This window comes from Pyrus communis, chromosome 10 (assembly GCF_041283825.1).
Source record: "Pyrus communis isolate YQ-2024b chromosome 10, ASM4128382v1, whole genome shotgun sequence".
Classification (NCBI taxonomy): domain Eukaryota; kingdom Viridiplantae; phylum Streptophyta; class Magnoliopsida; order Rosales; family Rosaceae; genus Pyrus; species Pyrus communis.
This window is the reverse complement of record NC_142574.1, coordinates 1,984,522-2,042,683: the sequence shown is the minus strand read 5'-3', so window position 1 is coordinate 2,042,683 and position 58,162 is coordinate 1,984,522. Positions and strand designations below refer to the sequence as shown.

Genomic DNA, 58,162 nt, shown 5'->3' with positions numbered 1-58,162 from the left:
GTTCTTAAGTCCCCCCAAATCTTTCATCTCAAACTCAGAAGCCAAGTACCTCGGTAGCCGTTCAATTTCCTTTATATCATCACCTGTGACAATCATTTCATCAACATATATAATGAGTAAAGTAACTTTACCATCCTTGCATTTGATGAATACAGTATGATCTGAGTTCCCTTGTCGGTATCCGTTCTTTTTCATAGCCTGAGTGAATCTCTCGAACCATGCTCTGGGTGACTGCTTGAGACCATACAAGGCCTTTCGGAGTCTACACATTTTTCCACTATGAGTTTGCAGTGCCATATCCTTGTGGAAAATCCATATGTACCTCATCCTCTACATCCATGTAGAAATGCATTCTTTATGTCAAATTGTCTTAGAGGCCAATCAAAATTAGTAGCAAGAGATAACAACACTCTAATGATATCCATTTTTGCAACAAGAGCAAAACTTTCCTGATAGTTAATACCAAAGGTCTGTGTATACCCTTTGGCCACTAGTCTCACCTTGTACCTATCGATTGTTCTGTCAGCTTTATGTTTGATAGTAAACACCCATTTGCATCCCACTGATTTTTTTTCCTTTAGGAAGTATAACCACACTCCATGTATTATTCTTTTGTACCGTCTCCATCTCAATTTGAATTGCCTCTGTCCATTTCAGATTTTTCAAATCTTCTTCCACTCTAGTAGGTATTTTGATAGTGTCCATCTATTGAACAAGTGCACAATATTTTGGCGAGAGTTGATGAGTGGAGACATAATTTGCAAGTGGTAACGACAAGAAGTCCATTTGGGCCGGTGGAACCAGCAGGAGAAAGCCCTGCAGAAGAAGGCAGCCCACATGGGTTTGTAGCATCAAGCGACCTATTTGCCACTATCTTATTATCATCGGGCCTACCAGCAACCATATCAGTCACGCCATCATTAAGCAGGCCCACATGGCTCAACACACACATGCCCATCTGGGCAATCATTATGTACTCTTTTTTTTTGGATTTCAGCAAGCCCATTATTTGGGCCAGCAAGTATATCTTCAACAAGCCCATTATTTGGGCCAACAAGTACATCTTCAACACACCCATTATTTGGGCTGACAGGTACATCAAACCAGCTATAGTCTTCACCTAAGGTTGTCTTCCCCCTTGAAGAGTATGGTTGGGAAGAAAAAAATAATTCATCTTTGGAGAAGGTAACATCTATGATGACATAGACATAGACATCTCGGGTAGATGGATGATAACATCGATAACCTTTTTGTTGAGGACTAAAGCCAATGAAAACATACCAGATTGCACACGTATCAAGTTTGCTTCTGACACGCCCCAACCCCAATATCACCAAATATCAAGATAGGCACGTGTTGGCCGACACCAGAGGGCGACGAAGCCATTTTAAACATGCATACAAATAAAATACATAATTAGAAAGAAATATGCCAATGTGGAAATACGTTTAGAGTATACAACTAATCAAGAATGACACGAAAGAATTATTATAAAAAGGTATGAACAAATGAATGGGTCTTACACAGAGAAGACTCAAAGATACCTAAGCAGAAGTACCCTGATGCCGGGATTGTATGCCTCGATTCTAACTCCTGAAGGGGGCGCAAAACAAAGGGTGAGTGGACCAAAGTTTATAACACTAATACCAATAATAAGAAAAACCATTTTCTTTCTGAACATACTAACCTCCTGTTTTGAAAACTCATATATAGTACTAAATAATAGGTTTTTCTAAAAATTCTCGCATGCCATGAAAATCATTCGTAAAACATGTACATGTAAATCAGTGCTCAGTAATAGTAATATAGTCGGCTGAAGGCAAATTCGTAAAACATTCGTAAATCACATCAATGATGTACTCACCTATGGGTATCATAGAGATGAATTTATATCGCATTAAACATCATAAATGGATATAGATGTGCCAATTGGGTATATTGTTCTATTGATCAAAGAATTGTTTGTAAACAAGCTCAAACAAACAACTTGAGTAAAACCCCTAAAACAGATACCACTATATAAAAAATACATACCCCACCTAAACAAGTCTATCACAAAGATGATAGATGCAACAAATTCATATCGGCGTTACACTCTATCACTACCGAAAAAAGAGGACATACGAAGTTATTGCGACAAAGCAAGGCCATCTAAAGTCATCGTTGGTAGACGAGACCACATATTTCATCACTCAAGTGTGAATACAACATCCAGCCATCGCTACTGCTCGCTAAGCGAGACAACAAACTACCCTACGTCGAGAAGGGACCCATCAGTCATCTCATTGAACGCTAGGGCACTCAGGCCATGGTTATCTGTAGCTTCACTGTTCTTGTGGAGTTCGTTGCTGAAGGACTCAGAGGGAGTGGGCTAGCCGCCAATACTGAAGCTTAGCGCGGCGGAGTAGCCACGTTTGAATGCAAGTCAACGCAATTGACTGGTCCAGTGGCTAAAGGTGCCAGAAAACGCCAAATCCAGTTGCCTAGGGTGGCGCATCCATCAGATCTAGTCACTTGAGGCCGTCGTTCATAGATTAGGGGTAAAATGGCGTTAGAATGCCATCCCAAAACGCCTAATGCAGCAGAACTAACAAAACCTCATGGGGTGACGTGAATGCCAAATCCCATTGTCCGGGGTTGCTTGACAGTCAAATCCAATCCCAGAAGTGGCACGATTGTCAAATTTGGTTGTATGAGGCAATGCAATCACATAAACAAGTTGAGTAGGGACAATGATTTTTCTGGGTCGATGACACGTGGCACTCAAGGTGGTTAGAATAACCCAAAGCCCTCAGAATGAGATCAGAGCCACATGAGTATTCCGTATTAGACTAACGCAGGCCAAGGTAGTCCGACACATGCCCATTAGTTCTAAGTCCATTTAAAATATTACTTGCTTCCTAAGTACTAAAAACCTAATTCAAGTCTTCAACAAAAAATAAAAAACCCTAATTCAAGTCAAGATATTTTAAACATTGGGCAAACGTTTCAATACTTTGCTGTAAACAAAATATGCAACCCATGCAAATTACCTTTCCTTTGACCATTGAACTGGCTTTCTAAACTCAAGAAATTGGGCATCAATTCCCACAAAAAGAATAGATAAGCCCAAATTTGTATAAAGAAAACACAAAAACATAATAATATGCCAAATTTGGGTGGGAAAACAACTGTTTTGTTTCAGTGGCTGGAAAATATGCTTAACGAAATAAACGAAGAAAAGTGAAACAAAAAGTGAAACATCCTCTTGGGGTCCTTGACCAGTGCCCTAGTTTGTGCCGTCCATCAAATTACAAAAGGGTCAAGAATATTAAGGTAGGGGGAAATGGTGAATGCTGCTAGTTCTGGAATTTATTTATCTGACAAGATAATATTCATCTGATAAATTTGACCTATATCATATTATCCCAAACAAATAATTATACTTCAATATACAATTAACTATCATCATTCTTTAGATTACTAGAAGCAAACCAAAGTTAAGGTTGGGATTATATAATTCATTATAATGTGCTTAACCTTGGCAGTAACCATATTATTTGATAAAGAGTGTAGAGACCATTGGTACAAATATTAGTTTTGTAGTGGATACAACCAATATTATAATGTCCTATATTACTATAATTTATGGCGACGGAAATTCTAACTTGAGTGAAAGGAGACGGATATACTACGTTGGGCAACAAGGGTAATCCGCAATCTTGGTCCAAGTACCACTTTGATTGGCTAGAAAAAAAGACATGCGTACAACTCCAACTACTGAATTTTGAAATAAGCAATAAGAACAAAAGAAAAGTAATCAAAGAATGAAAGGAAATTACCATGTTGTTAGCTATTGCTATAAATATGCTTAAGTGAGTATCCAGTTCTCACAGCATAGACTCCCATAGATCCCATGTTGTTTATAGACTGCAGGAAAATGATTTCCTTCTACAAGTTCTTTTGCTTGTTCTTATTGATCCTGAAATACCACCATCTTTGTGCCGCTGATCCTACTGATGGATTCACCCCTGTACCATTGACAGAAGACAACTTCGTGTTACAAAAACCATATAACGAACCCCTCGATGATCGTTACAGTTACAAGGATGGAGTTCGAAGTTTTTGGATATACAACCATGACAAACCCTTCAAAGCAGACAGCACAACTAGGCCACGGTCAGAGCTCCGCATTTCGGTATAAATATCTTTCCCTCTATCTACCATATTTTCACAGTGCTACATCTCTAATATTCTACCTAGTTGTTGAACTTGGGGGTTTTGTTATAGGGGCATGACTATTCTTCTGGAATTTGGCAATTTGAAGGCTATACATATGTGCCAAGTGGTACTTCTGGGGTTACAATAGTGCAGATCCACGGTGCAGCTGAGGGAGCGACATCTCTACAGCTAAGGATGTATGATGGAGATATCAAATACTACAAATACAATGTCGTAGCTACTGATCTCTACGACAAGTGGTTCAGGGTAAACATAATCCACAACGTTGACAAAGGGAAGATTATAGTTTTCATTGATGGTGTCAAGAAGTTTGTGGTGAAAGATCAAGGACCAGGGGATCTGTATTTCAAATGTGGAGTATATGCTGCACCAGAGAATTCGAGTAACTTCATGGAATCAAAGTGGAAAGAGATCAAACTTTACAAAAAATGACGGGACTAGTAGAATATTTGTATTAAGTAGCTGTGTGTGTTCTTACAGTGTACCTACTGATCTATATATATTGGAGTACAAAGATATGGTTTTACTAGAACTCGTATAACTCTTTCGCCCCCTTCTATTTTGGTTAAAGTAAGACTACCAGTGCAAATCATACAGGATTTAGTAGAACTTTAAAATCCAATTGATCAACCTGCCTAAGCAAGATATACAGAATGCTGAAATTCTATGGCAACCAGAATTGCTAAATAAACTATCTCAAGATTCGGCAGAATTGTTGGACTCCTGTTAAAACAAGCAAAGTCAGTATGTATTTCTTTGTACCTAATGACATTTTTTCAATCTCGTACAGGATTTTTCAAATTTATAAATAGGTTTTATTTTATAGTTTCTGTGACGAATATACAAAAGGCTCAAGAGATAGAATCAAGAAAGGTCTCAAGAACCACACAGATGAAGTACATACATACAAACGTACATACATATAAGTTAATAATTGGCATGCCAGCTTAAGGAATCTGGTAGTCGTCGAGATGTAAAAATAAGTGTCACCGAATAACAAAGTAAGCCGAAACTTGGCCCTACCCCATGTCCCTAAGATAAGAGTGTGCTTGCAAACCAAGATCGGGTACAGCATCAAAATGACAAAACTACTATCATTTGACTTCAGTATATCTTATGCGGAACCAGGTACTTATATTTCTCAGGTCAACGAATATGGATACAATCATACAACGCAAACTGAAGCAAATGGTGAAACGATTGACTTAAATAATTGAGTCGGTTTGGCATATGGTTATATTCTCGCTTTGTCAGTTTTACTAACTGAAACGAAAATTGATTTATTGTAATACTCTACCACAAGCTGTGAGAACCCTACATTGGCTTGTAAACAATTTATCAATCAAACGCACACAGGGAAGCCATGAATGAAATGAATGAAGGGCTAAATTAAATTAATATGATAATATAAAAAAATTAAAAAGAAAAATTAAAACGTATCTGTACAACAGCACAAGACAGCAAGAATCCTATACACCGCAAGGCAGGCTGCACCACTTCTCAAGTTGAAGAAATAATCACACCACCATAGGGCTTGGACGCTCATCTTCCTCTGAAAATGCAGGTTGCAATGGTAACTCAGGAGGTAACTGCCGGTGAAATGCATTAACTGCAGCTGCAACAACATCTTCACTCTCTATCAATTTTGCCATTTCTAGTACTCGAGATTTAACTTAAGCTAAGATGGTTCAATTCCTGGTTAGAACGAATGCTTGGTGTGCTATGTTGCTGCACTACTTTTGCAGTAACCAAATCACTGGTAGCATAAAGGCGAAAGCTTAACCATTTCTTGGGAAATTGGATAAGAAGGAAAATCGATGTGAAGGATCAGAATAAAATATTGCAATCGTTTACCAAAAACATAAAAACATGAAACTTTAACCATAACATATTTGTTTTCATTTTTAAATGTACTTCCCACTGAGCAATGAAGAATAGTGTTGATGAATAATTGGAGGATTGGAAATATTTGTTAGTATCTGAATCTCTACTTGCTCGTGTTCGTTTTAAGGAATAATTGAAATACTGTAAGACTTTTTCTTCTGCGAGCGTTGTAAGACTTGTACGTGGCAATTCTTAGTGTATTAATTTGATTTGCTTCGGTCAGTTGTTTCGGGATTGCACGGTTTCTGGTACTGCTTAGTTTGTTCTCATAATGTCGAATTATGTTTTTTGTGGTCTGGTCTAAATCCAGAGCCGTTTTTCCTAGTTTTAGTAGTTTGCGTACTCTAGAAGGCTGTCTTTTGGTGCAATCAGGAATTTAATCTAAACTGGTTCCGTAAAAGCTGATACTCTTAACGCTAAAAGTACAGCCACATGTTCTGACTTGTTAGCTAATGCATTGTTAGCTCATTCATTAACAGGACAAAACAACTATGATTTAACTCAAGCCTAAAATTGTTTTCTTAATTTATTTTCCAACCAGCTGTTATTTATAAACCAACCAAAGCTTAATCAATGAGTTCAAAACCATGGTATGATTGATTTTAATTGGCAATCAGTTTACATATGTTCTACAGGAATTGTCAAGGGAGATGCCAAAGAAAGATTGGATCGGGCTATTGGTAATCAAGCTTGGAGGGCTCTTTGCCTTGAGAGTGACCATATTCCAGGTTCGAACTTGAAGCCTTGTAGGTAGGAATAAATGTGGTTAAAACATGGAAATTTCTTAACGTCTGCGAAAGATGTATAATTGGCAGCCAGTCGATGGTTCTGTGTTACATAAACTTGATCAATTAAAAAGTCTTGACCTGGAATAGAGAGGGTTTTGGTCATCTTTTCTTGTACTTGGAAAGGTATTCTTGCAGGGGCTAAACTTTTGCATAAGGGGCTACTATGGCGAATTTGAAATGGTAATATGATAAATTTTTTGTGGGATAAATGGACTAAAGGGACAACGGAATAAGGCGTTTGTGGGTCTATGCTGATGACGAGCCGCATGACCCTAATAGCCAAACCCAGCCACGTACTGAAATTCGCATACGGGTAAGGAGATTTGTACTTCAAATGTGGAGTTTATGCTAACATAAGCTACTACATGGAATCACGTTGGAAAGACGTCAAAACATGTGTTAAAAAAAAAAATCAAAATTTTGAGTTCCTTTCTCAAGTTAGATACCAAACATACCTTTATATTTTTCTTTGTTTTTTTTTTTTGGGTATTTGATTATGAATTTTAGAGGAAGTTTACATTTTTCTTTTTCTTTTCATTATGTTGGAAAACACATGGAGAATTTAGAAAGTGAAATATTTTTTTCATCTGTATTTTAGTAAACAACATTATACTTTTTCATTTCTCAAATGTTACCATTTCTAGTGAAATCTAGCTCGTTAAACCTTTACGATTGACAAAACTACAAAACTAACCCCTTGAAAAGAATGAAAATTATAGTTTGATCCCCAATTCGGCAATTCCTTATTACAGTTTGATCCTAATCCCTTCCCTTACTACTTTTCCCTTTTTGCCTGTATCGCTGACGTGGTTTCACTCCTCTCAGTGTCTACCCTAACCCTAACACTCTCTCCTTCTTCAGATGGCAACACTGAACGCCTTCATGTCTGGTGGTGCCTGCAAATTTGAATCGCTCACGTATCTCCAGACCATTCAAGGATCGAAGGAAGCTCTTACGAAATCGCAGGAACATCTCAACAAAAACAATGCTAATGTCAAGCTATGGACTGATGCAAACGTGCATACGCCATAGGATCTCAAATTGGCTATGCATTGGTGCTTGTCGCGAAGTTCGATAGCAAGTATGAGATCCTCCGGCTTATGCACGAATGCATGAGTCCACAGCTTGACATTAGCTATGTTTCTGTTGAGATGTTCTTGCGATTTGGTAAGAGCTTGCTTTGATCCTTGAACGGTGTGAAGATCCATGAGTGATTCAAATTTGCGGGCATCATCAGACATGAAGGCGTTTGATGCCGTCATCGAGCGCAAAAGAGAAGGAGAGGAAGAGAGGAGATAGAAAACGAGAAAGGAGAGAAAATGAGAGAGGAGAGAAAAGAGGATACCTCTGTGCTGCTGTGGTTTAGAGGATTGAATTTTTGGAATTAATTGCACCGGGTGGCTGCTTTTATAAGCAAATTGGAGGGAAATGAAGGGGAAAAAGCAAATGACGGTTAGATTCTTTTGGTTGCTCGGTTTGTTTCTGTTATTTTTGCAACTAATTATTAAATTTGCTACAAGTGTGCAATTTATAGGTTTTCTACGTGTGGTTTGGTGCTCCAATTTGTTATGTCTCGATTACTAAACGTTACATTGATGATTTGTAAGAATGGTGGAATAACCTGAATCCTGAAAAATGTGGAGTTGTATTAGGTTATGGGCAAGGATAATGGGCCATTCCACACAATAAGTTTTCTAAGTATGCCTCACATATAACTAGTGTTTTCTTAAAATGCCACCGATTTCTGAGTATGCCTAGCTCACACATAAGTACAGCAGCAGCAGAGTGACTATTGTCTACCATATATCCTTAGCTTAGTTGTATGGTTGTATATGTGATAACTAGTATAGGTCGCGATAACTAGTAGTAGTAATAATAATAATAATAATAATAATAATAATAATAATAATAATAATAATAATAATAATAATAATAATAATAATCATGATGATGATGATGATGATGATACTACTACTACTACTAATAATAATGATGATGATGATGATGATGATGATACTAATAATAATAATAGTAGTAATAATAATAATAATAAGAAGAAGAAGAAGAAGTAAACCGTTTTGTTTCTATACATACTAATCCTCTGTTTTGAAAATAGTGATAATAATAATAATAATGATGATGATGATGATGATGATACTAATAATAATAATAATAATAATCAGGATGATGATGATGATGATGATGATACTAATAATAATAATAATAATAATAATAATAATAGTAATAATAAGAAGAAGAAGAAAACCATTTTGTTTCTAAACATACTAATCCCCTATTTTGAAAATAGTGATGATGATGATGATGATGATGATGATATTAATAATAATACTAATAATAATAATAGTACTACTACTACTACTAATAATAATAATAATAATAATAATAATAATAATAATAATAATGATGATGATGATTATGATGATGATGATGATAATGATGATGATGATGACAATGATGATAATGATGATGATGATGATGATACTAATAATAATAATAATAATAATAATAATAATAAGAAGAAGAAGAAGAAGAAAACCGTTTTGTTTCTAAACATACTAATCCCTTGTTTTGAAAATAATGATGATGATGATGATGATGATGATAGTAATAATAATACTAATAATAATAAGAAAACCATTTTGTTTCTAAACTTACTAATCCCCTGTTTTGAAAACTCATATAATACTACATAGTAGATTTTTTTGAAAACTCTTAACTTGCCAAAAAGAATTATTCGTAGCAATAAAACCATCTCTTAAAAGTCATATCGAAACGCCCGAAGGCAAATCTAAAGAATCTCGTAAAACAACTTAGCGATACACTCAACTAGGGGTATCATAGTTGCTCGAAGGCATATCCATCACCTTAAGGTGAAGCTGTATGACACTGGGTTATGCCAGTACAGAAATATGATAGATCTCATCACCTGAAGGTGAAGCTGTACGACTTTGGGTTACGCCAGAGAAGTAAATATGACCATAAACATAACACATCGACACTAGCTGTGGCTAGTGAAGCTGTCTAACCCTGGTTTCACCAATGAAGTTGAGAGTATGTCATAAATATCCTTAACTGTGTCTTATGGCCATTATTGTAACAATAATTAGCTATAGTAGCCTTAAGCATATCGTCACAGCATATTTGGGATTTAAAAGTGTAATGGCAACAAATTTATTAATTTTTAACAAACATGTTTCAGGTGCAAGAAAATAACAGAAATACAACCTGAGGTAACCGACTCATTATTTCATTCCAATCCTCTTTGGAACACACGGAGATAAGCGGCAGCCACCCACTTCAAAGATTCAGTCCAAAATTCTCTCTCAAGAAACCCAGCCCATACCTCTCCTTTCTCTTTTTCTCTCCACACATACACACACTCTTTCTTTCCTCTCTTTTTTTCTCTCTACTCCATGCCCACTCTCTCTAACCTTGACAATGGTAGCCGCGAAGATGGTGATGCGTGGTGGTGTACGTAGATTTCAGTATCTCTCTGATCTGCATTTGGTGAAAGGATCCCAGGAAGCAGTTTAGAAAACCAAGGAGGATCTCGCCAGAAACATCAAGCGCCTTAAGCTTTGGACTCATGCCTTTGAACAAACCAAGGAAGACCTACAACTAGCCATCGATGTTGGCAAGTAGCACCACTAGAATGCTTCTTTCAGCGCTAGCCGCAGTAACCCTCAACGTAAAGATATGCAGAAACTTGCAGACGTGTCCAAGGTCGATCTGAAATTCCAAAGAATCATCGACATTGTTAAGATGAGCAATAAGGCGACCATTGTGCAGCAACAGGGCAAAAAGGGAACAACAAAAATGTGAAAGGGCAAATAGATAGAGGAACAAAACCGCGTGAACAAAAGGTAGAATGGAAAGAGTGAAGGGCAAATTAGGGAGGTCAAGGGTTCTCTTAGGGGTGGGCACGGTCCAGTTCAATTCGGTTTCTCTCTCAAACTGGAACTGAACTCGCTATTCTTGACGGTTCCGGTATAGTTCGGTTCTACCTAAAATAATCATTAAAACCGTGCGGTTCAGCGTGTAACAGTTTCGGTTCAGTTTCACCGGTTTCCGGTTTCAACCCGATTTCTTACAAATCTTTCCCTTCAAGATCAAACCCATTTTTTCAACCAAAAATCAATGAGAATGAGAGAGAGTAGGTGTGGAGTCGGCAATGAAAGAAATGGGAAGAAGAGGATGAGAAGACGAAGCTGGGTGTAGAGCAAGCAAAGAAAGGAACAGGAGAGGATGAGAAGACGAAGGCTAGGTGTGAATTCGAGAATTGATGAATGAGAGAGAGAAGGTTGAAGGTGAGAGTTTGAGAGAGGAATGTGCGGTTGACCTTGAGTGGGGAGCAATAATGAGAAATGGAGATTGAGAGCTAGGGTATTTTATGTAATTGTATGGATTGGGCTTTTGAATTAATGAGATGAGTGTGATAGAAATGATTTGGGCTTAAGAAAAATAAGATAGACTTGGACTTGGCAAAACAGTGGGCAAATAAGATTGGGCCTAATATGCAATAAAACCCATATAAATATATACTCACGGTTCGGTTTGATTTGAACCGGTTTTCCAAAACCCAAAATCGAACCGGAATCGGTTCAAAGTGGTTCGGTCTGGTTCTCAGTCAAAGGTTGACCGGTTTTGGTCAACACGGTTTTTTACGGTTTTTTTCACTCGGTTAAGTTCGATTTCACGGTTTTTCGGTTTTTATACGAACCCCTAGGTTCTTTAGTCACAGCATACTTGGGATTTAAAAGTGTAATTGTAATTTTTTTTTTCTTTTAGGGTTCTTGTTAGTTCATTCAGATTGAGGTCAAGTTTGGGATTTCAAGTGTAACTTTCAATTCAAAGGGGTTTCGTACTTCTCTCAGTGTGCAACCAGCTAGATATATGCAATGCCAAATTACCAATGGTAACATTTTCAGACCAAAAAATATATGCAATGGTAATATTTTCGGACCCAAAAAAATATTATTACAAAAATATAACGTTCATCCTCACCAATACGTCCACAATTTCTTTGTGTTTACTAATTTACAGGTCAAAAAGATATTTCACCGTGTAATTTTTCCATGTGTTTGTGTACACATCGAAAACAGAAAAAAAAGTGAATTTTCTCTTAAATTCATAATCAAATACTATAAAAAATAAAAAATTAGTCTTGTCAAGTAAACATGGTCAAGTTCCACTGCAAACGGATGCGGCACTATCTCATTCATTAGGAGGTGTAATAACACACCTTGTCATGTTAACAGAATTTGATTTTAAACATTATCTTGTATTCACAATGTTGTAGAAAACCAGAGTAAAATCTGCAGAAAGATAATGTTTTAGAAGAATGATAAACAAGTATACATGCAGTAGTATAACTACTACTACTACTACTATTGTTAATATTATTATACCAAACATGATATAAGTTTTTTGCTTTTTGACCTTTAGTCCTCTCTATTGTTTTTTTTTTTTTTTTTTTTTCGGTTGAATAGTCTTCTCTGTGGATAGCCTTAGAGATGGGGCTAAGCTAGAAACAATAAACAAATAATAATTTGATATCAAACTTTCCAACAAGTCCAACTTTTCTTTTTCCAACGAACGATATTATCTACACTAAGGGGAGGGGGTAGGTTTAACTTCACGATGAGCTAGCAATAATGTGACTCAAATTCGTCTTTGGCAAGAACCGAATCTAAAACCTCTCACTTATAAGTGAACATGAATACTATTAGGACATAGTACTAGGGTTATTATCAAATATAGCCTAATATTAGCCCTTAATTTCGATAAAGTCAGCTTTTATAAAAACCTTAAATATATTCAAAATCTCACTTAATTAGACATAAATGCCCTTAATTCATACAAACTTACAAATAATTGATTAAAAGATTCTTGTGCGATAACCAAGTGGTACTTTCACTAATATTTTTCTTTTCTTTTTTTATTTTGTTTGTCAAACGAAGACCATAGGTTTATCTTTTTATTTTTTAATAAATAATCAAAGAAAGTGGTATTAACATCCTACTTAATAATCAGATTTCTTGTTCTTATCTTGCCAGGATTGTACAACCAATATAAACAATAAAATGATAGAAAGAAAATTATATTCATTAAATTGTAAATTTAAAAGGGTTCTACAAAATAGGATGAAATTGAATGGGATTCCTACAAACAACTATATATAAACCGAGATTTGTCATTTTGTCATTCACATATATCACATGCTTTCCAACACCATTCCACAAACATGTCCAATAATAAATTCATGAGTCAAAGATACAAAATATTATCATTTAATTACGTTAATCAATCAACGAGATAATGTGACATCCCATATCGCCCAGGGGTGTGATCCTTATATGTATATTCCCATCCCTACCTAGCACGAGGCTTTTTGGGAGCTCACTGGCTTCGGGTTCCATCGGAACTCTGAAGTTAAACGAGTAGCATGCGAGAGCATTCCCATGATGGGTGATCCATCGGGAAGTTCTCTTGTGAGTTCCCAGAAACAAAACCGTGACGATGTGTTGGGGGCCTAAAGCGGACAATATCATGCTACGGTGGTGGAGCGGGCTCGAGAAGTGATCCGCCCCGGACCGGGATGTGACAAATTGGTATCAAAGCCTATCCCTGGTCATGGTGTGCCGACGAGGACGTCGGGCCCCTAAGGGGGGTGGATTGTGACATCCCACATCGCCCAGGGGTGTGATCCTTATATGTATATTCTCATCCCTACCTAGCACGATGCCTTTTGGGAGCTCACTGACTTCAGGTTCCATCAGAACTCTGAAGTTAAGCGAGTAGCGCACGAGAGCATTCCCAGGATGGGTGACCCATCGAGAAGTTCTCGTGTGAGTTCCCAGAAACAAAATCGTGAAGGTGTGCTGGGGGCCCAAAGTGGACAATATCGTGCTACGGTGGTGGAGCAGGGTCGGGAAGTGTTCCGCCCTGGGCCTGGATGTGACAGATAACACATCATTCTACAAATTTAATTAAAGAACTCTACATACCTCCCAACTTGGATTATAAGTAATAACATGGTAAATCCAATTTACACTCACAAGGTCTACTGTGGGTAATTCCCATTCACTTGAATCTAGGTTTCCAGACTAACATTATGGAAATGAGCAAGAGTAAGGATTCCGAAGCACTCAACAGAATCCAACTAAAATATGGCCGCTTACCGAAATGTACCAAGTACAACTATTCCTCATCACCCCTAGAATACATATGGTCCCCCATTGTGGATATATCAAGCAAAGCCATAGGCATAATCTAAATGTGTAAGCAGTGATCACCCATCGCGGATATACCAAGCATGATCAAGCCTATAATACGTATGGTCCTCCATCATGGATATACCAAACAGGACCACATCCTAACTCTAGGTAGTGATTATCCATCGCGAATATACCAAGCATGATCACTCCTAGAATGCGTATAGGCCCCCATTGCAGATAAACCAAGCAGCACCATAGGCATAGTCTAATAACGTAGGCAGTGATCACCCATCGCAGATATACCAAACATGATCACCCTTAACATATGTATAATTCCTCATTGCGGATATACCAAGCATGACTGTATCCTATAGCTCTAGGTAGTGATCACCTATCGCAGATATACCAAGCATGATCACTCTTAGAATGCATGTGGTCCGCCATTGCGAATAAACCAAGCAGAACCATAACCATAGTCTAATCATGCAGGCGCTGATCAGCCATCGCGGATATACCCAACAGGACCATCCATGTACCGCTACTACATGATGCAGTTAGATCCACACTTAACCTATTTACCCTTATCCCAACCCCTATGATTTACAACGTAATCACCTGCACTATCAATTTATCATGACCACTAACAAACATGTCACATAAGCATACAAGTTCTACAAGAATACTTTTAATAGGATTCTAGGCTCGCATTGTCATAATAATTATCATTCATATCATTCATATTATCAATAAGTTAATTGAAATGAAATGAAATGAAATGAAATCAATAAGTTCTACGTAATTAAATGATAATATTGTGTATCTTTGACTCATGAATTTATTATTGGATATGTTTGCGGAATGGTGTTAGAAAGCATGTGATATATGTGAATGATGAAATGACAAATCTCGGTTTATATATAGTTGTTTGTAGGAATCTCAATCATTTTCATCCTATTTTGTAGAACCCTTTTAAATTTACAATTTAATGAATATAATTTTCTTTCTATCATTTTATTGTTTATATTGGTTGTACAAGCCTAGCAAGATAAGAACAAGAAATCTGATTATTAAGTAGGATGTTAATACCACTTTCTTTGATTATTTATTAAAAAATAAAAAGATAAACCTATGGTCTTCGTTTGACAAACAAAAAAAAAAGAAAAATATTAGTGAAAGCATCACTTGGTTATCGCACAAGAATCTTTTAATCAACAACTAGTTATTTGTAATTTTGTATGAATTAAGGGTATTTGTGTCTATTTAAGTGAGATTTTGAATATATTTAAAGTTTTTATAAAAACTAACTTTATTGAAATTAAGGGCTAATATTAGGCTATATTTGATAATAACTGCAGTACTACGTCCCAATAGTATTCATGTTCACTTATAAGTGAGAGGTCTTAGGTTCGATTCTCGCCAAAAACGAATTTGAGTCACATTATTGCTAGCTCATCGTGAAGCTAAGCCTATCCCCTCCCCTTAGCGTAGATAATATCGTTCGTTGGAAAAAGAAAAGTTGGACTTGTTGGAAAGTTTGATATCAAATTATTATTGGTTTATTGTTTCTAGCCCAACCCTATCTCTAAGGCCATCTACAATGGAGAAGACTATTCAACCAAAAAAAATCAATGGAGAGGACTAAAGGTCAAAAAGCAAAAAAATGGCCAAATGTGCCAAAAATCCATCTCCAATAAATGGCTAAGTTGTAATTTTATGGAGCCCACCAAGCCATGTTTTGGCCCAAAGGGCATCGGGCGAGCCAAATAAAACCCCACTCCCAACCCGTTTTTTGGGGCCCAACTCTTTTGCTGCAAGGCTTTATATATACAGGGTGTATGTGTTTTCTACAATGGACAAATTTGATGTATGTTTGTGTTCCATACCTATAACTAACTGCTTTGAGATGTTTCCATGTCAATGCAATGCAAGCTTCCATAGCTTCAATAGCTTCAAAGTATAACCATGTAACTTAGTATTCGTTTAATGGGTACTTCTTTTGTAAGAAGCACTTATGCTTATAAGCGTTTTTGTTAAAAATGTTTTTAGTATAAACATGTCAAAATTTTCATTGAAATCCAAGTGCTTCCTGAAAAATGTAATCATACATAGTCTTAAGTACTTAATTTTAATTATCGAAATCACTTCTTATTCTCTATTAGCAATCCCATAGTCCTTATATTCACTAATTTTATTTAGTTGGGTAATTATTAAAGTTGTTTAGTAGATAATATTTAGAGAGAGAAAGAGAAAGAGAGGAGAGAGGGACGATGGAGAGATGGGAGAGGGGCTAAGCTGTCTACCTTGATTGATTTTTCTTTGGCCTTGTGCTTTTATTTGTACTAGTCACATTAGGTCTTTAGTCAAATGTGAAATTAGTTAATGAAGTCTTCTTGTCAGGCAGAGACAATGCATAAGCGAGTCTTACAAGTAGGAATGCATATAAAATATAGTCTCACCAAAACTAGTTATGTTATATCCCACATCGTCCAGGCTAGTGGATCATGTAAGCCTTATATGTATATTCTCATCTTTACTTAGCACGAGGTTTTTTAGGAACTCACTAGCTTCAGGTTCCATTGGAACTCCGAAGTTAAGTGAGAAAGGGGCCAGTGCATTCCCAGGATGAGTGACCCACTGGGAAGTTCTGCTCCCGTGAGTTCCCAGAAACAAAACCGTGAGGGTGTGGTCGGGGCCCAAAGCAAACAATATTGTGCTACGGTGGAGTCAAGCCCGAGATGTGGTAGGGGCCTATGCCAGGATGTGACAATTTGGTATCAGAGCCAATCCTTGGTTGGATGTGTGCCGACGAGGACGTCGAGCCCCTAAGGGGGGTGGATTGTTACATCCCACATTGCCTAAGGGAGTGGTTCCTGTAAACCTTATATGGATATTCCTATCTCTACATAGCACGAGGCTTTTTAGGAACTCACTGACTTCGAGTTCCATTGGAACTTCGAAGTTAAGCAAGAAAGGGGCTAGAGCATTTCCAAGATGGGTGACCCACTGGGAAGTTCTGCTTGTATGAGTTCCCATAAACAAAATTGTGAGGGTGTGGTTGTGACGAACCATCCCGAATTAATATATATTTTATCCTCGAATGCGTGAAAATGACTATTTTGCCCTCGTGGGCCTTGTGACGTTGTGGTACATAGAAAATTTTAAATTATTTTTCCCGCTAATATAATTAAATTATTCTCAACGTCACGAGAATGTCAACACAATTCAGGGCTGAGTCGGGTTTGCAGTGGAAGAATTACGAGGGAAGAGAGGAAATTGGATTGAACCCAAATTGCATGAGTTTAGTCATGCAGCCCAATTAGGATTTAGGACAATTTAAAATGCCCAATCACGTAGGACACACACACTTACACACACGTGCAACCTTTTTTCCATTTCTTTCTTCCTTTCTCGAATCCTTTTTGAGTCCGTACAACCAAACCCCCTAACCTTTGAATCTTGTCACACACTCATAAATCGAGTGTAAGGTTAGTATTATCGTGTTTCCCTCGACCTCACGAGTCGAGCCATACCCTTGGTTTGAGGAAAGGACCACAGAAACTCGAGATACTCAAGCTTCGACAAGAAGTGTAATTTCTCTGACATGATCGCGAAGGTCTTAGCTAATTTTGAGACTTAGAAAGGTATTATTACAACTCCTTTAGTGTTTTAGACTACTTTTGCTTAAGTTTGGACATCAAAATAAGCTCAGTAGTGGGTGTGCAAGAGTAGCCGGTTTTTCAAGGATTTTTCCGGTCATTTTCCGTTGAATTTAGGGCCTCAAACAGGTGTGGATGTGTTATCCTAGTTGAGAGCTTCATTTTGGTACAAATTTCATGAAATTTGGTGTTGAAACGACGAAGATATTAAGGTTTAAAGTTTTTTCAGAAACCAGCGAGTGCAGCGACGGCTGACGCCGGAATATACTAACGGCGTCAAGTAAAGTTAACAGTATATGTTGTTACTTAACGAAATATTCTGTAACGCCATTAGGGAATCCGTCAATGTGCCAGGCACGTGCCTGTGCGTGGTCGGCACATGTGGCCGTGCCTTGGCCTACGCGTGAGGGCACCTGGGATATTGAAATTTTTTTCTAAAAATATGGGGATGCTCGTGGTGTTGAGTAGGCCACGATGATATATTCAAACACCCTCATTGAGCAACGTATGAGAAGTTATTACAAAGTGTTGGTTATGTGCTTAAAATTAACGTTAAAATAATTGTTTCACATATAGGTGAAATGTTTTCAGAGGACGAGCGCAGCCAGGCGAAACTTGGGGGTTAGGACCCGGCTACAGATCAATGAGTGGGCTTTTGGTTATATATATATATATATATATATATGTATATATGTATATGTGTGTGTGTGCGCGCGCGCGTGCGCGCACCTTATGTTTCCCAGAAATTGTTTAAATGATTTTTACATTTTAAATGCCATGTTGTATGCATTACATACTAGAATATGCATTTGTAAGTTGTGTATATTACTGCTTGACGTTGCGGACGCCCAGGTAAGTCTCAGGTGAGTATATTTTAATGGTAGTGATGATGTTGTGTATGATTATGTTGGATTGCATTTAGTGATTTATATCCTACACTCCGGTGTTAGTGCTCAGCCCAAGGTCAGGGCTTAGCCTTCATATGACCATTCACCTCCCGCACCACACGCTCACCTTGGATCCAAGGCAGGTGTCAGCCTGTCATATATACCGCATTAGGTGGTTCCAACTCGTAGGTGACTTGCAATACTTCGCACATCCTTCACGTGATCGTAGCACTTAAGCGTATTTATTTACACCTAGCCTGTCGTACAAACCACATTGGTGGTTCCGACTCGTGTGTAGGATTTGATTTGATTGTTGAGTTATAGATTTAGCCGTATAAGTCACGATAGGTGACTCCGGCTGATGTGTCACTTTATATTAGTACAATTCACTTGGCTCACTTATTCATGTTTGAGATGATTGACATGGCATACACATGGTTTGTTATTCTCGAGCATAGTTTTTATATATGTACACAACATTATTTTCTGGGAAACTTATACGAGTTTTACAATGAAGTGCCATTACTTTTGGGGAGATAAATGGTTTTGAAAAGCTTTGTTTTTGCCCACTCATATTTTTTGTTTTGCGCCCTTCCAGGTTCTAGGTAAACTTCGGCGTTGGTGGCTTACGAGGAATCTTCGGCGGTTCTGACAAACATCCATCAATGTAGGGTTTCTTTATGTTCTGTATAATTATTACTTAGCCTTCTGGACTACACTTCGATACCTATGCTCTGGTTATGTGTATCTTTACTTTAATCACTTTCACTCGTACTTATAGGTTAGTCTAAGGTAAGATAACTAGTGGTTTTTATTTATTCGCATTTTCTAATCATTACCATTTCCGCAAAGCGCACATGGTTACGTCACCCTCACGTGACGGCCAACATGCCTCGATTGATGTCGGGGTGTGTCAGTGGTCGGGACCCAAAGCGGACAATATCGTGCTACGATGGAGTCAAGCCCAGGATGTGATGGGGGCCCAGGCTGGAATGTGACAAGTTATATAAAACCCAATAGGACAAACTTATAATCTAAGGAGAAAAATATGATAAATGGAACATCGGTGCTTCAGATGAATAAACGGCAGTAAACGCACATGTCAAGGTTATGACCAATCCGATATGGGTGCTTGGTTAAAGCCTCGTTAGGTTCGGAAAAACCTAATGGGAAAAGTTCTCATGATCTAAGAGGAAAATAGTACATTAAGGCCAAGTGAGTACACTACATAAGACTACTCCTGAGTTTGACAAAACTCCCCATGAATTTGATAAAGTCCCCGTGTTCGAAAAAAATCTTATAGCCCTTAAGCTTCATAATTGGGCTCATATCATGTTTTTTGATAACAAAACATTTGAGAGCTTTTAAGCGGAAGAAAATGTAGGATGCGGGAAACCCACACGAATCTTATATATAAAACCAATCGTCCAATGAATAGTGTTTTTTGGTGTGACAAGCTTCACCAAAGAAAAGGGGACAAAAATGGCTCTCATACAAAAAACTTCAAAAGCAACCCAAAATAATGCATCAAATGTCATAGATGTATTTTCGTCATTTAAATATTTTTTTAATAATAAATTTTTTTGTGTTTATTTTATTTTATTTTATTTATATAATTAGTACCTCGAAATAGATTGGTAATAATGTGATTCAATCACTTGTTCATTAAATATTATTTTCTTTATTTTTAAATTCGTTCAAAACATCTTAAAAGGTATGTAATGCCTTTTATAAAAAAGATTTTTCGCATGTAGATAATAATGTGATTAAATTAGTTGTCAAATGATTGGTTTTTTTTTTTTTTTTTTGAACAAACGATATTATCTACAATAAGCTTGTGATTCAATCAGTTGTTTATTAAATATTATTTTCGCTATTCTTAATGTAAATTCAATAGAGACCGATTTTATTATGTGGATTCAGCTCCTTTAATTTGTTTATGAGGAGTTTCTTCTAGCATGATCTAAGATTATTCATTTACTTCAAATATTTGATTTTTCTTTTGTCAATTTATACATATAAATACATTTAAAATATGTAAATCGTGCAAAAATATGGATAATTGGGAGAATTTGCACCTTTTAAACTTGATATAGGTTATTGTAATAGGACATCTGGCACAAAACTGCATGTGTACTTGTTTATCATTCTTCTTAAACATTATCTTTCAGCAGATTTTACTCTGGTTTTCTACAACATTGTGAATACAAGATAATGTTAAATTGTGTTAACCTGAAAAGGTGTGTTATTACACCTCCTAACAAATGAGATAGTGCCGCGTCCGTTTGCAGTGGACCTTGACAAGACTAATTTTTTTATTTTTTTTAGTATTTGATTATGAATTTAAGAGAAAATTCACTTTTTTTCTCTTTTCAATATTGACACAAACACATGGAAAAATTACAAAGCGAAATATCGTTTTGACCCGTAAATTAGTAAACACAATGAACTTGTGCACGTATTGGAGAGGATGAACGTTATATTTTTGTAATAATATTTTTTTGGTTCCGAAAAAATTACCATTCCATATATTTTTTGGTCTAAAAATGTTACCATTGGCAATTTGGCATTGCATATATCTAGCTGGTTGCACCCTGAGAGAAGTACGAAACCCCTTTGAAATGAAAGTTGCAAATTACACTTGAAATCTCAAACTCAACCCCAATCTAAATGAACTAACAAGAACCCTTAAAAAAAAAAAATTGCAATTAAACTTTTAAATCCCAAATACGATGTGACTAAAGAACCTAGGGGGTGGGCATAAAAACCAGAAAACTGTGAAACCGAACCGAACCCAACCGAGTGAAAAAAATCGTAAAAAACCATGTTGACCAAAAACGGTCAACCTTTGACTGAGAACCAGACTGAACCGCTTTGAACCGATTCTGGTTCGGTTTTGGGTTTTGGAAAACTGGTTCAAACCAAACCGAACCGTGAGGATATATTTATATGGGTTTTATTGCATATTAGGCCCAATCTTATTTACCCACTGTTTTGCCAAGTCCAAGTCTATCTTATTTTTCTTAAGCCCAAATCATTTCTATCACACTTATCTCATTCATTCAAAAGCCCAATCCATACAATTACATAAAATACCCTAGCTCTCAATCTCCATTTCTCATTATTGCTCCACACTCAAGGTCAACCGCACATTCCTCTCTCAGACTCTCACCTTCAACCTTTTCTCTCTCATTCATCAATTCTCGAATTTACACCCAGCCCTCGTCTTCTTGTCCTCTTCTTCCCATTTCTTTCATTGCCGACTCCACACCCACACTCTCTCCTTCTCATTGATTTTTGGTTGAAAAAATGGGTTTGATCTTGAAAGGAAGGATTTGTAAGAAATCGAATTGAAACCAGTGAAACCGAACCAAAACCGTTACACGCTGAACTACACAGTTTTAATGATTATTTTAGGTAGAACCGAACCACACCGGAACCCTCAAGAATAGCCAGTTCGGTTCCAGTTTGAGAGAGAAACTGAATCAAACCGGACTGTGCCCACCCCTAAAAGAACCTTCGACTTCCCCAATTTGCCCTTTCACTCTTCCCATTCTGCCCCTCTTGTTCATGTGGTTTTGTTCCTCTGTCTATTTGCCCTTTCCCCTTTTCGTTGTTCCCTTTTTGCCCTGTTGCTGCACAATGGTCACCTTATGGCTTGTCTCAACAATGTCGGTGATTCTTTGGAATTTCAAATCGACCTTGGAAGCGTCTGCAAGTTTGCATATCTTTGCGTTGATGGTTACTGCGGCTGGCGCTAAAAGAAGCATTCCAGTGGTGCTACTTGCCAAGATCGATGGCTAGTTGTAGGTTTTCCTTGGTCTGTACAAAGGTATGAGTCCAGAGCTTGAGGCACTCGATGTTTCTGGCAAGATCCTCCTTGGTTTTCTGAACTGCTTCCTGGGATCCTTTCACCAAATGCAGATCAGAGAGAGACTGAAATCTGTGTGCGCCACCACGCATCACCATCTTCGTAGCTGCCATTGTCAAGGTTAGAGAAAGAGGGGGCAGAGAGCAAAGAGAAAAAAGAGGGGAGAGAGAGAGTGTGTGTGTGTGTGTGTGTGTGGAGAAAAAGAGAGAGGAGAGGTCTGGGTTGGGTTTCTTGAGAGAGAATTTTGGACTTAATCTTTGTAGTGGGTGGCCGCGGCTTATATAGTCGTGTGTTCCAAAGGGGATTGGAGAGAAATAATGAGTCGGTTACCTTAGGTTGTTATTTCTGTTATTTTCTTGCAACCGAAACATTTTTGTTAAAGATTAATAAATTTGTTGCAATTACACTTTTAAATCCCAAATATGCTGTGACGATATACTTAAGGTTACTATAGCTGATTATTGTTACAATAATGGTTTGGATCCACTATTACTTGTTTTACTAAAGGAGGTGGTAGAACAAATTCTACCCATTTTTTTGAATATGAAGTTGGTATCAATTTATGTCAACATTCATTCATAAATTGTTCTGTGGCAGAACAGGAAACTATGAGTTCTTTGCAATCTAAAGTCAGCAAACATGTGGGGTATTAAGTCACAAGAAAATGGTTCTTGCTGTTTCGCACAGTGACCCCACCAGAGTAAGCAGCCCCGTATGCCTAATTATGCACTCTTCCTACGCTACTCATCACTGAAACGATTTTATGCTAATGATTAATCATACTCTTTGAGTGACACCAAGCAAAAGAGTCTGCTAGTATGTATCTTGATGGTTTGGTCTCTGACATTTGTTGATTTACGAATAATGAGGATATGTTTCCACAACATTTTGTGAAACTTCCTGCTGTAAAAGAGTTGAAAAAAAAAAAAGTTGCAGAATTTACTGCTGATCATGCGCGCTATGGCATTCTTCAGTTTTATAGCTTGCTTCAAAGGCAAGTATGGCTCTAATGATTCTGATACCGCAAAACCCCTCTAAATGCATTAAACGAGAGTGAATCCATCTGTTTGAGGCTTTGGATGCTTTTGAAGATTTAGCTGCCTTTGTATGTTGAACAATAAACTGCCAAATAGTCCCAGAAAGAAGGGGTTCTAGGACATGGCCCTTCTTTCGAAGTACTTTCCTGATTTGAGAAGGAACATAAGGAGAAATTTTTTATTATCATCAGAACACGAGTGGTACCCCACATTACATCTCTAATTTTGCATCTTATCTTTGTTTCAAGTCTCTACTTTTTAACATGTTTCAATCAATTCTCCACTCTTTTTTATTTTTTATTTTTTATTTACAAGAAGTGATGGATTTATATGGCATTAAACATAACAAATCAATACAGATGTGCCAATTGGATACATTATTCTAGTGACCAAAAAATTGTTTGTGAACAAGCCCAAACAAACAACTTCAGTAAAACACCTAAAATAGTTACCACGTGTATAAAAAATACGTACACCACCCACACAAGTATGTCACAAAGATGATAGATGCAACAAATTCATATCGGCGACTACACCCGATCACTGACGAAAAGCAAGGACACACAAAGTCATCGCGGCAGAATAAGACCAACTAAAGTCATCGTTGGTAGATGAGACCACATATTTCATAACTCAAGGTCGAATACCACATCTAGCCATTGCTATTGCTCACTAAGCGAGACAACAAACTACCCTATGCCAAGTAAGGACTCATCAGTCAACTCATCAAATTATAGGGTTACAAAATTGCCCCTAATGACGAAAACGTTGACTTCCGTTGATTTTCACTCTATGACATGTAATAATTGTTCTTTTAATTTATTCACGTTGCACTTGTAGCTACGAACGCGTGAGTGCAAGCAGAATTGGATTCGGAGCTAAAACGAAGTTCAAAATACCACATTTAGTTCATTTGTCCGTCAAAAAATTTATCGTTTCCAATTTGCCATAGTAGCCCCTCATGCAAAAGTTTTTTAGTCCCTTCAAGAATACCTTTTCAAGTACAAGAATAGCCTAAAGCAATTTTATCATTGAGTAACTCACCCATACCACCTTTAATAGTTTCCACTTAAAACATTTGCCCAAAGACCGGTTTCTCCCTGCATCAATCTCCAAAAGTTCATAACAAGAAGAGCCAAATACAAAACTCTAATGTTTTTCAAGCCAACCGCACCGAGAGACTTCGGAAGACAAACTTTTGTCCATTTAACCAAGTAATTTTAATTTAAGATTGAGTGGAGCACTAGACAAATTTCTTTTTTCACCTGTCAAGTTGATCACAAATGATAACCAGTAATTTCATTGTCTGCATGGCGTAAACTACATACCATCCAATCTTGCAAGGAGTTTCTTTGTCTTCAGTTTTGAACATGCAGAGTAGTTAGACATCTGAATTATCAATCTTTATTATTATCGCAACAAACACATGGATTACACTAAAAGCTAGTGAATTATACACTTGCAAACGGCTTATCCAAACACAAAGATAAGACATGAGTTTATTATTATTGCTATAAACACATGGATTACAGCGATATTCAAAAACCAAAAACAAGGAAAAAAGTAGTGATGAGATTCAATGCCACTTTCACGGGGAATACGATTGCATTAGCGCATGCAACAAGCCTTTTAAACCCATAGGTGATCCAAATGGGACGAGTGAAGTCTCGTGAGGGTTTCCAGAGACGTTACCCACAAACATCATGCATAGTGATCATCAACATTTAACTTGGGAGACGGAGTAGATATCCACCCCTCCAGCGTCAGGTGTTTTTTGGCTGAGGCGTAATTCAAATCTATTTTCAATGAACGGCCTGATTAAGAGGTCGCTTTGCAAGTGACGTAATCGGCAGCGCGTGATTAGGTTGTTGTTGTTAGGTGGTCCGACAGGCTCGACTTTGAACAATGTGCAAGCCCAATTGTCTTTGGTTTCGTTTCGGTCAGTAGCCGCGGCCAGGACCAATAGCCTGTTTTGGTCCACCCTTCTCAAGTAGTTGCCGTTATAGGAGCATTTGATATGCACGTAATTCTTGTCGGCGTAGTCCTCATTGTTTGGCTTCTCGGTGGTGAACTTTATGAACCGACTGTTTTCACTGTCCTCAGAAAACTGGACAATCTCATTGAGGTCGCTTTCTGCATCAAGTTGATAGCGCAAATATTTGTTGTTGATATCTGCTTTGAGCAGAAAGGGGCTTGGTAGTACAGGTGGAGCCATGATGTATAGTGTGGTTGGGATTGGGATGATCTCTCTTTTTCTTCTCTCTTGATGATTTAATTTGCTTGTTGTGAATGTGTTGCTCAGTTCAAACCTGCTATCCTATTTATAAGAAAATTAGCACAAGCTAGCTCAAGCTATGGTCTTTAATTAATATTAATTTCCTCACTCAGTTTCCCGTCTCTTTCATTGATATGAATATCGCTGATCTCATTGGTGTGACGCAAGATTTGTTAAAATAGCTGATCGGATTGATTTCTTTGTATGACTCTTCCGCCAATTCTGAAACATGTAGATGTGATTCCCATTATAAAATAATATATAAAATCCAAAACTCATATGAAATAAATAAAGACTTTTTATAGCACATAAAATAAGACTTTCTAACTTGTACAAGATTATAGTTACAAGATCGAATATATTGATGGGTGCGCATTTTCCATGAACATGTTTTCTTAATTTGAGCGACTGCCAGCTTTCATAAAGTACAATGGCTACGGGTAAAATGTCTCTGTGGTTATGATACATAGTAAAAGCATATCGCAAAGTCAGAACGGTCATTTTTCATGAAGTAAATATATATTTGTCGGTGTAGAGTCACTATGAAATTTTGTTTTGTAGCATGTGAGTTTCTATTATGATGGGACATATGACAAAAACTTCTATCTTGTTTAAAACAATGCATAAATTTTCGATTTTTTTATCACATTTCAGAACTATCAAAGGTTCACTCAATGGTTGTAAGCGCCACAGAGAAAAATGGTTAAGTAAATGTTACTAGAATTAAATAAAACTGCTTTCATACCATTTTACGAATAAGAAATTTTATAGAATATAGAATAAGTATTTTTTTAATAAAAAATTGGGATGTTATATTACACTAAAATATTAGTGGTAGACTTTGGATATGATCATACAAAAAGACTTCTACCATGTGGACAGATTTTTGTAGTCGCCAGGTAATTAAAAGTTTTGTAACAGGTAAATGATCGCTTGGTTTCATAAGACCTACATTTAGATGATTTGGTTGTTAAAGACTAATGTAACTTTATGTTGATATTTCTTGAGGGTGAAACACTTTTGAGAAACGTTTTGGGCCTCATTACAATTTTTTCACTTATTTTTTAGGTTTCGGTTTAAATATTTTACTATAAATACATTTGTGACTTAATAACTGGTAAAACCACTTCCATATGTATTATAATGATTTTCTTAGTGTCACGAAAAAATATTTTACGAAACTGCAAGATTTGCATTTTTTTTTTCCACAAAAAACGTGAATTAACTCATAGGTCTCTTTCGGTTTTGTAAATTTGTATAAAAATCTTCATTAAGTCCATTTGTTTTCACATTCGCCTTACTGTGAGGTACATAAAATTAATGTATAACTTTCCATCGATATTCCTGAGTATATACCCTTGTTAAGGCAAAGATTTGGGCCTCACTACAGTATTTTTCATTTATGCTTTAGGTGTCGGCTTTCACAAAGCACATGGCTCTAGGTGTGGATTCTTTGTTAACAATTAAAAGTTTTGTAACAAGTAATTGACTTGGTTTTATAAGACCTACATCTAGATGACTTTGTTTTTTAAACAAATATAAGACTTTATGTTGATATTTTTGACGGTGAAACACCGATTGACAAACGTCTTGGGCCGCATTACAATTTTTTTCATTTATTTTTTAGGTTTCAGCTTAAATATACTACTATAAGTACATATGTGGCTCAGTAATTGGTAAAACCATTTCCAACCATCTTGCAAATAGTTTCTTAATGTCATGGAAAATATTTTACAAAAATGAAACATCTATATTTTTCACAAAAAAATGAGGGTTAACACTCAAGGTTTTTTTATTGATTTTGCAAATTCATATGAAAATCATCATTAAGTCCATTTGTTTTCACATTCAGCTTATCGTGAGGCACTTCAAATTAATGTATAGCTTTCCGTCAATATTCTTGAGTATAGACCCTTGCTAAGGCAAATATTTGGGGATCCCTACAATAAATTTTTTTGATTTAATTTTAGGTTTGGGTTTAAATATACCATTCAAACTAAATTTGTGGCTCTTTCCAAATGCTTTATAAATATTCTCTTAATGTTAACGAAAAATATTTTGGGAAGATAAAATATTTGCATTTCTCACAAAAACATGGGTGCTCACTGTTTTAATCAGTTTTGAAATTTTATACAAAAATCATCATTAAATCAATTAGTTTTCACCTTTGCCTTACCACCATATTTCTAAAATTAATATAAGACTTTCAGCTTTTGTTCATTAGTGAGAATCTTATCAAGAAAGAGTAGCCATAAGAAACTCTTAACTTTGGAGGAATATGAAGTTTCTAGATGAGATTCCATCACCAATTAGGAAAACCACTAGAATTAATGGCCAACATGTAATATCCTACATCGCCCAGGGGAGTGATCCTTATATGTATATTCCCGTCCCTACCTAGCGCGAGGCCTTTTGGGAGCTCACTGGCTTCGGGTTCCATGGGAACTCCGAAATTAAGGGAGTAGTGCGCGAGAGCACTTCTATGATGGGTGACCCACTGGGAAGTTCTCGTATGAGTCCATTTAACCAAGTAATTTTATTTTTAGATTGAGTGGAGCACTAGACGAAATGCTTATTTAACCTACCAAGTTGGTCACAAATGATAACCAGTAATTTCATTGTCTGCATGGCGTAAACTGCATACCAACCAATCCTACAACACTAGTAGAAAAAACCGCTTGCACGACGAACAATATTTCATCGCACAAGACGTACTTGAGCGATGGAAAAAACTTTTCGTCGCGCAAAATAGACATAATAGAAAAAAAAATTTACGCGACAAAAATATTCGTCGCATAAGAATACTTAGCGCGACGAATACTTGTTGTCATCACGTAAAGTCAGGAAGAAAACGCGGGGTAATTTTTTTTGGTGCGAAAAACTTGCACGACGAAAAGGGGACATTTGCACAACCAAGGATTCGTCGCACAAGTTCCTGTCAGTTTTGGTCATTCACTACAGGTGAATCATATGAATCAATACCACATTTAATATAGATGTTAGCACGACAAATCCTTCGTCGCGCAAAGGCCCTAACCTTCATATAAATATGCATGTCTGCTGTCCTTATTCTTCACAATTTTGTTCGTGCTGTGATGGAGGATAAAAACAAGGATGAGAAGGTGCACAATGCCAACCCACATGATTTGAGGGAACATTTTGAGTTCGCGCAAACAATTGTTGTAGCCATGGGGAATAATTGTCCCACTGCTGAGTGGCGTTCTTGGAAAGATGTGCCCATAAATGTGAAGAAAGTTGTGATGGATGAACTTTTAGTAAGTATATTGTTGATGGATCAATAATTAAGTTTGTGAAATTGTTAGTTATATGTTGGAATTAATTATTTGCATATATGTGTAACAGTGTAAGTATACTCTTGATGATGATACAAATGAACAGTTGATGAAGTTGATGGATGATGCGTTCGAGGAAGGTTACAATCGATGGCATTATAAAGTCTTACGGAATGGACCAGAACCATCGAAATAGTAGTTTTAAATTTATGCTTTGTGTGGCAATATTTAAATTTAAGGTTTTTTTTTTTTTTTACAAGTTATGTATTTGGACTTAATTAGGTCTTAATTCCTGTTTGGTTTTTTTTTTATTTTTTATTGAGGCCTAATGTAAGCACCCTATCCTCGGTTTGTATATGTTTTCAATCTTCAACGAATATCGTACTTATGCTCAAAATAATTGTATGGGTTAAGGCATTAATTATTTATAGAATAAATATTTAAGGTATTAATTATATATAGAATAATATTTTAGGTATTAATTATTTATAAAATAAATATTTAAAGTATTAATTATTTTTAGAATAAATATTTAAGGTATTAAATATATTTTGAACATTTGTCGCTAAATATATTGTGCGACGCTACGTTCGTCGCTTAACATAACTTTGCGTGACGAACAACAACTGTTTGTCGCACAAAGCACGGTCAAATTGTGTTCAAACCTTCTCATTTATTGCGCATATAAGACGCGTTTTGTGCGACTAACATGGCTATTTGCGCAACAAATGGTTTTGTCGTGCAAAGGTATCCTAGTGCTATATAAACACAGTTTCAAAACCCTAGTTTTCAAATTTTTTGCGCAAAGGTATCCTAGTGCTATATAAGCTCAGTTTCAAAACCCTAGTTTTCAAATTTTTTTTTTTTCTGTTTCAAAAAGAATGGCCGATTCTGCAGAAGGTTCTGGTAAAAAGAAACTTGTAGTGCGATTAGAGAGGTATTGATGGAAGCAAGTGCCGTACTTTGAAGGTAAAAATATGGTTGAGGCGTACACCGAACTTAGGTGTGACATTGAGAATTTGGAGCGGAGGGATTGTTCTGTCGAGTTTGAATCTTGGAAAAAGGTCTATGAGGAGTTGAAGAAGTCCATGTTGATGGAGTTATCGGTAAGTTTGTAGTAAATAATGAACAATTATTTTTGTTAAAACGTAATATTTTTTTTAAATTACTAATTTATTGTTATTGGCATTAAGGTAGGTTCATTGGGATGTTGATGAAAGCAATAAGAAGCAGCAAATTTATGTGGATGGGCTTTTCAAGCAAATTTTCCTGCAGTGGAACTTTGATGTGTTGTGGGCGAGGGAGGATTGAAGTTGAGGAGGGTTGGTTTTTTTTTTTTTTTTTTTTAAATAAGATTTTGTGGACTTTATATTTTATTTAATTAATAAATATATGTTATGTGGATGAGTATTAATATTTACATTAATTATAATTTCTATTTGGGATAGTAAATTAGTTTTGTTAATTAATTTAACGTTTAATTAGGTTTGAGTTTTTGATTTATAATAAAATCAAAATTTACAATACATACAAAATAAAACATAAAAACATAAAAATAAAAAATAAAAAAATGCATTGTGTGACGATACATGTTTTCGTTGCACAATTTGTTGAAAAGAATAAATTATAAAGTAAAGGAAATGAAATAAAAAATGGTAAACTTGCGCGACGAATGATTTTTTTTTGTCGCGGAAATGTTGCGCGATGAAAACTATGTTAGTCGCGCAAATAACATTTGTGTGATGAAGACATTGTTCGTCGCGCAAAATCATTCGTCCAAAAATGAACTTTTTAACCTAGATTCAGCCATGTGCAGAGGCAAACTGCAAAAAAAAATGCAAATTGTGCCTCTATACTCATCCCTTCGATTTTGCTGAATCCAGCATCCATCATTTCCATTTTCTCTCAATTTCATCATCTACTCCCTCCATCTTCTTCTCTAGGTTGATCAAGCTATCTTGGTGTGTCTAGTAAGCATTTTTTTTGTTTAGGGTAAATGTATTAATATAAATTCATACTAACGCCATTAATTTTGTTGTCTATGGGGATATTGTGTGTGATTAGCGCTTGGTGGAGAACGATTAAGAAGGTATTTTCTTCGTTTTATTTTTTTTAAATATCAAATTAATAAAATTATGTTGAACTTAGTTTGTTATGTTTATATTGTGTTGGGAAATTATAATTGTATTATGTTGTTAAATTTGTATATGACGTACAAATAGGTGTTGTGATGTACAAAGTTAATTGAAATTAACTTTGTACTTTTTATTTATTTTTAGTAAAACTTAGTTTCCCGTTCGAGGATTAGTTGGATTTCGCGCATGGATGCGAAAGCATGACTACGGTCCAATTAATTCTTGAATTGTCCCATTATTTGGATAGTTTGGGAATGCATAGTTATGGCGCGTAGTTTATGGTTCAAGGATTAGGTTTCGGTTGTGGAAATTTCAGTGTCATCTCTGTACGTTCTTCGAATGGCACTTTGGTATTTTATATCTACATTGTACACCTGAAGAACTGTACCGAGATGTTGCCCAAATTCATCCACATCGAAATCTAATTTGATATAGCCGTATATTACGTGACATGACTATACATTCTCGAATGGGATAGGGCCTTTACCGAAGGCATAAGGTGACACTATCATTTGTATGAAGTTGCAGTGATTGTTGTATTGTTATTGTGGTTCCAGGAATTATGGACAGGACGTGGATACAAAACCCGAATAGATGCACGGACGAATACTTGGATGGAACAGAGGATTTTATTGACTTTGCATGTACACACAACTCAAGTGCAACTAGAATCCGGTGTCCTTATAACAGGTGTAACAACACGTTAAATGAGACAATTAAAAATGTTCGATTTCATTTAGTAAGGAATGGAATAATTGAGACAAATAATACTTGGAACCATTATGGGGAACAATTAGACAATGTTTCACCTTCAAACGCCACAAGAATGGACGATGTTGAACTTATTGTGGATCCTAATGAACAAGTCGTGGATATTTTAAATGATGTTTTTCCATTTGCATCGACAAACACCAATCAGGAAGGGGAAGATGACGTGCCTACACCAATGGACATTGCATAGTTCAAACAATATGAAAAACTATTACAAAATGCCAACCAAGTGGTATACCTGGGGTGCAAGAGCTTTTTCGTTCTCATGACCATTGTGGAACTAATGCACGGAAAAAAAAAAGTACCGTATGCTGAACCAATGTTTCGATTACTTTTTGGGGGTTTTCAAAAGAATGCTTCCGAAGGACAATTGTTTGCTGAAAGACCATAGACATGCACAAAAGGTGTTGAATGGTCTTGGATTGGGTTATGAAAAAATTCACGCTTGCAAAAACAATTGTATTTTATTTTACAAAGAGAATAAAGCATTAGATAAATGCCCTGTATGCAATGAGTCAAGCTTCAAAATGACATTTTAGAATAAAACGACTAAGATCCCACAAAAAGTCATGCATTATCTGCCCCTGAAACCTAGGTTGCAGCGATTGTATTTGTTGATGCATACTACCACAAACATTAGATGGCACAAGGAAAAACGGGTAGACGACGATGTGATGAGGCATCCTGCAGATGAGGAGGCATGGAAAGAGTTCGATCGAATGTTCCCCGAGTTTGCTGCTGATCCCCGGAATGTTAGATTGCGACTTGCCACTGACAGATTCAGTCTATTTAAGGTTCTAAACCAACACCACAACACTTGGTCGATTTTCGTATTCCAATATAGTTTGCCGCCTTGGAAATGCATGAAAAAATAATACATAATGATGACTCTTTTGATAACTGAGGATCCTCACAGGTCAATCGATGTTTGCTTAAGGTCGTTGGTTGATGAACTAAAAGATTTATGGACAAACGGTGTGCGCATGTAAGATAAGTCCATTGAGAAGATGTTCACTTTGCGGGTAGTAGTTATGTGGACTCTGAACCATTTTCCTACATATGCAATGATTTCTAGTGGAGCACTAAGGGTTATATGGCATGCCCTATATGCAAGGATGATGTAACATTTGGTTGGCACGCCAGAAAAGTTTGTTACCTTGATCATCGGAGATGGTTGCCATGGGACCACGAGTGGCGGAAAAAGGATAAAGAGCTCGACATCTGAATGTCGTAAACTGCATACCATCCAATCTTCTAAAGAGTTTCTTTGACTTGAGTTTTGAACATGCAGAGTAGTTAGACATCTGAATCATCAATCTTTATTATTATTGCAACAAACACACAGATTACATTAAAAGCTAGTGAATCATACACTTGCAAACGACTTATCCAAACACAAAGATAAGACATGAGTTTATTATTATTGCTATAAACACATGGATTAAAGAGAAATCCAAAAACCAAAAACAAGGAAAAAAGTAGTGATGAAAATCAATGCCACTTTCGCAGGGAACACAATTGCATTAGCGCATGCAACAAGCCTTTTAAACCCATAGGTGACCCAAATGGGACGAGTGAAGTCTCGTGAGGGTTTCCAGAGACGTAACCCACAAACATCATGCATAGTGATCATCAACATTTAACTTGGGAGACGGAGTAGATATCCACCCCTCCAGCGTCAGGTGTTTTTTGGCTGAGGCGTAATTCGAATCTGTTCTCAATGAACGGCCTGGTTAAGAGGTCGCTTTGCAAGTGGCGTAATCGGCAGCGCATGATTAGGTTGTTGTTGTCAGGTGGTCCGACAGGCTCGACTTTGAACAATGTGCAAGCCCAATTGTCTTTGGTTTCGTTTCGGTCAGTAGCCGCGACCAGGACCAATAGCCTGTTTTGGTCCACCCTTCTCAAGTAGTTGCCGTTGTAGGAGCATTTGATATGCACGTAATTCTTGTCAGCGTAGTCCTCATTGTTTGGCTTCTCGGTGGTGAACTTTATGAACCGGCTGTTTTCATTGTCTTCGGAAAACTGGACAATCTCATTGAGGTCGCTTTCTGCATCAAGTTGATATCGCAAGTATTTGTTGTTGATATCTGCTTTCAGCAGAAAGGGGCTAGGTAGTACAGGTGGAGCCATGATGTATAGTGTAGTTGGGATTGGGATGATCTCTCTTTTTTCTTCTCTCTTGATGATTTAATTTGCTTGCTGTGAATGTGTTGCTCAGTTCAAACCTGCTATCCTATTTATAAGAAATTAAGCACAAGCTAGCTCAAGTTATAGTCTTTAATTAATATTAATTTCCTCACTCAGTTTCCCGTCTCTTTCACTGATATGAATATGGCTGATCTCATTGGTGTGACGCGAGATTTGTTAAAATAGCTGATCGGATTGATTTTTTTGTATGACTCTTCTGCCAATTCTGAAACATTGATATGTGATTCCCATTATAAAATAATATATAAAATCCAAAACTCATATGAAATAAATAAAGACTTTTTATAGCACATAAATTTTCAATTTTGTTATCACATTTCAAAACTATCAAAGGTTAACTCAATGGTTGGAAGCACCAAAGATAAAAAATGGTTAAATAAAACTGCTTGCATACTATTTTACGAATAAGAAATTTTAAAGAATATAGAATAAGTATTTTTTTAATAAAAAAATTGGGCTGTGGTATTACACTAAAATATTAGTGGTAGACTTTGGATATGATCATAGAAAAAGACTTTCTATAGTAAATAAAATAAGACTTTCTAACTTGTACAAGATTATAGTTACAAGATCGAATACATTGATGGGTGCGCATTTTCCACGAACATCTTTTCTTAATTTGAGCAACTGTCAACTTTCATAGCGTACAATGGCTACAGGTAAAATGTTATGATAGATAGTAAAAGCATATCGCAAAGTTAGTGCGATCATTTTCATCAAGCAAATATATATTTGTCGGCGTAGAGTTGTTATGAAATTTTTTTTTTTTTTGTAGCATGTGAGTTTCTATTATGATGGTGCATATGACAAAAACTTCTATCTTGTTTAAAACAATGCATAAATTTTCAATATTGTTATCACATATCAGAACTATCAAAGGTTATAACTCAATGATTGTAAGCACCAAAGAGAAAAATGGATAAGTGAATGTTACTAGAATTAAATAAAACTGCTTGCATACTATTTTACGAATAAGAAAGTTTATAGAATATAGAATAAGTATTTTTTTAATTAAAAAATTGGGATGTTATACTACGCACTAAAGTATTAGTGGTAGACTTTGGATATGATCATAGAAAAAGACTTATACCATGTGGAAATATTTTTGTAGTCGCCGGGCAATTAAAAGTTTTGTAACACGTAAATGATCACTTGGTTTCATAAGACCTTCATTTAGATGACTTGGTTGTTAATGACTAATGTAAGACTTTCTGTTGATATCTCTTGAGGGTGAAACAGCTTTTGAGAAACGTTTTGAGCCTCATTACAACTTTTTCATTAATTTGTTAGGTTTCGGCTTAAATATTCTACTATAAATACATTTGTGGCTTAATAACTGGTAAAACCACTTCCATATGTATTATAATGATTTTCTTAATGTTGAGAAAAAATATTTTACGAAACTGAAAGATTTGCATTTTTTTTTTTTTTTTCACAAAAAACGTGAGTTAACTCACGGTTCTTTGTCTGTTTTGTAAATTTGTATAAAAACCTTCAGTAAGTCCATTTATTTTCACATTTGCCTTACAATGAGGTACATAATATTAATGTATAACTTTCCATCAATATTCCTGAGTATAGACCCTTGTTAAGGCAAAGATTTGGGCCTCACCACAATATTTTTCATTTATGTTTTAGGTTTCGGCTTTCACAAAGCACACGACTGTAGGCGTGGAGTCTTTGTTAACAATTGTAAGGGTTGTGATTTTCACACACCCTAAACTACTTTTCCCACATCCCTTCATATTTTTTAATAATTAATTGGTATCCTACTATTTAATCTTCCATATATACCCCTCCCTATTTAATATTACCATCAAAAGGTAGGAAGGGTATATATAGAAGATTAAATAGTAGAATACCAATTAAGTATTAAAAAATAGAAAGGGGTGTGGGAAAAGTAGTTAAGGGTGTGTGAAAATCACAACCCTAAAAGTTTTGTAACAAGTAATTGACTTGGTTTTATAAGACCGACGTCTAGATTACTTGGTTTTTAAAACAAATATAAGACTTTCTGTTGATATTTTTTAAGGGTGAAACACCGTTTGAGAAACGTCTTGGACCTCATAAAAAAAATCACTTATTTTTTAGGTTTCGGCTTAAATATACTACTATAGGTATATTTGTGGCTCAATAAATGATAAAATCATTTCCAAACATCTTGTAAACAGTTTCTTAATGTCATGGAAAATATTTTATGAAAATGAAACATTTGTATTTTCCAAAAAAAATAAGGGTTAACACTCATAGTTTTTTTATTAATTTTGCAAATTCCTATGACAATCATCATTAAGTCCATTTGTTTTCACATTCGCTGTATCGTGAGGTACTTAAAATTAATTTATAGCTTTCCATCGATATTCTTGAGTATATAGACCCTCGCTAAGGCAAATATTTGGGCTCCCTACAATTAATTTTTTTTCATTTAATTTTATGTTTCGGTTTGAATGTACTGTTCAAACTAAACTTGTGACTCTTTTCAAATGCTTTATAAATATTCTCTTCATGCTAACGAAAATTTTTTTGGGAAGATAAAATATTTGCATTTCTCACAAAAACGTGGGTGCTCACTGTTTTTAGTCGGTTTTGAAATTTTGTACAAAAATCATCATTAAATCAATTAGTTTTCACCTTTGCCTTCCCACTATATTTCTAAAATTAATGTAAGACTTTCAACTTTTGTTCATTAGTGAGAATCTTATCACGAGAGAGCAACCATAAGAAACTCATAACTTTGGACGAATATGAAGTTTCCAATTGAGATTCCATCGCCAATTAGGAAAACCTCTAGAATTAATGACCAACATATAAGCATATTTAACAGAAAAATTACCATCAATTATTCCTGTCCATATACACTTAGCAGCCAAATCGTCAAAAGCAATCGGAATGCTAAGCATTTGTTCAACCACCACCTTTAGTAAAACAAGTAATAGTGGATCCAAACCATTGTTGTAACAATAATTAGCTACAGTAGTCTTAAGCATAACGTCGGAGAGCGGACAAGTAGCATGATGAAGCAAAATACCACATTTAGTTCATTTGTCCGTCAAAAAATTTATCGTTTCCAAGTCGCCATAGTAGCTCCTCATGCAAAAGTCTTTTAGTCCCTTCAAGAATACCTTTTCAAGTACAAGAATAGCCTAAAGCAATTTTATCATTTAGTAACTCACCCATATCACCTTTAATAGTTTGCACTTAAAACTTTTGCCCAAAGACCAGTTTCTCCCTGCATCAATCTCCAAAAGTTCTTAACAAGAAGAGCCAAATACAAAACTCTAATGTTTTTCAAGCCAACCGCACCAAGAGACTTCAGAAGACAAACTTGGGTCCATTTAACCAAGTAATTTCATTTTTAGATTGAGTGGAGCAATAAACGAAATTCTTATTTAACCTGTCAAGTTGATCACTAATGCTAACCGGTAATTTCCTTGTCTGCATGCCGTAAACTGCATACCATCCAATCTTGCAAGGACTTTCTTTGACTTGAGTTTTGAACATGCAAAGTAGTTAGATATCTGAATTATCAATCTTTATTATTATTGCACCAAACACACGGATTACACTAAAAGCTAGTGAATCATACACTTGCAAACAACTTATCCAAACGCAAAGATAAGACATGAGTTTATTATTATTTCTATAAACACATGGATTACAGGAAATTCAAAAACCAAAAACAAGGAAAAAAGTAGTGATGAAAATCAATGCCACTTTCGCAGGGAGCACGATTGCATTAGCGCATGCAACAAGCCTTTTAAACCCATAGGTGACCCAAATGGGACGAGTGAAGTCTCGTGAGGGTTTCCAGAGACGTTACCCACAAACATCATGGATAGTGATCATCAACATTTAACTTGGGAGACGGAGTAGATATCCACCCCTCCAGCGTCAGGTGTTTTTTGGCTGAGGCGTAATTCAAATCTGTTTTCAATGAATGGCCTGGTTAAGAGGTCACTTTGCAAGTGGCGTAATCGGCAGCGCGTGATTAGGTTGTTGTTGTCAGGTGGCCCGACAGGCTCGATTTTGAACAATGTGCAAGCCCAATTGTCTTTGGTTTCATTTCGGTCAGTAGCCGCGGCCAGGACCAATAGCCTGTTTTGGTCCACCCTTCTCAAGTAGTTGCCGTTATAGGAGCATTTGATATGCACGTAATTCTTGTCAGCGTAGTCCTCATTGTTTGGCTTCTCGGTGGTGAACTTTATGAACCGGCTGTTTTCATTGTCCTCAGAAAACTGGACAATCTCATTGAGGTCGCTTTCTGCATCAAGTTGATAGCGCAAGTATTTGTTGTTGATATCTGCTTTCAGAAGAAAGGGGCTTGGTAGTACAGGTGGAGCCATGATGTATAGTGTCGTTGGGATTGGGATGATCTCTCTTTTTTCTTCTCTCTTGATGATTTAATTTGCTTGTTGTGAATGTGTTGCTCAGTTCAAACCTGCTATCCTATTTATAAGAAATTAAGCACAAGCTAGCTCAAGTTATGGCCTTTAATTAATATTAATTTCCTCACTCAGTTTCCCGTCTCTTTCATTGATATGAACATGGCTGATCTCATTGGTGTGACGAAAGATTTGTTAAAATAGCTGATCGGATTGATTTCTTTGTATGACTCTTCTGCCAATTCTGAAACATGTGATTCCCATTATAAAATAATATATAAAATTCAAAACTCATAGGCAATAAATAAAGAATTTTTATAGCACATAAAATAAGACTTTCTAATTTGTACAAGATTATAGTTACAAGATCGAATACATTGATGGGTGTGCATTTTCCACGAACATCTTTTCTTAATTTGAGCTACTGTCAATTTTCATAAAGTACAATGGCTATAGGTAAAATGTCACTGTGGTTATGATAAATAGTAAAAGCATTTTCATCAAATAAATATATATTTGTCGATGTAGAGTCGCTATGAAATTTTGTTTTGTAGCATGTGAGTTTCTATTATGATGGGGCATATGACAAAAACTTCTATTTTTTTTAAAACGATGCATAAATTTTCAATTTTGTTATCACATTTCAGAACCATCAAAGGTTATAACTCAATGGTTGTAAGCACCAAAGAGAAAAATGGTTAAATGAATGTTACTAGAATTAAATAAAACTGCTTGCATACTATTTTACGAATAAGAAATTCTATAGAATATAGAATAAGTATTTTTTTAATAAAAAATTTGGGATGTTATATTACACTAAAATATTAGTGGTAGACTTTGGATATGATCATAGAAAAAGACTTATACCATGTGGAAAGTTTTTGTAGTCGCCAGGTAATTAAATGTTTTGCAACACGCAAATGATCACTTGGTTTCATAAGACCTACATTTAGATGACTTAGTTGTTAAAGACTGATGTAAGAGTTTATGTTGATATTTCTTGAGGGTGAAACACCTTTTGAGAACCGTTTTGGGTCTCATTATAACTTTTTAACTTATTTTTCAGGTTTCGACTTAAATATTCTACTATAAATACATTTAGCTTAATAACTGGTAAAACCACTTCCATATGTATTATAATGATTTTCTTAAGGTCATGAAAAAATATTTTACGAAACTGAAAGATTTGCATTTGTTTTTCACAAAAAAAATGCAAGCTAACTCATAGTTCTTTGTCGGTTTTGTAAATTTTTATAAAAATCTTCCTTAAGTCCATTTGTTTTCACATTCACCTTACCGTGAGGTACATAAAATTAATGTATAACTTTCCATTGATATGCCCGGGTATAGACCCTTGTTAAGGCAAAGATTTGGGCCTCACTACAATATTTTTCATTTATGTTTTAGATTTTGGCTTTCACAAAGCACATGGTTGTAGGCGTGGTGTCTTTGTTAACAATTAAAAGTTTTGTAACAAGTAATTGACTTGGTTTTATTAGACCTACATATAGTTGACTTGGTTTTTAAAACAAATATAAGATTTTCTGTTGATGTTTTTTGAGGGTGAAACATTGTTTGAGAAACGTCTTGGACCTCATTACAATTTTTTTTCACTTATTTTTTAGGTTTCGGCTTAAATATACTAATATAAGTACATCAGTGGCTCAGTAATTAGTAAAACCATTTCCAAACGTTTTGTAAATAGTTTCTTAATGTCATGGAAACTATTTTATGAAAATGAAACATTTGTATTTTTCACAAAAAATGAGGGTGTTAAACTCACGGTTTTTCATTGATTTTGCAAATTCGTATGAAAATCATCATTAAATCCATTTGTTTTCACATTCGCCTTATCGTGAGGTACTTAAAATTAATGTATAGTTTTCCGTCGATATTCTTGAGTATAGACCCTCGCTAAGGCAAATATTTGGGGCTCTCTGCAATTAATTTTTTTCATTTAATTTTAGGTTTTAAATATACCATTCAAACTAAATTTGTGGCTCAATAATTGATAGAAACCTTTCCAAATGCTTTATGAATATTCTCTTAATGCTAACGAAGAATATTTTGGGAAGATTAAATATTTGCATTTCTCACAAAAACGTAGATGCTCACTGTTTTTAGTCAGTTTTGAAATTTTGTACAAAAATCATCATTAAATCAATTAGTTTTCACCATTGCCTCACCACTATATTTCTAAAATTAATGTAAGACCTTAGCTTCTGTTCATTAGTGAGAATCTTATCAAGAGAGAGCAGCTATAAGAAAGTCTTAACTTTGGAGGAATATGAAGTTTCCAAATGAGATTCCATCGCCAATTAGGAAAACCACTAGAATTAATAGCCAACATATAAGCAGATTTAACAGAAAAATTACCATCATTTATTCTAGTCCAAATACACTTAGCAGCCAAAGCATCAAAACCAATAGGAATGCTAAGAATTTGTTCAACCACCACCTTTAGTAAAACAAGTAATAGTGGATCCAAACCATTGTGGTAACAATAATTAGCTACAGTAGCCTTAACCATATCGTCAAAGAGTGGGCAAGCAGCATGATGAAGCAAAATACCATATTTTATTTCATTTGTCCGTCAAAAAATTTATCGTTTCCAATTCACCATAGCAGCCCCTCATGCAAAAGTTTTTAAGTCCCTTCAAGAATACCTTTTCAAGTACAAGAATAGCCAAAGCAATTTTATCATTAAGTAACTCACCCAAATCACCTTTAATAGTTTCCACTTAAAACGTCTTATATTTGTTTTAAAAACCAAGTCGTCTAGATGTAGGTCTTATAAAACCAAGTCAATTATTTGTTACAAAACTTTTAATTGTTAACAAATACTCCATGCCTATAGCCATATGCTGTCATGTTACAAATATTTTTAATCAAAACTTCACATCTACAGCCATGTGCTTTGTGAAAGCCGAAACCTAAGACATAAATGAAAAAAAAATTGTAGTGAGGCCCAAATCTTTGCCTTAACAAGGGTCTATACTCAAGAATATCGACAGAAAGTTACATTAATTTTAAGTACCTTGTGAAAACAAATAGATTTAATGAAGATATTTATAAGAATTTACAAAACCAACAAAAAATCGTGAGTTAACCCACGTTTTTTGTGGAAATGCAAATCTTTGATTTTCGTAAAATATTTTCTGTGACATTAAGAAAATCTTTAAAATACATTTGGAAGTGGTTTTACCAGTTGTTAAGCCACAAATGTATTTATAGTAGAATATTTAAGCTGAAACATAAAAAATAAGTGGAAAAAATTGTAATGAGGCCCAAAACATTTCTCAAATGGTGTTTCACCCTCAAGAAATATCAACTGAAAGTCTTACATTAATAATAACAACCAAGTCATCTAGATGTACATAGGTCTTATGAAACCAAGTCGGTTACATGTTGCAAAACTTTTAATTATCTGGCAATTAGTCTTTCCACATGGTATAAATTTTTTTGACATTTTACAAAGTCTTTTTCTATGATCATATCTAAAGTCTACAACAAATATTTTAGTGTAATATACCATCCCAAATTTTTTTATTAAAAAAATACTTATTCTATATTCTATAAAATTTCTTATTCGTAAAATACTATGCAAGCAGTTTTATTTAATTGTAATAACATTCACTTAACCATTTTTCTCTTTGGTGCTTACAACCATTGAGTTAACCTTTGATATTCTGAAATGTTATAACAAAATTGAAAATTTATGCTTTGTTTTAAACAAGAAATAAGTTTTTGTCATATGCCCCATCATTGGACCTACAACAATTTGCTTGATCAAAAATGACCGCACAGATTTTGCCATATGCTTTTACTATTTATCATAACTAGAGTGACATTTTACCTGTAGCCATTGTAATTTATGAAAGTTGACAATCGCACAAATTAATAGCACAGAAAAGATGATGAAGGAAAATGCGCACCCATCAATGTATATTCGATCTTGTGACTATAATCTTGAATAAGTTAGAAAGTCTTATTTTATATATATGCTATAAAATGTCTCTATTTATTTTATATGAGTTTTGGATTTTGTTTATTTATTTTATAATAGGAATTATATGTACAAGTTTCAGAATTGGCAGAAGAGTTGTACAAATAAATCAATCCGATCAGCTATTTTAACAAATCTTGCGTCACACCAATGAGATCAGCCATGTTCATATCAATGAAAGAGATGGGAAACTGATTGAAGAAATTTATATTAATTAAAGACCATAACTTGAGCTAGCATGTGCTTAATTTCTTATAAATAGAATTGCAGGTTTGAACGGAGCAACACATTCACAGAAAGCAAATTAAACCATCAAGAGAGAAGAAAAAAAGAGAGATCATCCCAATCCCAACTACACTATACAACATGGCTCCACCAGTACTACCAAGCCCCTTTCTGCTGAAAGCAGATACCAACAACAAGTATTTGCGCTATCAACTTGATGCAGAAAGCGACCTTAATGAGATTGTCCAGTTTTCCGAGGACAATGAAAACAGCAGGTTCATAAAGTTCACCACCGAGAAGCCAAACAATGAGGACTACGCCGACAAGAATTACGTGCATATCAAATGTTCCTACAACGGCAATTACTTGAGAAGGGTGGACCAAAACAGGCTATTGGTCCTGGCCGCAGCTGCTGACCGAAACGAAACCAAAGACAATTGGGCTTGCACATTGTTCAAGGTCGAGCCTGTCGGACCACCTGACGGCAACAACCTAATCACGCACTGCCGATTACGTCACTTGCAAAGCGACCTCTTAACCAGGCCATTCATTGAAAACAGATTCGAATTACGCCTCAACCAAAAAACACCTGATGCTGGAGGGGTGGATATCTACTCAGTCTCCCAAGTCAAATGTTGATGATCACTATGCATGATGTTTGTGGGTAACGTCTCTGGAAACCCTCACGAGACTTCACTCGTCCTATTTGGGTCACCTATGGGTTTAAAAGGCTTGTTGCATGTGCGAATGCAATCGTGTTCTCTGCGAAAGTGGCATTGGTTTTCATCACTACTTTTTTCGTTATTTTTTGGTTTTGAAATTCGCTATAATCTGTGTGTTTATAGCAATAATAATAAACTCATGTCTTATCTTTGTGTTTGGATAAGTCATCTACAAGTGTATGATTCACTAGCTTTTAGTGTAATCCGTTTGTTTGTTGCAATAATAATAAAGATTGGTAATTCAGATGTCTAACTACTCTGCATGATCAAAACTCAACTCAATTAGAATTTTTTGCTTTGCTTTGCCTGAAAGTGGGGAGCATAATGGATAGCAATGAAGTACCCGAGATATCTTTTCTATATATCTAAACCATAAGTTTGGAATTAGGGCTCGTTAGATACAACCAAACACAAGGTCTAAAAAATTCAAATTTCAGTTAATCACTTTTTCAGAGGGACTCAGAGTTCGTGATGGGAATTGACGAAGGAGCTCGCAAGGGGGGAGTATTTGTTTTTTGTAGCAAACGGTAAAAACGGCGGTGAAAAACTTGGGAAAATTGTCCTTTGAATGCCCTTTTTTGCAGCGAACAGCAAGTAAACCTTATCTTTATAAATTCCTCCTTCCTGCATTTCTTCGAAGTCACACTAGTGTGTACAGACATGATTATAAGCACCATCTACGCTATTGATCAAATCATATTGTATTATTTTGTATATTTTCCATAAATAGAAGTCAACTCCCCTTATTGAATAATGAGTAGTGAGATCATCAAGCAGAGGAAGACGGACTTCTCTATGTTTATTAAAAAATTATTATTATTATTATTATTAGTGAGATCATCAAGCAGAGGAAGATGGATTTGGCACACATGGTCTATGTTTATTAAAACATTATTATTATTATTACTATTATTATTATTATTAAGGGGATGGGTGGGGGAAATATAAATACTGGAAAATCATAACGCATCTTGTTATTATTAAGAGGATGGGTGGGGGAGATATCAAATACTAGAAATACAAAGTAGTAGTTACGCATCTCTACGACAAGTGGTTTGGGGTAAACTTAATCCACAACGTTGACAAATGGAAGATTATAGTTTTCATCGATGGTGTCAAGAAGTTTGCTGCTGAAATTTCAGCAGGAGGTCATGCTTACACCCAATTCCGAATGGACACGTGTCCAAGTTTTGATTTTTTTAATCAAAACTTGGACATGTGTCCATCCGGAAATTGATGTAAGCAGGAATTCCTGCTGAAATGTTCAGCAGGGAAGTTAATTCCTTAAGTAGCTAAGTGTGTTGTTACAGTGTATCTACCAGTCTATATAATCGGAGTACATCTGCTGAAATGTTCAGCAGGGAAGTTAATTCCTTAAGTAGCTAAGTGTGTTGTTACAGTGTATCTACCAGTCTATATAATCGGAGTACAAGGCTGTGGTTTTACTAGAACTCGTCGTATAACTCTTTCGCCCCCTTCTATTTCGATTAAAGTAAGACTACCAGTGCAAATGATACAGGATTTAGTAGAACTTCCATAATCCAACAAACGTTAAATCCTATTGATCAACCTACCTAAGCAAGATGTACAAAACGCTGAGATTCTATGGCAACCAAAATTGCTAAATAATCTCAAGGTTCGGCAGAGTTGTTGGACTCCTGTTTAAACCATTTGATCCAAAATATGTAAATGAACTATGTTAGATCAAAGGGGTGGCCACGGTTCGGTTCGGTCTGGTTTCACTTTCAAATCAGAACCGATTCAGTAGAGTTTCGCTTAAATTTATTACTAAAATCATACGCTTTGGTTTACGTCCTTTCCAGTTCGGTTCATGCCGGTTTACGATTCTAACAAATATAGGGTAAATTATAAAAATATATCTCAACTATTGTGTCAACCACAGTTTCATACCCGCATCTTTAAAACATTTTAATATCATACCTTATCTTCGAATTTGTTGCAATTTCATACCTTATGTCAGTTTGTCTATCAATTCATCTGTTAAATGTTAATGTGGCTTGAGGTATGACCCACTTTCTATTAAAAAATTTAAATACAATTATTTAAATATTTTTATTTTAAAAAAAAAATTTGTGGGACCCACCCACCTTCTTCCTATCCCACCCTTCCTCCCTTCACTCCAAAACCAAAACCCCACCGTGACTCTCCCTCGCCCTCATCCTCCCCACTCGATCGTCTTCTCCACCCAACCATCTACACTCTGATCAAGCCATTCCCCTCCATGCCCGTCCTCCCCCTACGCGCCCCCCTCCGCTGCCGCACCTGCCGCTTCGTCCTCAACCCCTTCTCCACCGTCAATTACGCCACCAAGATCTGGATTTGCTCTTTCTGCTTCACCCGCAACCACTTCCCTCCCCACTACACCTCCATCTCAGACGAGAACCTCCCCGCCGAGCTCTTCCCCCAATACATCACCACCGAGTACGACTCATCCATCAAAAAACCCACCTCAGCTCCGGTCTTTATTTTCAACATCGACACATGATCGAGGAGGAGCTCTCGTTTCTCAAGTCCGCTCTGTCTCAGGCTCTCGGTCTCCATCCCCATATTTGGAGATAAAGAAGTAGGCGAGTGATGGGGGATGGCGGAAGGGATGATGGGGGATTTTTGGGTCAGGTTGCTTAGAAGAAGAAGATGAAGAAGAAGGGAGGGGATCTTTGGGGAAAGGGGATTTTTGGGAGAAGGGGGTGGGTGATGGGGGCTCTAGTTTTGGTGGTGAAGGAAGGTTGGGGGTGGGGAAGAAGGGGGTTCTGGTTTTGGAGTGAAGGGAGGAAGGGTGGGGGGAGATGGGTGGGATAGGAAGAAGGTGGATGGATCCCACATTATATTTATCAAAATATTTAAATAATTGTATTTTAATTTTTTTAATAAAAAGTGGGCCTCGCCTCAAGCCACGTCAGCATTTAATAGAAGAATTGACAGACAAACTGACAGAAGGTATGACATTGCAACAAATTCGAAAATAAGGTATGACATTGAAATGTTTTAAAGATGGGGTATAAAACTGTGGTTGAGTTAAGGTAGTTTTTTATAATTTACCAACAAATATATATAATCTTCTACTTCCAATACCAAACACATTTCAACTACAAATTCAAGCAAATTATCTAGTTAAGTGTAACTAAGTATTAGATTAAACAGACAACAAAATTTAAAAAGTCGTCTAAGTTACCACATTAATAATAATGTTTTTGTTTTAATATGATAGCACAACTTGATCAAATTCCAATTACTCACTGGCGAATCTGTGTCCTCTCATCCCTTAAAACCAACAAGAATTGCTGATTACAACTTACAACGCAACAGCCAAACGAAGTTCTCTCTTATACTGGCCCACCATCCACTACATACTTAAGATTAGGCCGTAATCAATCAATAAGTATAAAAAATAATATCAAAATTATTATTTATATTAAAGCGGTTCAATCCGGTTCCATCCATTCTTAGTATTCCCAGGCTGGAACCGGTTTTGAGATGGTCCGGTTCAATTTTTGTCCCGGTTTTGAATTTTTTTGTCAACACAGTTCTTTACAATTTTGTTTTTTTTTTTTTTTATCACAGTTCGACGATTTTTATACCCACCCCTAAATCAAAGCAGAGTTCAAAAACAAGCAAATATTAGATTGTATCTCTTTGTACCATCAATCACATTTTCTAATCTCGTACAGGATTCTTCAAATCCGTAAACAGGTTTTACTATCGAAAATTTAAAAAGCTCGAGAAATAGAATCAAGAAAGGTCCCCAGAACCGCACGGAAGCACATACAAACACACACACACACAAGGTAATAATTGGCATGCCAGCTTGAGGAATCTGGTAATTGCCTGAGATGTGAAAATAAATGTCCCCTAATAACACAGTAAGCCGAAACTCGGCCATATCCCATAAGAGAGTGTTTGCAAACCAAGATTGGGTACAGCATCAAAAGGACAAAACAACTATATTTCTCAGGTCAATGAGAATTGATACGACACAAACTGAAGCAAATTATAGAAAAATTTGATATAAATAATTGAGTTGGTTCAGCATGGTTATACTCTCGCTTCGTCAGTTTTACTAACTGAAACGAAATTTGACTTATTGTAATACTCTAACACAAGCTGTGAAAACCCCACATTAGCTTGTAAACAATTTATCAATCAAACCCACACAGGGAAACCATGAATGAAATGAATGGAGCGCTAAATTAAATTATATGAGAATATAAAAAAAATTAAAAAGAAAAACGTATCTGTACAACAGCACACGACACAGCAAGAATCCTACACACCACACGGCAGGCAGCACCACTTCTCAAGTTGAAGAAATAACCACACCATAGGGTTTGGAGGCTCATCTTCCTCTGAAGATGCAGGTTGCAATGGTAACTCAGGAGGTAACTGCCGGTGAAATGCATTAACTGCAGCTGCAACACCGTCTTCATTCTCTATCAACTTTGCTATTTCTAGCACGCGAGATTTAACCTAAGATGGTTCAAATCCTGGTTAGAACGAATGCATGATGTGCTATGTTGCTGCACTACTTTCACAGTAACCACATGGCTGGTAGTATAAAGATGAAAGCTTAACCATTTATAGGGAAATTGAATAAAAATGAAAATTGATGTGAAGGATCAGAACAAAATATTGCAATCGTTTACCAAAACATAAAAACATGAAACTTTAATCATATCATATTTGATTTCATTTTTAAATGTACTTCCCACTGAGCAATGAGGAATAGCGTTGATGAACAATTGAAGGATTTGAAATATTTGTTTAGTATCAGAATCTCTACTTGCTTGTGTTCGTTTTAATGAATAATTGAAATATTGTAATTATTTTTTCTTTTGCGAACATTCTAATACTTGTACATGGCAGTTGTTAGTGTATTTGATTCAATAAGAACTAAGAAGGAAGAGATACTAAGGATGAAGAGCAATCCTTAAGTTGTCGCAACTTCGAACAAATTCGTAGAATGATCTCTACAAGGCACCACGCCCACCAATTTCTTCATTCAGACGACAAGCAAATAATTTTCAAAACGAGATATATTTTGTTGATTAAATAAGGCATGAATACAAAGCAGTAATACCTCTGCCTCCAGCATAACTCTAATAGCATTTGACAGGCTCTCAACACTGAGCTGAGAAATAGGTATTGGTGCTGGCCCCAAGCCTTTCTCATGTATCCTATCACCCCAGAAGAACTGATCGCCGAAGAATGGCACTATGGTTGTTGGACACTGTATATCGTAAAATATAGATAATATCCAGCAAAAAATAAAAAAAACCAAAACAATGGTAAAAGATAATGCATCCATTCTCCCAGAAATAAATGATTTTAAAACGACGACACTGACTGAAAAGAACATTACCCCAGCTCTCAATCCCGTAGCTGTGGTACCAGCACCACCATGATGAACCTGCATATTTGTGATAGTACAGCTTTCAAAAACATGCAGTAAAAATCAATATCTGCAATTGATATCGTTGTACGGGTTACATGAGTAGTAATTAGTTAAAAAGGAACCAAAAGGTGAAACCATAAAATACAACATTACCACTGCTGAACATTGAGGAAATAGCCAATCGTGAGGGCAGTCCTCCAAGAGAAAAACATTTTCAGATGCTTCTGTAACTGAAACACAACATGCAAACCAAATTAGAAGAAAAGATATCAGATACGCTTTCATTAATTTAAAGCAAGCGACCAGAACAGATTTTCTTGTTCCCGCTTTTTGGTTTAAATACCCTTATAATGAAACATGTAATGGTAGTCAACAGAAGTTCAAAACACATAAAGGACAAAGTTAACGAGGGAGAGAGAGAGAGAGAATCATAACATGGTGCTATGCCATCAGAAACATGAATTGACAAACCAAAACACGTAATACTTGAAAAAGAAGTTAAACCAGACTGGAATTTCCAAGAACTTATTAAAGCATGAAACTTAATTTTAGAAAGAATAGACACTTACCATTACCCAGGTCCCCCCAACCTCTATCAATTATTCCTCTCTGTCCTGTATCTTTCAATGCCTCCAATATAATATCAGTAGTTTTCTTGGGATCATCGAGTGGCTTAAAAAGAAACAGGCAAACTTTTAGGTTCTAATATTGTCAAAACATGACGAAAACATGAATTTTTTTTCAGCCACAAATGTGAATTATGACAGAAATAAAGATAAAAATCAAAGTATTAAAACAACTTGAGAAATAAGTAAACAGCCACAATTACGCGTATCAAGCAATGTAAGTGATTGGTATTATTATCAAGGTACTCAAAGAGCCCTCTAAACTTCTCTAGGAGAAGTTGCATATATTACTACACGAGATAATCATCAATTTTCAAGGAACAATGCTAATCTGCACAAAAGTTATATGAACTTTCCTAATGTTCAAACCAAAGTATTGAAGGTAGTCCCACCAATCCTTCCAGATTCGACTAAGCTTGAAATACATTATCAGCCTACTTCCTTATGGCTTAATCTGTGGGGGCTAGTGACTGTCTAACTCTATCAGCATGTTATCTATAAGTCTAAATTACAAGCCTTTTTTACTTTTTAAAAACAAAAAGAACACAAGACATGCACCAGCTGATAATCCCAGAACTCTCCTAGCCTTATACAGAAATTGAAACGTGAAATATTTGTAACACTAAATACATTATATAAGTTAATAATAAGTTATTCTCTATCAATGTAAGACTTTAACAACGTAAAAGACTACCAATTTCTGGCCTTGGTTATTCGCAAATACTAGATTTTACATCAACTCAGAAGATAGAGTACACATTAGTAAGGCCACAAAAAGAGAATATAATAATTGATTTAGAGGAAACACAGGGTTACTCATCTAGTTGAATAGATATTTGAAGGAACCTGTTTTGCTAATTGTCATACTATTTGAAGAGAAAAATGACAAGAAAAGAAACTAATAGAAGAAAATATATACCATGCTTCCAAAGCCGATATATATAGGTTTAGGCCCTTTCTGAATCCATTCAACAAACTCATCTTGAGGTTGATATTTCGACCCAAGGTTTAAGAAACAATAACCAACAACATCCACAAGAGATCCCCAATCTGCATATATCATACCACGTCAAAACCTTCCAACAAATATACCACTGTGACTGGCAGAAGAGCATAATAAATATCGAATTACTTACCACTTGGCTTTGGCACAACATGAGGACTCCACATATAGCCTGTAGGCAAATGAGATATTGATCCGTGGTATGTGCTGAAGTATGCAATAGGAGGAAGCTTCAACTTCTTTTTTCTGAAGTCATTAATATATCCCCGAATGCCCCACCATATCAACAAATCCACAACAATGTATGAAAGCTGGATGTGGCAAAGAGAAATGGAATTAGATTTGCCATCAATTAATCCAGTGGTCCAACCATATGACAATAAAATAAATAGAAGTAAATACCAAAAAAAGAGCATACCCAATAACCAGCACTTTGAGGTACACGAGCCAGCGGGTGAGGAAATTCATAAGTAGGCCTGTCTATAGAAAGATAAGTAAGATGGCATAACACAGAAGAGAGTTCCCCGCAAAATAAACCAGCATTCAAGACATAACATACTACTAGAAAACAAAAATAAGAACACAACGTTTCCTTTAAGCTTCCTTAAATAGATTTCATTTTGTAATTTTATTCATGTCAACTTGAAACACCAATGTAATCCATGTGACCAAGAAAGTTTTCCTACCTTTTCTACTTCCAAATGGTATATATAAATTAATTATACTTGCATACGCTTGACACTTGCTAAGATCGATCTAATGAAGAAACTTAAGAAGGTAATCCATAATCCTAAATATATCTTATTGGTGAAGACTAAAAGACTCCAAATCGGAGCTTTCTAATCCCATCTTTAAAAGTGTTTTAATACAGGACCTAACTAGTAGGATCACAGCCTGAGTTGCCTCCTTAGAATCGTACTAGAATTGAACTGTATAATATTATTATATATACTGGGAAACATTTTAGAAACTCTAGCATGTTTCCAGACTGTCAATTTGAAAAACTCTTCAAGTGGATTCCTGTTTGAATGAGTGGTCCATATTGAATGTCTAACTTAACAAGAGCGTCTGCCAAGAGGACAATTACTCTATCAAAATAACGCAAGAAAATAAGTGGTCAAAACTTACGTCCATGGCATTGTGAAGAAAATATGAAGGGGTACTCCAAGAGCTTCTGCAACATGAGCATGTCCTGCAAACCAAACCACATGATAAAGGAAGTTGCTTACGATTGAACTATATCTTTTTACTTAATAGAAGAAGAAAAGATGTAGAATAAGTTTATTACTCACACTTTATATTTTCACACAACCATAGAGACAGATCTAGAACCATAGGGACAGATCTAGAACCATAGAGACAGATCTAATTACTACAAAGGTCCAATAAATAAGGGTCTAAGCCTTTTGCTAACTAAATATTTCAGCGCATGGCTTCCGAGTTCCGACCACTATAGTCATCAGTCCAAGATCAATATTCTAATTTCGTGCCCAATGGGACCCTATCATCACAAGAAGGGACGGTCTATATAAAGGTCTAATTAATCTTGATTGAACCAGCAAGCTCCAATAACAAAAGATGATGTAAGACGCAAGAAGTCTGAAATGAAGTGTTAACATATACACATAGGACATAACATTCAGAGAAAACAAACAGGGCCAACTCATAAGCTAACAACGCCACTTTCTAACTTAATTGGCAATAATACTTCATCATAAACTCTTATGTCAAATGTAATACATACTGACTTACCAGAAACATAATTCAATTGAAGTGACATTAAATATTTCACTTGTGATAACTCACCATAAGCAGGAGGGTTTGCAATAATTGCCTGTGCCTTAAATGGTACACCGGTTTCTATGTCTGGTTCTGTGCATGCTGGAAGAAGAGATTCAATAATTGCCTTCAGTTGCTTTCTTTGTATTGATATTTCCGCTGGCCCGGATGGAATGAGACCTTTATTTCTGGCCATATCTAAAATTAAAAGGCACTAAATTTCAGTTACAATAAAGCAATTGAGGGGACAATTTGGGAACATTAAACATATTTAGAGTAACTAGCGACGTAAATAAGAGCTCCAAGCATTGGAAAATCTTGAATTTTGGCTAAAGAGTAAAGAATAGTAGTAATTTTAAATTTTTAAGGTGGTCAATAATCTAATAACTCAGCTTTCACAATTACAATTCAGCTTTCATAAGAAAATTATGCAGAGAGGAAGAGTGAGTTGTGTGCGCTCACACGTGCGTGAGAGAGAGAGAGAGAGAGAGAAGTTCCCAAGTTGTTCAGATTAAGGTTCAGCTGCAAGAAAGAGAAAGTAAACAGCAGAGAGAGCATACAACAACAAAGCCTTATCCCACTAAGTGGGGTCGGCTATATGAACCACATATTAACTCACACCATATCTGACAAAATAGACAGACATAGGAAGTGATCTACCAACAAGATCGCTAACAAAAATGAAATAAATTGCTATATATCATTAAAAAAAGTACTTCCAATATAGGACCTCTTACATCCTGCCAAAACACGAGGATCGCCACCCAACGGATAAAAGTCTACACCAGCCGACTTCACAAAAGAACTGAAGTTAGCATGAGTTGCCAACCTAACATGATGGCCAAACTCCTGCAAGAAAAGATCAAACCATCTACAACCATTAAAACATGCAGGAAATATATAGACAATAAGGTACATCATTTTTCAAACAAGGGATACAGGAATATGTCAATGATGTTTAAAATTTAATATGCCTAGCAGCCTAGCATCATAGCATGGCCTACGTCTACAGGTAAGAGTTATAACAATTAGTGCCCAACAACGGTAAATTATTCAAAACAAAGTCATCTTGTTATGTTGGACATGCCTGAAATCTCTTTGCCATGGCCAGGAAAGGCTGTACATCTCCTCTTGTTCCAACCACAAGTATGCAAATTTTCAACCTTGGAATTGACTTGATGGTATTGGAAGGCATCTCATCAAGATTGATGGGCACATCTTCGACAGAGTGGAGCTCTAACAACTCAGAGGCAACAGGTGCACTTTTTTCTAAATCAACTTCTACTGTTCCATCATTTTGTATCTTGACCATCTCAACAATTAGTTTTTTCTGAAAATCAAAACCAGAGAAACAATGATCAACTAAAAGGAGAATGTATAAGAGTAAATAAAACCATCTGCATTCCAAATTTTGTTAATAAAGAATTGGGGGGAGGGGGAGTGGAGTGGAGGATAACTAGCAACCTCAGTGGTTAGAGCCGTTAATTATAACTCAATTTATGTCACGGTCATCAGGTACTGAAAAAAATATAAGATACTGTAAGACAGGGACTGTCATACACTCATGCTTTTCAAATAAAATTAGTGGACAACATTTGGCATCCATCTATTCAGCATGAAGTTGCAGCTTCATGAAAGAAACTAGTCCAACAAACATGTTTCTAGTTCTGATAGATGGACAAATTAAAAGTTGCAAGCAAACACGGGTATGAGAACAAGCAACCACGCATATGATAGTATCTACCTTTTCACGCTCTGACAGTCTATCCAGCTTTAAGTCATGCCTTCCCTTCTTCTCCGTCATGGATCTAGAGAATCTAATCTCATGCTCCTCAATCAGCAAACCTTTGGGAGTGCCAATAGGTGCTGTGATTGAATGGTCCAAACCTTCATGAACATACGTGTACATATCAGTGAGCAAATAGATAAACACTAAAACAAAAGAAACAGAAATACATAGGATCCCAGTATGCCGTTAAAGTACAGTAACATCTGGGGTCAGCATGATCACATCATTGTACTAATTAGATTATTGGTTTGGATCATGATCGCATCATCCTATGATTCACTGAAAAATTTAGTAAAAGGATTGGCCACAAGAACAACAATAGTGTGACATAATCATAGGTATTTTCACAATTTCGATAACATATATTTTAAGAACTATTCTACTACTTAAATCACTTTTTTTCATTTCTTTTCAGCATCGCTCTAGAACTTCAGTCTGGTCATCTAAATTCCAAATTCCAAGACATATTTACACCTAAGGAACTTCACTAAGTAATGGCTGATTGCTAAACTAAGAGCACAACTAACATCCCGGCAGTATACAGAAATCCTACACTTGAATTTTAAGCTAAACCACGAAACTCATTTCCGCATTGTATAGACAATAATGCGTAACAAATTTTGGTTCATTGAGTTTCTCGGTTAAATAGTAAGTAATTCCCGGTTGTCAAGAAACAATTAGATTCGAATAGTTCACCCTAAAGAGAAAGAACCTGGTCAACTCTCTTCAAGGAAAAGCTTCATTTTTAGTCCCTCAATGCGTAACAAACAACAAAAGCAACTATAACTCAGACTGCGTGGGAGCACTAACCTCTCCGAGGTGAAGAACCAACATTGAATTCTTTTTCCTGAAAAATCTCTAAAACCGAAGAGGACCGTGCAGAATTTGTCTTCTTCTTCCTCTCTCCCTGAAAAGAACCTGCAACCAATTGTTAAATTGAATACTTGTTATCCATTTCCAATCATAAATTTCGACAACTTTGCAGAAAATACTTACTCTGTCCTTGGCTGCTGACACCTTCCTCTTCCAAATGTTTCAATGGATGGTCAACCCCATTGCTCCCCATTTCGCCTAATGCACGGGGTTGCGCGACAAAAACCGACCAAACCCCAACTCAGACAACCTTAATCTCAGCTCCTCATATCCATATTCTTAAATTCACTAAAACATGAATCTGAAAAAAGCCGTGAATTGAAGCCACCAACTAAACCCAACTGCAAGAACTTACAATTCAATTCCCACAATCCAATTATTCTACTTAAGGATGTGAAGAAACACAAACACAAACAAAAACAAAATCCCACCAAAACAAAAAACCTCAAACCCTTAAACAAATCACTTCCCAATATCCAGAACCTCAAAATACAAGACACAGAATCGCTGAAACAAGCAAAAAAAAAAAAAAAAGAACACAACCTACAAGTTCAAAACACTTCAAGAACAAAACCCAAAAGTCGAAATTATCCAAACTTAGCTGTTCCACGCACAGATCATCGACAGCTCGACTGCTAACTGTATTTTGACCAAAAGACAGCAACCACGACTACCAGTCAGTCAAAGCGTAGACCATTTGGTGTGCGAAAGTTTAAACCGCCTTTGAAGTTCAAAAGCAATACCAAAACTGAAGAAAACGTGCTTTTTCGCGGATTTAAGCTGAAAGCATAGGATCCAATGAAAGCAGAAAGCAATTATTTGGGTACTAAGAGATTCTGATTGCGCAATAAAATATGGCGCTTCAACTGAAACGTCCTATAAAAAATTGCTAGAATACAGGGAAGGAAGTTGAAGAAAAATTTGGAGTCTTTGAATTGAGAGGTTGGGTTGTTAAGGAAGGGGGACTAAAGGAAACTTCTCTCTGTCTGGATTTGAATGGAACTTGGACATATAATATGAGACAGTGTTGTACTTCAGACTGACTACTGGTCAAATTCTTGGTGCTTCAGATACCCATCTAATTTTTACTTCCCATCTAGCACTTGAATGAAATCTGATTTTTCAGTTTTACCCTCATATGATTTTTATCCTTCCTCCCATTGCAAAAATGGGTTTTCGAGTCCTTGATTAATTTTTGGTGCTTCTCTTGTGATCTTTTTAGATGAGAACATATAAGTTGCATTTGTATAGTATTGACAAAATATTTTGAGTAGTGCATTTGACACGCTTATTTTTACTATCATATTTTTTTTTAATTTTTAGCTGGTAAATTAAATGAATTGAAAAATATCAATGACAAAAAATTAACAAATATATGTGAAGGTAAAAATAGTTACGTGAATAAAAACTTTCCAAAATTTTAATGGATTCAAAATTTCAGGGGTAATGTGAGAAAGTTAGAACCTCGTGACCCATTTTATAAATTATCTTAAACTTGAAGAGTATAAAATATAATTAGTCCTATATATATTTAGATAATTGTTCCAAAAATCTAATTTTACGCTTTAAATTTTCTATATTTAAAAAACAAAAATTTTAAATACGTATTAAATTTTTAAAATGCCAATAATATCGCCCTATATTTATCACATAACTCTTAATCATTATTTTACCTTTTCCCTTTAAAAGGAAAGGTAAGCACTTCATTTTAAAATAAAAAATAAAAAAATCTACAAAAGGCAAGAACTTTATTGATTAAAAGTTTTCTTTAGAAGAAAAGTTATCGACTAATAAGAATAGGTTAAAAGTTATTTGGTACTACGGTATCGTATTATTTCTCTTTATTTGTACGTAAAAGATCTTAAGTTAACATGATAAGAAATTGAAATATATCACACAATGAACTTCTCATAATAATTTGATATTAAACTCGTCATTCACTTATCCACTTTTTATTTCTCCCCGCATAAAAACACTAATTGAAGAACTTTTAAGTTTGAACTGAACAAGGATAAGAGAACACTGAGGTTTGATGTAATTTGAGAGAGACAAAACAAATGCTACCAAAAGATAATATTAGAAATTAAATTCATGAAAATGACCAATCGAGAAGGTGTGACAGAGTGAATATTGCTTAACCAACCATCGCAATGCCCATTCATCATAGTATTTAATGATTATACATGTTAGATAATGTAACCATTACATTGGATCAATTTCACAACCTTACCATTGATTGAAACATATAGAAATGGGTTGGCATATATTGTTTTGTCTATTGACATCTACTCTTTATTTTTACCAGAGGCGTCATGAATATTAGGTCCTATCAATACGTCGTTTTTAGAGAAATAAATTAGTAAATCATTATTAATCACACTGATATGGTGTCTTACTTAAATCTTATCACCTGCAACTTATCATGAGTGAAACATTATCACAAAAATCTCAACAAAAATAAAATTACATAGAAACCGAGTTTTTCATTACTGCATAAAACAGAATACAAAAAGTTTGTGGGAGCAAGAACGGGCACTGTAAAAAACCTCCAAGAATGAAGGAAGAATAGTGACTCACCATCTCGTTTACTAATTACAATCAATTATCATTCTCCAAATCACTTTCTAAGAAGGGAGATAACCAAAGTGATCCACCTCCATTCATGTATTAGAACCTCCACTGCTAGTCCATACTTCGCTAATTCATGGGCCACCATTTTGTCTTCGCATCATGAGCCACCGTGTTACCTTCGCGTCGTTGCCACCGACATAAAAAAGACTGAACCTACTCTTTAAATCGTCAATCTCCTCTAAAATATGGTCATCCCTATCGAGACAAACACCAGTTGCATTAATCAAGTCCACAACCCCTTTAGCATCAAGTTTCAATATAATAGCATGAAACCGAGCGTCACATGCAAATACCAATCCTTCCTTTGCTGCCATCAATTCTGTTGTCGAAGAATCGAAACAACCATGAATCCGTTTCGTGCAACCTGCATGAACGCTCCATCTTCATCTCGTATAACAGCCTCAACATGCACCTCTATTTAAACCTTTCAAAGAGATTGCTCCATCAACATT

The 58,162-nt window shown here is 35.9% G+C and overlaps 5 protein-coding genes across 5 annotated transcripts; 2 read left to right on the top strand and 3 right to left on the bottom strand.

Moving 5' to 3' along the window:
- The first annotated feature begins 3,860 nt into the window (after positions 1-3,860).
- Positions 3,861-4,735, top strand: LOC137727623 (citrate-binding protein-like). The gene is made up of 2 exons (XM_068466447.2): positions 3,861-4,177; positions 4,270-4,735. The coding sequence occupies exons 1-2, from the start codon at positions 3,896-3,898 to the stop codon at positions 4,651-4,653; spliced, it is 666 nt and encodes a 221-aa protein (XP_068322548.1). The 5' UTR covers positions 3,861-3,895; the 3' UTR covers positions 4,654-4,735.
- Positions 4,736-33,688: 28,953 nt separating this feature from the next.
- Positions 33,689-34,186, bottom strand: LOC137727586 (uncharacterized). The gene has a single exon (XM_068466424.1). The coding sequence runs from the start codon at positions 34,184-34,186 to the stop codon at positions 33,689-33,691; it is 498 nt and encodes a 165-aa protein (XP_068322525.1).
- A 3,923-nt stretch (positions 34,187-38,109) lies between these two features.
- Positions 38,110-38,607, bottom strand: LOC137727585 (uncharacterized). Its single transcript, XM_068466423.1, has one exon. The coding sequence runs from the start codon at positions 38,605-38,607 to the stop codon at positions 38,110-38,112; it is 498 nt and encodes a 165-aa protein (XP_068322524.1).
- A 4,411-nt stretch (positions 38,608-43,018) lies between these two features.
- On the top strand, positions 43,019-43,516 carry LOC137727584 (uncharacterized). The gene has a single exon (XM_068466422.1). It carries the CDS (start codon positions 43,019-43,021, stop codon positions 43,514-43,516), a length of 498 nt encoding a protein of 165 aa, XP_068322523.1.
- A 4,083-nt stretch (positions 43,517-47,599) lies between these two features.
- UGT80B1 (UDP-Glycosyltransferase superfamily protein) lies at positions 47,600-56,137 on the bottom strand. The gene is made up of 15 exons (XM_068467998.2): positions 55,203-56,137; positions 55,017-55,124; positions 54,162-54,304; positions 53,505-53,747; positions 53,155-53,266; positions 52,445-52,615; positions 51,767-51,830; positions 51,057-51,114; positions 50,772-50,949; positions 50,555-50,685; positions 49,579-49,681; positions 49,163-49,239; positions 48,977-49,024; positions 48,695-48,844; positions 47,600-48,084 (listed from the first exon to the last, which is right to left on the bottom strand). Exons 1-15 carry the CDS (start codon positions 55,270-55,272, stop codon positions 47,884-47,886), a joined length of 1,857 nt encoding a protein of 618 aa, XP_068324099.1. The 5' UTR covers positions 55,273-56,137; the 3' UTR covers positions 47,600-47,883.
- Positions 56,138-58,162: the final 2,025 nt, after the last annotated feature.

What these genes read in the sequence shown, in the direction of transcription:
- LOC137727623 (XM_068466447.2), top strand. Translation starts at nt 3,896, where the DNA reads ATGTTGTTTATAGACTGCAGGAAAATGATTTCCTTCTACAAGTTCTTT. An exon ending in GGTCAGAGCTCCGCATTTCG is followed by an intron (nt 4,178 to 4,269) that starts GTATAAATATCT and finishes GTTTTGTTATAG; the next exon opens with GGGCATGACTATTCTTCTGG.
- LOC137727586 (XM_068466424.1), bottom strand. Translation starts at nt 34,186, where the DNA reads ATGGCTCCACCTGTACTACCTAGCCCCTTTCTGCTGAAAGCAGATATC.
- LOC137727585 (XM_068466423.1), bottom strand. Translation starts at nt 38,607, where the DNA reads ATGGCTCCACCTGTACTACCAAGCCCCTTTCTTCTGAAAGCAGATATC.
- LOC137727584 (XM_068466422.1), top strand. Translation starts at nt 43,019, where the DNA reads ATGGCTCCACCAGTACTACCAAGCCCCTTTCTGCTGAAAGCAGATACC.
- UGT80B1 (XM_068467998.2), bottom strand. Translation starts at nt 55,272, where the DNA reads ATGGGGAGCAATGGGGTTGACCATCCATTGAAACATTTGGAAGAGGAA. An exon ending in TGTCAGCAGCCAAGGACAGA is followed by an intron (nt 55,125 to 55,202) that starts GTAAGTATTTTC and finishes AATTGGTTGCAG; the next exon opens with GTTCTTTTCAGGGAGAGAGG. An exon ending in TCCTCGTGTTTTGGCAGGAT is followed by an intron (nt 52,616 to 53,154) that starts GTAAGAGGTCCT and finishes TTTTAATTTTAG; the next exon opens with ATATGGCCAGAAATAAAGGT.